Below are 72,089 nucleotides of genomic sequence, written 5' to 3' on the forward strand. Positions count from 1 at the left end.
TTTAATGACATCCGTTACTAGTTTATCCACCATATCAACACTAAAGCATGAATTCGACTCGGATGGAAACTTCATAGCTTCAAACACATTGAACGTTACTCTTTCATCTTGAACTCTTAACAGTAACTTTCCTTCTTGCACATCAATGAGTGATCTTCCCGTGGCCAAAAATGGTCAGCCCAAAATAAGAGGCATTTCCTTATCCTTCTCCATGTCCAATACAACAAAATCTGCCAGAAATATAATCTTGTCCACCTTCACCAACACATCTTCGACTATACCCCTTGGATGTTTGATGGATCTGTCTACGAGTTGCAACGACATGGTCGTTGGCTTAACTTCACCAATTCCCAATCTCTTGAAAACAGAAAAAGTCATTAAATTGATGCTGGCACCTAAATCACATAAAACTCGATCAAAGGTAATGTCTCCTATAATGCAAGGAATAGTAAAACTCCTTGGATCTTTGAGTTTCGGGGGTAGCTTCTTCTAGAGAATGGCGCTGCACTCCTCCGTGAGCATCACTGTTTCCTCATCCTCTAACTTCCTTTTGTTTGATAAAATCTCCTTGAGAAATTTCGCATAGCTCAGCATCTGTTGCAATGCATCTGCAAAAGGAATGTTAATATGCAATTTTCTAAATATTTCAATGAATTTGGAAAACTGCTTATCCTAATTCTTTTTCTTCAGTCTCTGAGGAAACGGCACAAGAGGAGTGTGATGTGCCAATTCTGGTGTATCTCGGGAAATGGCAATTTCTCTTTCCTTTGTCTTTACCTCACTTCCCATTTTTGTTCTTCTTCCCTAGAACTAGATGGTTTCTCTTCAACAACTATCTCTTCATCAACCTCCTCATTAGAGTCTTCCTTTTTCTCTCCCTTTGATGGACTTTCTTCTTCCTTTGATTTTTCCACCTCTTCCAACACTGTTCCACTTCTCAGAGTTATCGCATTTGCTTGCTCACGTGGGTTAGTCACTGTGTTGCTCGGTAATGAGCCTTGTGGTCTCTCATTTAACTTATCAGCCAATTGACCCACTTGTACCTCCAAGTTCTGAATAGACGCCCCTTGATTTTTGAAATTCGTTCTCGTCTCATTCATAAAACCTGTGGTCTCTTGCATAAACTTTCTAAACATGTCCCCCAATTTTGTCACTCTTTGCTCTCCTGATTGATTGTTCACCCCTGTTTGGTTGTTTGGCAATGCTCTTTGGTTCCATTGATTGTTTTGCTGATTCTATTGATTCTAATTGCCCGAAGACAGGTTCGGATGATTCCTTCAACCAGGATTATATGTGTTGGAGTACGGATTGTTTGGTTGCCTTTGAATTCCTGCCAACTAGTTAACCTGCTCTGATGATGATGCTAAAGCAAACGTGTTCCCCACTTGACATTCGCTGCTCACGTGATTACCTGCACAAAATTCACAAGTTAGTTAAGGTGCTTGAATGGAATTTACCTGCATACTTCCCAACTATTTCTGAAGTGCTGTTAGTTGGGCTGAAATGGCTGTATATGCATCAACTTCATGAAGACCCATAGATTTCTTCGGTTGCACCCTCTCATTAGGTCTTTGATCATTGTTGCTTGCCATAACTTCCAACAACTTGATGAGAATGCAAAATGTCATATTTACCCCCCTTAATGTCTAGTCTTTTATACTTATTTGTTGCCTAAATGTACTCATTATTATTCTATTTCGATTTGGGATGCAAATAGAGGCGTTAAATGCAAAATGGAACTAATTAGGTGAATTCAGACAGTTTCGACATTGCTTCGTAATATGGGCATAACTCTCTCATCCGAGCTCTGATTGAGACGATTACAAATTATGTGGAACTAGAAGAAACAGATCTACAACTTTCATGTTTCGAGTTTGGAGAGATACTCGTTGCATCAAGGTTATAATCGGGCTTGAAGTTGACGCACCTGCATTACTGACGTTCTGGAACATTCTGCCTTGTCATGCAATAAAGAGGTAGTTTATTATTGGAAGATTTGAAGACCTGTTGCATGCAAGTTACAGTTGGACACACCACTTTCCTATTTTATTTTATGACTTTATTTTATTTTCAATTAATTAGAATCAGATTAGGATAAATGTTATTTTAGGATATTATAATATTTTGAGGAGATTTAGTAGAATTCAAATACTTGAATGGGATATGTTTAAAAGGAGTGAGAGATCAGATTGAGATATCACACACGCCTCTCTTTCTTCTCTTCTGCAATTTTTCTTTTGAGTTTTTCATAGCCATGAGCGGCTAAACTTTTATAACTTGGTCGAAGGAAACGGAGGCCTCGGAATCAATAAACTGTGAGATCTAATCTGTTTTTCTTTATTGTTCAATATATGTTTTGAGTAGGGGTGTTCGGTTCCGGGTACCTTGCACTTTTTTAAGGAACCGGAACCGATGGTTCCTTGAAATTTGGAACTAGAACCGGAACTGACGGTTCCGGTTCCGGTTCCTAGGTACCCAGAACCAGAACCTATAACAATGGTTTCGGTTCTGATTCTGGGTACCCCATAAAATTACAATGACCCCCCAAAAGTTTTTAAAATGGCAAAAAAACCCTTAAAAACTTACAAATACCCCCCACCTGGCACTTGTTAACCAAAATAAAATTACAAATTATAAATTCAAAATTACAAACTCCATTACTTTGTAAAGGTAGATTCTCAAAAGTCAAACCAACTTACTTTAAATGTTATGAAATATAAATATAAATGTATTCACATTACTTGTTCTACAAAAGTTTTTATTAACCCCCCTAATCTTTAATTTTATTTTATATTAGTCTCGGTTCCTGGTTCCTAGTTCCGGTTTCGGCTCTTAACTATAGGAACCAGAACCGAAACCGCACAATAATGGTTCCAAAATTTTGGAACCGGAACCTACCCATTGACGATTGGTTCTGGGTAGGAACCGAAACCAAACCTAGGGTATCCGACAGTTCCGGTTCCAACTGGTTCTTTTGAACACTCCAAGTTTTGAGTATTAGATGTTTTTCTATGCATATTGTCATGATTATTGCGTTTAATTACTAGGAGGCCTACTAGTTTATTATTTGTTGCAATCTACTGCTAAGTTAGATATCAAATCCGTAATTGTTTGATCCTTTTAACTTGTGAAGTAATTAAGGTTTAAGAGTTTGCTGCGTCAGGAATTATTAAGTCTTAAGAAGAACATTTGACTGAATTAAATACAACCGCTTGTGTTTGTGTTGTTCAGCTTCATCGATCTCTCTAGGTCTTAAGGCTGCCACTAGATTAAATCTTTAGCGCTTGTCTAGGGTTGTTTAGTAGTAACATTAATTAGATTGCTTGTTTCCTAATTAATTACAGCTAAGGAGAGATAGGAAAATAGTTCCAACGGTGAATACTCAAAGTAAGAATTGATTTATTTTTGCATCAATGATCAATTGTAAGATTCCGATGGTGGATGTTGACTTAGACCAAGTTTTGTTATTTTGATTGATTTCGGTAATTTAGGTTGAATTTATTTTCCTGAAATTGTTTATGTTTTTACTCAAATGCCCCACATACTGGTTCATGTAACATAAAACTCAGCTAGACACTCTTCGTGGGAACTATCCCTACTCACACTGCTATGTGTATTTTTAGGGTTTTAATTATGGGTGCCTACGACAGCAGGCCACAACTCGTGAGCTTCTTCCGGAGTCTTATTTTGCAGTACTCCTCCCGATGCTGCATCCACCATAGTTTGCACATTCACCATCAATCCGTTATAAAATATTTGGACTTGCATCCAAACTGGGAACCCATGATATGGACACCTTCTCAGTAATTCTTTGTATCTCTCCCAAGCCTTATACAATGATTCCGACTCTTTCTATAGAAACGATATGATATCATTTCTCATCTTTGCCGACTTTGCTGGAGGAAAGAATTTGGTCAGGAACTTCTGTGCTAAATCGTTCCATGTTGTAATCGTTCTTATTGGTAATGCCATTTACCATCCCTTAGCTTTATCCTTCAATGAAAATGGGAATAATCTCAATCTGATGGCGTCATCTGACACTCCATTTGACTTAAAAGTATCACAAATCTCTAAAAAATTGGCAACGTGTAGATTTGGATCTTCCTTCAAATCTCCCTTGAACTGTACCAACTACGGGATCATTTGGATGATTGCTGGCTTTATCTCAAAGTTGTTGGCTTGTACTACTGGTCTAGTAATACTCGACTCACTGCCATCAACTAAGGGAACTGAAAACTCCTTTAGTGTTCTATTTTCTGCCATCTCAACAACTATAACCTCTGGTTCCACTGTAGCCTCTCTTTCTCTTCTTTCTCTGTTAAGTCTTCTAGTGGTTCTTTCAATCTCAGGATCAACAGGAACCACTGGCTGACGTCATGCTCTTCTCATAAACTACACAGAAAAATAGAAAGAGTGAGATCACAAACCAACCTAAAAGAATGAAAAAAATTAAACAAACAACAATTAAGCGAGAATAAAGCACCAATCTAGCTAACACAAGAAAAATTTAATGTTAACACAAAACTCAATCCCCAGCAATGGCGCCAAACCAAAAACTTGATGCATTGTTCCTACAACATGCAAAAATAGCAAGTGCACTAGTCGCACAAAGTAATAAAGAGATGAGTGAGTATCGTTCCCACGAGGATTGGTTGCTAAGCACTAAGTTTTCTATTGTTTTCAAGTTGGAGCAATCGAATTCATTTGGATTAATGGGAAAAAATTAAACTAGAACTAAAGCAAAATTTGCTAAGTATTCAAAACTAAATTGTGAAAGCAAGATTAAAAACAAGGGTAAAATCAATTCAAACAAACGGGTAGGGTTTTGACTTCATTTGGACTCTATGGATTAAACCTACGGATTTTGCTATTTCCATATTCGCATGCATTGATTATAAATCGAATTCTCTAAGTTGTGAAACATACCTTCTCGGGCTATGTTTTCCTACTTTTCCCTATTAAACTTCCGCACCCAACAATTTGAAGATTAATAGTTCTAAGCTCATTAAGCACATGGAATCCTAGATTGATTTCATTGATTCTCAAATCTATCTCTAGCATTCAATACTACAATGGTGATTACCCAAGAAGCTTAACATGACTCATTTCTCAATCTCATCATGTTCATCAAATAAAAGCAATAAAATCAGAATAACCACAAAATCCATGCAATAGCATACGAAAATAACAAAATCCAGTTACTCAATCCATGGAAATCCAAATTACATCAAAACCCTAACCCAAAATGGGTTAGTTCATAGCTAAATTGACACAACAAGCAAGAAAATCAAATAACCCATCAATCAACATGTTGAAATGAAAGAAAAGAGAGATCTCCCTTAGTTGAAGAATCCACAAGATTCAACCCCAAATCTTCTCACTTTTCAACCCAAAATTCGTCAAATCTAAACTAAGGAAAATGAAAATAAGCTGCTCTAGACAAAAATCGACCAACCCTTTCAAAATGGCAAAGTTTTGCTTTTATAGTTCGCCTAAAAACCTAAGACTTTACCTAAAATGAAACTATGCCTTTTAGAGAAAACTGGAATTCGCAGACTTCGCCGCAGCGAAGAAGGATTCTCGCCGCAACGACAAAGTAAAAATTGACTCTCGTATCTCGCCGTGGTGACAAAGTAAAAATTTGCTCTTGTACGTAACTCCTTTCGCCGCAGTGAAGAACAAACTTTGCCACGACGAATCTTCATGAAGAATTCTGAAATTACATATTGCCCTCCGCTTGCTTCTTTACTTGAATCTTCGATCTTCGATGCTCTCCCATGGGAACAAGCTTCATAGTGCTTCACTCTGCTTTAGAACTCTCCCAACTTCTGAGATCCGCTTACTTCTGAGTCCAGAAACTCCAATTCGCTCATTATTTGCTCAAAATGGCCATTTTTGCCTGAAACACAAAATGTATAGAATGAAGTAGCAATTTAGGTCAAAATGAACTAAGAAGTATCTAAAATCTGACTAAAAAGCCTAATAAAAACAATATAATCCTTGGATTATCAGGCTACGGATGTTTCTAGGATGGCCACCATACGTGCTCATAGGGTTCTCACTATAAAGATTTGAAACACTTGATACCCTCGTCATAGTTCTACCATTCTAAGGACATATATCAATACATACAATGATGATTTACGCGATATAGTATAAAATGCCTTTTATTGATCAATGAACATTATTACAAAGAGTCAATTCTACAATAATTGACTGGCTCTAGGGCATCTACTCTAACAGCTTCCAGGGGAGTCCGTAGTGATCCATGTTATTTTAGGCATGGATTTCCTAGGGAGGTATGGAGTAGAAATTGATTGTCAGAAGCTAAAAGCAAGATTTAATATTGATGATGGAGATAAGTTTAGTTTTGGAGAGGGCCATCAACTGAGTATATTAATCAGTAGTATAAAGGCTAGAAAGATGTTAAGAAAAGGGTGTTCTAGGTACATTGCCCATGTGGTGCAAAGTAGTGACGTCCCACAACCAAAGATTCGAATGTGCCAATAGTCCGGGAGTTTTTAGATGTATTTCCAGAAGAATTGCCAGGTTTACCTCTGGAAAGAGAAGTAGAATTTAGCATTGAACTGGCACCAGTGACCGCACCGATTTCCAAAGCCCTTTACCGGATGGCCCCAGACGAGCTTCAGGAATTGAAGAAGTAGCTCTAAGAACTCCTAGACAAGGGATTTATCCGACCCAGTCATTCTCCCTAGGGAGCTCCAATTTTATTTGTGAAGAAGAAAGACGGGTCGCTACAGATGTGTATAGAATATAAAGAATTGAATAAAGTGACAGTGAAGAATAAGTACTTATTTGATCAGCTGAAAGGAGCAGCAGTGTTTTCAAAGATTGATTTGAGGTTGGGTTATCATTAAGTAAGAGTGGCAGAACAAGATATTGCCAAGACTACTTTTCGAACTAGATATGGGCATTATGAGTTTGCGGTGATGCCTTTTGGGTTACCAATGCCTCAACAATCTTTATGGATTTAATGAATCGGGTGTTTCATGATTGCCTTGATCAATTTATAGTGGTGTTTATTAATGACATCCTGGTTTATTCCAAGTCAAAAGGGGAGCATGAGGAACACTTAAGATTTGTGCTACAGAGATTGAGAGATAAGAAGCTGTTTGCCAAATTTTTAAGTGTGAGTTTTGGCTAGATCAAGTTATTTTTCTAGGCCATACTGTTTCTAAAAAAGGTATATTAGTGGATCCCAATAAGGTGAAGGCAATTCTTGAATGGAAAAAGCAGAAGACAGTAAAGGAAGTTAGAAGTTTCTTGGGACTAGTAGGCTATTATTGGCGGTTTGTAGTAGGATTTGCCCAGTTAGCTAAGCCGCTGACAACTCTTACCAAATAGAGAACTCCTTTCCTATGGTCGGATGCTTATGAAGAAAGTTTTCGAGAGTCAAAGAAAAGATTAATCACTGCTCCCATTTTGGTGTTACCTCAAGAGGGTGTAGATTACAACATTTATACAGATGCCTCACTACAGGGACTTGGTGCTGTGTTGATGCAATTAGGTAGGGTAATAGCTTATGCTTCTCGACAGTTGAAAGAGTACGAGACGAGATACCCTACACATGATTTAGAGTTGGCAGTTGTAGTCTTTGCATTAAAGATATGGAGGCATTACCTATATGTTGCTAAAAGTAATATCTACATCGACCACAAGAGTTTAAAGTATTTTTTCACTCAAAGGGAGCTGAACATGAGACAGAGAACATGGTTAGAGCTGGTTAAAGATTATGATTGTGAGATTAAATATCAGCCCGAGAAAGCTAATGTAGTGGTTGATGCTTTGAGTAGAAAAGCCTATTTGTCCCGACTCACAAGGCAGAAAGAATTATTAGAAGAATTGTGCAGAGAACAGATTGAGGTGATACCGGGAAGGATTGCTAGATTAGAAATTTAGTCCACTTTACTGGAAGAGATTAAAGAAAAGCAAGTTGTTGATGAGTGGTGTCAGAAAATAAGTCAACAAGTGCTTAAAGGCAGGATATCAGAATTTCACCTGTTAAACGGTGTCCTCTGGTTTAGGAATCACTTATGCATTACCCAAGATGCTGAGTTAAATAAGAGAATTTTTATGGAGGCTCATGAAACGCCATACACTGCTTATCCTGGAGCAACCAAGATGTATCAAGACTTAAAGAAGAGTTATTGGTGGCCAAGTATGAAGAAAGATATTGGAGATTTTGTGGCTAAGTGTCTAGTTTATCAACAGGTGAAAGCTCAACACCAAAGGCTGCCAGGTTTGATTCAGCCACTTAGCATTCTTGAATGGAAATGGGAGAATATATCAATGGATTTTATCACAGGTCTCCCAAGAGTTCAGAAAGGGTTTAATGCCATATGGGTGATAGTAGATAGATTAACTAAATCAGCCCATTTTCTTCCAGTAAAGGAGAGTACTACCCCGAATCAATTGGCCCAAATTTATATTAAGGAGATAGTTAGACTTCATGGGGTGCCCAAGACAATAGTATTAGATAGAAATTCCAGATTTGTTTCAATTTTCTAGACTAGTTTATAGAGAAACTTGGGTACCAGGTTGGCAATTAGTACAACCTATCATCCTCAGATAGACGGCCAAACTAAGAGAACAAATAAGATAATTGAGGACATGTTAAGGGCATGTTGTATGGATTATAGAATGTCCTGGCATGAGATGTTACCTTTGGTGGAGTTTTCCTATAACAATAGTTACCAGTCTACAATTAAGATGGCTCCCTATGAAGCCTTGTATGGTAGACAGTGTAGATCTCCACTACATTAGGATGAGATAGGCGAGAAAGATGTTTTGCATACAGCTCTTGGGCCGGAAATAACGCAGAAAATGATAGAAGATGTCAAGTTGATCAGAAATAGAATGAAGCAAGCCCAAGATAAACAAAAAACTTATACAGATTTGAAGAGAAAAGATGTTGAGTTCGAAGTGGGTGATAAAGTATTTCTGAAAGCTCCCCCCTATAAGTGGGTAATGCATTTTGGTGGCAAGGGAAAGCTGGCACCGAGATACATTGGTCCATTTGAAGTGTTACAACGAGTAGGAAATGTAGCTTATAAGTTAGTGCTACCATCGAGTATGAACAGGGTTCATAATGTATTCCATGTCTCGATGCTTCGAAAGTATGTCAGTGATCCCTCCCATATATTGACAATAGAGGAAGTGGAATTAGAAGAAACTCTCACTTATAAGGAGTGTCCAGTACAGATATTGGACAAAAAGGTTAAAGAGCTCCGAAACAAGAGTATTGGTGTGCTGTCGTAGGCACCCAGAATTAAAACCTTCCAAACCTAACTACTGAACTGTAAATAGGGTAAGCAAGGGTCGATCCCACGAAGAGTGTTTAGCTGAATTTTCTTTGATGTGAAAAAGGTTGGGGGGTTTGTGTAAAAACAGAAAAAAAATCTCAGCAAAAACAAAAACAATTTAATTCGAATTCAATCAAAATGACGAACTTGGTCTCTGTCAACATCCACCATCGGAATCTTACAACTGATCATTGATGCAAAGATAATCAATTCACACATTGAATATTCACCGTTGGAACTAATTTCCTATCTCTCCTTAATTGTAATTAATTAGGAAACAAGCGATCCTAATTAATCTTACCCCTAAACAACCCTAGACAAGCGCTCAAGATTTAATCTAGTGGCAGCCTTAAGAATTAGAGAGATCGATGAAGCTAAACAACACAAACACAAGCGGTTGTATTTAATTTAGTTGAATGTTCTTCGTAAGGTTACTAATTCCTGACGCAGCAAATTACTAACCCTAATTGCTTCACAAGTTGGAGGGATCAAACAATTACGGATTTGATATCAAACTTAGCAGTAGATTTCAACAAATAATACACTAGTAGGCCTCCTAGTAATTAAATGCATCAATCATGAAAATATGCACAGAATAACATTCAATACTCAAACATGAAATTAACACTAAAAACAGAAAGATCTCACAGTTTATTTGATTCCGAGGTTTCCGTTTCCTTCGACCAAGTTACAAAAGTTCTAGCCGCTCATGGCCATCACAAAAACTCAAGTGAAAGAAAATTTCAGAGAAGAGAAGAGAGAGAGGCGTGGTCCCCCAAAACCTACTCTGATCTCCCTTTTAAAATCTAATTTAAGAATTCAAATCCCACTCAATCTCCTAAAAGAAATATTCTCCTATCCTAAAATAACATTAATCCTAATTTAATTCTAATTGGAAATAAAATAAAATAGAGTCCTAATAAAATAGGAAGGTGGTGTTTCCAGCTGTAATTTTCGTGCAGCATGTATGTCTTCAAAACGTGCAATAATAGACTGACTTGCATAACAAGTCAGAACGCTCCAGGACGTCGGCAATGCAGGTGCGTCAACTTCAAGCTCGATTACAACCTTTATTCAGCCAGTATCTCTAAAAACTCAAAACATGAAAGTTGTAGATCTCTTTCTTAGCGTTCCACAGCATTTTGAATCATCTCAATCGGAGCTCGGATGAGAGAATTATGCCCAGAATACGAAGCAGTGGCAAAACTGTCCGAATTCCCCTAATTAATTACGTTTTTCAATTAACACCTCCATTTGCTTCCTAAACCAAAATAAAGTAATAATGAGTACAATTAGGAAACAAATACGTAATAAAGACTAAACATTAAGGGGGTTAAATATGACATTTTGCATTCCCATCAAGTATCCCTTTAGTAAAAGTCCTATGGAGAAATCATAAAGTTGAAGAAGCTACATGGGAAGTAGAGCAAGATATGCGGAACCGTTACCCAGAGTTGTTCGTTTGAATTTCGGGGACGAAATTCTTTTAAAGGGGGAAGTATTGTAACACCCACATTAAGGTAAGTTATTTATGCTTTTATGCCTTTAATTCCTTGAGTTTTGCTTGTGTTAAGGTGAAAGATTGAAAATTGGGAAACTACAGACTTCGTCATGGCAAATCTTTGCCCAAATCGTGTTCTAGAATTTGCAGGCTTCGGCACGGCGCAGAATAAATTTCACCATGGTGACGTATGCTCGAGGCGAAGAAGAATTTTCGCCGGGGCAAAGAACTGGTTGGAAATCTAGAGAAGATTCTAGAGAAAATTTCCTTAAGGGAAAAATGACCATTCTACCCCTAATTAGTTGTAAATGTGGGAAGTGAAAAGTAAGGAAATTTCATGGAGAATGCAATAAAGGTGAGGGCATTCTTGTAATTGACTAAAGGACAAAGATGGAATTTCTAAGAAAGTGTAAGGGCAAAATGGGAAGGTATGCATATTAATATGAGATATTAAGAGTTAAAGAATTTAAACCCTATCACTCTTTACATCTCACATGCCACTCTCACCTTCAATTCTCTCAATTCTTTCATCAAATTTTCAAGGTATTTTAGAGAACTTTTGGTTGGATTTTTGGTAGAGATCCAATCCTAAGCATTCAAAGGTAAGAACTCTTGTAAAAGATGTGAGATTAATTTTTAAAGTGTTGAATTCTTATAGTTTGTATGCTTAGGGTTTTAGAAGAAGAGGAAGTCTACCAAAGAGAGAAGTTCTGGTGTGGAACTACCCAAGTTTAAGGTAAGTAAATCTAACCCTAGCCCTTGATTTAAGCAATCCTTGAGTAGAGAATTTCCTTATGTGTATTTTATATGCTTGAGTATTGGGAATTGATGATGAAATTGATGTTGAGTTATGGGTTGAACTCCACCATGAGAAGTAGTGTTTAGTATGAGATGAATTGGTGGAAGTTTGAAGAGATTATGAAGAAGCTGAAATAGAATTTTGAAGTGTGAATTTCCCGACCAGGTTTGAGGTTACTTGTAGAGAATTGTGTTCCAATTTTGGTAGCTAGGAAAAGAGATAGAAGAGTTGCTAATTTAGTGCTTGTTTGTGCATACCACTTGTTTGATGAAATTCCAAAGTGAAGTGCATGTATGGTTATGATAGTATAATAATTTGAAATGAGTTTGTAGATGGTAGAGAAAGTAGAGAATGACATACTTACATGCCATATTGCATCTTTGCATTTAACTAAGAATTGAGAAAGAATAATAAGAAGAATCCATCTACATGCATACAAGCACACTAAAGAACAAAGAGAAAGAAAGAAAAGTGCTAAAGAAAAGAAAAAGAAAGGTTGTTGCGATGGGGAACCCGTGGGTGACAAGAAGAAGAATATTCCCACATGCATGCCGCCTTCAGTGAGTGGCTTAAGAATAAGAAGAAGAATTTGTGCAGCCCGTAAGAGTGCATGTGGATGAGGGTTGTACCCAGAAGAATATACCTATATGCACGCCACCTTTAATGAGTGGCCTAAGAAGAAAAAGAATTCGTACAGTCTGTAAGAGTGCATGTAGATGAAGTGTACTCACTCACACGGCCAGGGTTCCGAATCCGTGCATCAACCGAGTCCGATCGGCAAAGAATAAGAAAGAAAAGAAAGAATAGAAATAAAAGAAAAGAAGAGAAAAAGAAAGAATAGAACAGAAAGAAAGAAGAGAAAAAGAAAGAAAGAAATATAGAAAAGAAACAAGAAAATAGAATAAGAAATAGAAAAGTAGAAGAAAATGCATCCTTATGCATTTGTGCATTTGCATCATACCTATGCATGACACCATAACTTCTATCATGGGTAGTGAGAAATTAGAATAAAGAAAGAACATAGAGAATTAGAAAGAAAGAACAGTGAGAATTAGAAATAGTGAAAGAACAAAGAAAGAACCGAGAAGAAGCAAAAGTGTGATGTAAGGAAAGAAATTCAGAATATGAGCAACGGAGATAGAAGAATAGTGTAGCAGATTTACTTACTGAGCAACTAGTGCTCACCCCGTTGTTTCTAAATGCTTTTGCGGGAAATAGGGGAGAAGCGGTCAAATGGATGTCGAGAAGCGGAGAGAAATGGCATTACTATCCACTGTTTTTTTTTAAAGCTAATGTATATAATACTTTTGTTATGTAAAGAATTTAATATATAAAGTAAAGAAAATTTCCGGGCCTATTATTTTTCACTTATATGCATATGTGTTTTTATCATATTATATTTCCCAAGTATACTGGTTAGAAAGAGTCATTACAAAGAATCTGGTGAACAGTGTCGATGAACAGTATTTGGTGAATAGTATCCCTGTGAACAGTGTTTGTGAGCGAAATCAGAGATATTCGAAGGAGCCTCCAAACGTGGGTATGAACTAAATCCTTGTATGTTTTGATTTATATAGATTTTTGTTTACACTGTTTTGTTTATAACAAATCAATGATGTTATAATCTTTGCCATGATTTTGGGTCTTTAATGTGATGATCAGAATCGTTTTGATTGTTTTATATTCTTGTTTTGCTTTTTCCACTACGCGAATCTAATCACTCACTTACATAACTAACCTTGCTTTGTTTCTTACCACTGTACAATGTTTGTCCATCTTGTTTTGGAATACCCATTTGGTGCCGATGATGGAATGATCCTTTGGTCTTGGCATAAGCTCCCAAACTTTGCTTCTCTCAAATTGATTTAGCTCCTCTTGCATGGCTAGATACCTAGTGCTTCATCCACTTTCTTGGGCTCCATTTGAGACAAGAATGCTATGAATTGGTATGTATTCCTCATTGAAACTCTAGTCTTTACTCAATGAGTGGGGTCACCAATGATTCCTTGCTGGTTCTTGAGATTCCATAAATGTGTCATTTTCATCATTGACCTTTTCTTGATGTTCTTCTTCTTTATTGATGGATGGTGGTGAAGCTTCATCATCCATTTTGAGTTCTTTCATCGACTCATCAATCTCTTTTTCATTATTTTTTCCTACATGCTTAGAAGGAGATTCATCAAATAACACTTGTATAGTTTTTTCAACTCAGAGAGTTCTTTTGTTGAAGATTCTACACGCTTTTGAATGTGAAGAATAAGCAAGAAAAATTGCTTCATCCAATTTGACATTGAATTTTCCAAGGTTGTCCTTGCTATTGTTAAGCACAAATAACTTACAACCAAAGGGATGAAAATATGCAGTGTTGGCTTTTTCCCTCTGAATAACTCATGCAGAGTTTTCTTGAGGATTGGTCTAATCATAGCCCTATTGATGATATGACATAAAGTGTTGATTGCTTCAGCCCAAAAATATCTAGGTAAGTCATGTTCACACAACACGGTCCTAGCCATTTCTACTAAAACTCTATTTCTCCTCTTAACAACTCCATATTATTAAGGAGTCATAAGTGCAAAAAAATTATGCTCAATGCCATGATCATTGCAGTATGATTCAAAATCAGTGTTTTCGAATTCTTTTCCATGATCACTCCTAATGCATGCAATTACACAACCTACTTGGTTTTGCAGTTTCCTAATCAAGTGCAAGAATGATTTGAAAGCATCATTTTTGTGTGTAAGAAATAACACCCATGTAAAATGTGAGAAATCATCAACAATCACAACAAAATAATGCTTATCTCCTAGACTAGTTGTCCTTGTGGGACCACATAAATCCATATGCAATAATTGTAAAGGTCTAAAGTTGAGACAATGTGTTTGGGTTTGCAAAGCACTCGAGTTTGTTTGCCTTTTGCACATGCATCACAAATATGATCTCTTTTGAAAACAAACTTAGGAAAATCATTCACTAAGTCCTTTTTAAAAAGCTTTGCAATGACATCCATGTAGCATGACCTAACCTTTTATGTCATAACCAACTATCTTCTTCTTTTGTAGACAAAAGACAAAGATCTTTGGATGCAATGTCACACAAATCAACAATATACACAGTTGAATGTCTATAACCTATAAATGCAATCGCTAGACTCAATAACTTCACAACACATGGATTGAAAAACAACTTTGAAACCTTTGTCACTCAATTGACTAATACTCAACAAATTATGCTTCAATCCATCAACAAGCAACACCTCATAGATGGTTAGAAACTTGTTACCAATAAAGCCAATTCCAATGACTCTTCTATTTGATCAGTTGTTACAAAAGCAAATGTTTCCTCCATTCTTTGGCTTCAACAAGATGAACAAGCTCTTGTCTCCTATCATATGTCTTGAGCATCCACTATCAAGATACCACTTGTTTGCTCCTTGCTTCTTTGCTCACTTTTCAACATGCATGCTTGTTTCTTTAAAACAAGATTTCTTAGAGAAGCCTTTTCAAATTATTCCATCAATGACTTATTGTAATTCATCAAAAGAGTAGTGTTCAGAGTCATTTACCTCAAATTCAAAGTCTTCTTCCAAATCACATTTATCGGCCATAAGACAAAGCTTTACTTGCTCTTCATTTGAATCGTTCTCATCGCTAGAGTCATCACTACCACTCCATATGCTGGCAAGAACCTTTTTCTTGTATTTTTTGTCCTTCTTCTTCCATTTCAATTGAGGACAATCAATTCAAATATGGCCCAATTTCTTGCATTCATAGAAAATTATATCCAATTTGCCTTTCTCATCTTCATTTCTTGGTTTAACATTTGAAAGTTTCCTCTTTTAAATCTTTTGTTCCTTCAAGAAATTTTGTGAATCTTTTAGCCAAGAAATTTGTCTCATCTTCTTCCATGGAGGAATCATCTTCCTCTTCTTCATTTAATGTCTTGAGGGCAATTTCTCTCCTTGGTTTGCTCTCTTCTTCTTTTGGTTTTCTCTTCATCTCAAATGTTAATAATCTAACAATTAGTTCATCCATTTTCATCTTGGTGAGATCCTTGGATTCTTCAATGGCCATTGTATGGGCAAAAAATCGTACGGGCCTTGTCAAGCCAAAAAATGACATGCATGCCTGCATGGTCCAGCGCCACATGGTCCAACCCCGGTTGGGCCATGCCAAGATCCACTCTGTGAGTCAACCCATTCCATGGATTGGATTATTCAACAACTAAAGCTGCTCCATGAGGTAGGCCTTGTTACGAGCCTACTTGGGCTTAGGCCCATTGGCCCATGGCCACTCCAATGAACTCAAAGTTCCATTCATATCCTAATTCATCTACAGATTCCATCTTTATCCCAATCAATCTAAGGTTTTCACCTACATCCTAATTCATCCAAGATCTTGAATCTTACATGAATTAGGACTATTACTCCTACTAAGGCAAGTAAATCGGGACTGCCATCTCATTATGGATTCAATCTAAATACCACTTACTTGCTTCTAAAGTTTTGACCTTCGCCATAGTTTTAGCATTCGAGGAGATTCCGGTAACCCTTCCTCCCTTAGCCCTCACTATATTTCCTTTCAAGCCTCACTGACTTAAGCATCAAAGTGCCTATGGTAGACACCACACCAATGTCCCCCGTGAGCTTCGCGCTTACTACTTTGTGTGTGCAAGTCTAGAAGATCATCAGCATCCTCAACCTCACAGGATTCGTCCCTTCTATAACCGTAGATTTTTACCATCTATAGACGTCACTTTCATTGTCCAACTCTCCGGTAAGGATCGTAGGATCTTCCTAACTAATTCAAGAGTCTTAAGCTTCTTTCCAAGGCCTTTGAGATCATTCACTAATTTGAGAATCTCTTGTACATGTCGGTGATGCTTTCTCCAACTTTCATTTCAAAAAATTCTTGCTCTCATAAAAGCATCTCTATTTTTTATTCTGTCAACTAACTTGTTCTCTCATAAGTTGTTTGGAGAATTTCCCATGCATCTTTTGTTGATTCATAAGTTGAAACTCTTCCAAATTCCGTAGCATCAAGAGAATAAAACAAAATATTAAGTGCTTTATCATTTAAGCTCAATTTCTTTTCATCATCAACTGTATACTCTTCTTCCTCTTTAGGAAGACTTGTATTAGGGTTCATGGGAACAGAGTTCCCTAGCTCTACTATTTTCCACAAATTGTAACCTGTGAACCTAATGTGTAGTCTCATCCTAATCTTTCATTGTGTGTAATTTACACCATAAAAAAATGGTTGTCTAGTAGTGCAATTACCCTCATTAAAGAGAGATGCTGATGTGTTTTTCCATATCTTGATTCCCTATACAAGAGTCCAAGCTCTGATACCAATTGTAAAACTCTAATATGGCAAATGCTCCTAAATGAAAGGTGAATAGGAGATTAAAAAATTAATTGGAATAATTAAATCTCCAACTACCCAAATGCTATGGACACTTAATCAACACAAGAGACTACAATATACAAGAAAAATTAAAAAAAAAAACCACTTAGCCAGCAAGAGGGATAATTTCGGCCATAGTACACGGAGAGTGAAAATAAGTTTTTTCACTCTTTCTTAGCTGAATACACATCCAAGAAGATTAGCAATCTGTTTGCTATTCTTCTTAGTGTTTACTCTCCATATTCTCTTCCATCACAAGCAAGAAATTATTCTTGATTCCATAGTACCGGGATAATCCTCATCAACTTGAGATCCTGCATGTATCAATCTAGAGGTACCACACTTGGTAGGGGTAGATCCAACCCCTCATATTTAAAAAAAAAAAAAAAAAATTATTATTATATATAGACCCATAAAAAATTGTTATTAATATATATACCAGGCTCACCCTCAAATTTTAAATGAGAACTATTATACGTATAATTAGGTCCACAAAAAAACTTGTTATTAATATATATATTCCAAGCCCATATCATATTAAAAGTTTAAAACTTTCTCCACGACTCCACCTGCTTTTTATAATTTTATCCCCAAAATTCTTTACTCTCTCATTCTCTTATTCATGCTATTTGCTTTTAAAACTTTTGAAGACTGAAATTGTTGAAGCTTTCACTACTCAAGGTGCCACAATTAACTTCGTTTTCTGTTTTATTAGTTTTAGGCATGTGTATTGCTTATTTCAATTTAGTTTATTTTAGGGTTGAATCAAGCTTATTTTTTTGGAGGTTTTTTATTCTAATTTGAGGGAAAAAGACAGATCTTGTGAATTTATTTTGTGTTTTGTGTCTAAGAATGAAACTGGTTTTCCAAATTAAAACATTAACTATATTTTAAAGGACATTATTCTTCACCCACCACTCTCCTACATTTCAAACGTCATTATTCAACTGCTCAAAATTGTTAAAGAAATTTAAGTTACTATCTATATTTATACCAAGAAAATTCCTCATTTTTTTATTAATTCATTAAAAGTCAATACAACATTAACTTGATTTAAGTTTTAGTTGACTTTAGCTTAAACTATGTCTAATCAAAGTTATGAAAATTTATATTATAATCTTTAGAAGCCAAAAAAAAAAATTACATCATAATTTGTATAAAAAAAAAAAAAAAAAAAAAAAAATTATAAAAAATTTTTTATAACCAGAAAAAAAAAAAAAAAAAAAAAAAAAAAAAAAGGGTTTTGTTTAAGGTTTATTCAACACATTTACTCAAAATTTTGCTTTTCATAGATCTATTAAAGTAGGAAGTTATTGTGTTATTGCATTCTTTTATCTCAAGTTATTGATAATGATTTTTTAAAGTTTTCACTAGTTGTTTGACAAACAATGGCAGAGCCGCGGAGGCCTCCCTTGACAAAAATTCTGGATCCGCCACTAACACTTGGAGTACGTGGAGAGCATTCGACAAGGAGAAAAATACAACAAAGGAGTCAATAACATTTCACTTACTCATTAATTCTGTATTTTATGTATTTTATATTGATATATTATATGCATAATTGTTTATGATACTTATACACATATACATGTGTTATTTGCATTAAAATGTCACTATCACGATCAAAATGACATTATGAGGAGGAAATTTTAAAATCCAGGTAATCGGGCGCTTCTGCTACGCATTCCTAACCCCAACATACCATAGCATAGCATCTTCGATCAACAAAAACTTTTTCGAACATATAATTTAAAGAAATCATGTAGTCATAGTTTGATTGGCTTCAAGGGTGGCAAAACAAGAATAATTTAGCATGAAATAATAAGAGTTCTTCTACCATATTCTACACAGAGAAATCTTGAAACGAACTAATCCAATTCTTGCTTCAATTATTAGTTATCTTTATTAGTTTAAGAGATCAACACAGGTTATATGACTTACCTCTGACTATTACGCCTTTCAATTACTAAGAAATCTTCAAAAAGTTTTTTTTTTAGAAAAAAAGAAGTTTAATACATATACTGATTTCTAACTAAATATTACATTACTAAAATCCACGATACTAAATGCACTAAAACATTTCATGATTTTATGTTAATCTAAATTACATTATTTTACAAAAGTTAGAAGTAAATACGTTAAAAAACCAAATTACTTGAGTGATCGATCAAGAACAATCTTCCAAGATCTTAGAAGCTTCATAACGTTGTTCTTCGGTCAAATCGACCGGAAATTCCACAAAAAATCTAATTCGTAAATCACCTCTCTTTCCTTTTTCTTTGGGATTCGGCATACCGTGGCCTGGAATAACCAATTCAAAGCCTGGACATATGATATCATCAAGTGTCAAATCGATTGACTTCCCTCCTAAAACAGGGACAGAAAGAGAGCATCCAGTGAGAGCCTGAACCAAAGGAATCTCCACTGCTATCTCTAAATCGTCTCCTTCCCTTCTGAACAATGGGTGTCTTTTTTCCTCGATTTGGAAAATTATATCAGCTGGATGATACCCTGGTTTCTGATCCCCCTTTCCTTCAAATGTAATCTTCGTTCCCTTTTTCCATCCTGGCTTAAGTTTTATCGTCAATGACTCTTCTTCTTGCATAACATTCCTGCCATAAGTACGTCAGATGTCAGAAAAACAAATCATATAACGTTTGTTCTGAAAACATATGTTCAAAAGACGGGTTAACATATTCTCTTATATGTTGTTTTCCCTTTATATAAAAGTAATCACTAATATAATGTTGAGTCATCATCTACTAGCTTAAGGTTGTAAACGGGATGACAAATTAATATAGTATCAAAACCAAAGATTTAAAGTTCGAATTCTCATATTCACCTGGATAAAAGGAAAATGAAAATAATCAAAGCTTCATGTGAGAAGGTCTATTGCACTAATGTTAAAGCAAAAAGGTTTAGACCTTTGCTTTAGCAAGAAGTTTACTAACACAGGTGTTAATTGCAAATCCCTTTATTCAACTGGATAAATGAAAGGTCTAAAGTTCAAATCCTCACATTCAGCTTGATGAAAGAAAATTCTTAAGCTTAGAGGTTCAACACTGAAGATCTAATGTTCGAATCCTTCCATTTAGCTGATAATAAAAGGTCTAAAGTTTGAATATTCACATTTAACTGGATAAAAAGAAATTTAAAAAATATTAAAATTTAATGTAAGGAGGTCTATTGAACTAATACAATATTGAGTCCATATCTATTAGTTTTAAGCAAAAAGGGAAATTGTTTAGTTCTGTCACCCTAAAATTTGGCAGTAAGGAGACAAAAAAACTAAGATGGTGAAATATAAATGGGAAATAAAGAATGATACAAACCCATTATCCAAGACGATTTCTCTTTTGATCATGATTTTCTTGGCACCTCCAAGACACAATTGTTCCAGAGTGCAAGAAAGTTTTCTCTCAATCGGTGGAGGTTTCCTCCTAGCAGCAGTGGTTTGAGAGAATATTATAGGGCTTCGCCGGCTTGCATTTCTTGACATACTCGGATTCTGACTGGCGTCTGATGTGCCGCTACTTCTAGTTTCAGATTCTGATGTGAACTTTCTAGTGTTAGATCTTGAAAGAGAACTTCTTTGAGGGGTTTCGCTCCCCCTACTCATATTGGCAGTCATGTTGGAGTAGGAGGATGATCTTGGTGAAGGCGTGTGGCTCCTTCTACTTGCGCATTTTCCAAGCGATGGTTGGCGTGAAAGTAAGCTATCGTCTATGCTTTTTGAATGAAAAACCCTATGCATTGTGTTGTCCTCTACTTGCGCCTGATTGAAAGAAAAACAATATATTTTGACATGTAAACAATTAAACTTCCACAAAGCCTCGGCGAAAATTGTTATAAACTTCTATAACACTGAATGACCAAAATTAATAGAGGACTTTCTAATGGTTATACCATTAGGGCCGGAGCTATGTGTTGACCTGGGTGGCAACCTCACAAAATTTTAAAATTTACATGGAAATTTGTCATTTTTATCCCTAAATATTCACTTTTTAACCTTATGGCCACCCAACCGTTGAACTTGACACTTTAACCTCCATTAGACATTAGTATAACCTTCTAAATTTGTTTTTTTATACTCTAAACCCTTTTATTCGATGATCATTATCTTTGCTCTCCCCCCCCCCCAAAAAAAAAAAAAATAAAAGATCGTTTTGATTTCTTGATGGAGGTGTAGTTATAAAAATTATAGTTTTGATTTCTTATTTTATAATTCATGTTTTAGTAGTACAATATTTGAATTTCAATTCATGTTTTAGTAATATTAGGATTAATTCAGCGTTTCGATTACCTACTTTTCAAACGGATAAAAGATCGTTTCTTAGAACCAGCAAAAATAAGTGTCATTGATGGAACTATAAATGCAGTTGATGCATGGTCAATTGATGTGAAGCCACAGACAATTGTCAATGGTTTTAAGCATTGCAAAATTAGGACCACTAATGTCAATGAATTGTAAGTTATAAATGAAGTGGATGAGGAGAATAAAAGAGTCACTATATAATTTAGTGATCAAATTCGATAACTTCACTATACTAATCGAATGAATATTAATGTCTTTTTCGATTATCCAAATGAGCAACAAATCGTGTATGCTTTAACTAAAGGAGAAATCATTGTTGCAATTAGACAAGAAGAGAAAGGAAATAGTCATAAAGACAATAGTACGGAAATACAAAAAGTCTTGTGCCATGAAGCTCTAAACATGCTTGAGAAACTAAAAATATTTTGGCTTCAACAAAAAGGTATTCATGCTAACGAGCTATTACGTACTCGTAAGGTAAAAGATGTGATAACAATTCTAAAACATAAATCATTGTCCCAAACAATTTTAAATAAATATTTAATTTCATTTTAAACCTTTAGTTTTACATAACATATTTTTTTTTTTGTAATATACAGATAATTATTACTATGTAGAGGCAACTTTTCTTAAGACGGGAATTAGAAAAATTATAATTTATTACAATATAGAGCTTATTCTTATTTATAACTATCCCAAATTGGAACTAGAATTTTTTATGACTATATGGAGTTTATTCCTATATAGAGTATCACTATAGAGAAGTTTTACTGTAATAATAACAATAATAATAAGTTATGTCTCTCCCTCTATTATCTTCAATTAATCAAAGCTTGGATTTAAAAAAAAAAAAGCCAGTCGTATGGTCATAAAGAATTAATTATTAAGGTATGTTTAATTTTGTTTTCATTTATTTAGTTAATCGTTGCCAGAACAATTTTGAGAATGATTTACAGTTTTCAGAACATTTTGTAAAACAAGCTTAAATAATTAATCAGCATTTTCCCTCAAAGAATGAGAAAAGTTACCACGTAACCAGTTATATTTTCAACTGTTTATTTAGAATAATTGAAGGCTTAAAAGTAAAAGAACAGTTGGATTATAATGTATATTTGGCTATGAATATTAGATGAATGATGCATGAAATGGGAAATAATTTGGGGAAACTATTTTACCTGCATGTAAGCAGAAAATTTTTCTTCAAACTTGTGTTCCTCAGCGGCGGATTTGTTTGGACTACTCTTGTTATCAGAATTCCATTTGGTGACAAATTTGTAAGTCTTGCACATGGCTTTTGGGATGCCAAAGATGCCGTGAGCATCTGTAGCGGGATTTCGTTGAGGATCTCCCATAAAAAATTGATAATGGGAGAGGGGAGAGGATTAAGGATCAAGGTAGATTGTATGAAAATAGAGAAATTAATTACGATGAATTAGTTGTCCTAGAAAATATGTGGTTGAGAAAAAAACTAGAAGCCTCAAGAAAAGGGATTAGAGGGCTTTTAATAGGATGAATAGTTTGTTTGGAGATAAGAATTGGTCGTGCCAGTTTGCTTCTAACACTTCTATATTTAGTTCAATTTGAATGAATCTCTCTTTAAAATCAAGCCTGTACCATCATATATCATCATCAAATTTCAATCTTTATCTCTTTAAAGGAGGCTTTGAAGTATAACTTCCGATTAATTTATGTTTATTCTTATGCACTGGATTAACTTTACAAATTTATTAATTGTATGGGAAATTAAAAAATCATAATCGTTGAAATCCAAAGATCATATGCTTTATTTATATAATGGATATTTTTATATTGCTGTATATAAAGCTGTACGCCATAGTAAAATGAAATTATTATGATTATGTAGTGAAACCTCTTGTAAAATAAATCATAGATTGTTGTGCAAGAAAAATCCCCAGCCCAGATTGAGCAAAGAAGCTCGGACTAAGTAGAGGAGCCTGGGTCCCCTGGGACACCTCCTAGTGTAGAGTGAGCATCAAGGCCAGAAAGGAGGACTGTTTGGTGAAGAAGCAGGAGCACTTAGCATAAAAGCGAGAACATAAGGTGTTATGAGATCAAAAAAGGGGGCCAAACCAAGAAAATATATATCCCCTTGGACAGATCAACTCAGCATGTATAAGCCGCATACTCTGATTGAGTGGCATGCGGCCATGCAAGCTCCAAGTTCTCTCCATGTAGCCCAACCAAGAGGATACCTATAAAGTCACCTATTGTTAGTGGGGACATCCATCATTAGCTACAACATAGGGGCATGTGAGCTCCTGGCCACTGTGCGACATCAGACAATGTGGCTTATGCATTCACCATCATGACCTCCTGAAACTCTCTTTCCATATAAAACAACAGTAGCCAAGAGGGAAAAAAAAAAAAAAAGGAAAAGGGAAGAAAAAAGAAGAGGAAGGACAGACACATACACGCGGATACACATTGATATACAGAGAAAAAGCAGCAAAACACCACTTTCTCTAATCTCAGGCCACAGGGCCAACTAGAAACATTTTTTCGATCACCGAAAAAATCCTTCCTTTGTATCCTAAAACCATACATGTAAATAACAAATCAGTGGACGTAGGCCTTATTTGCTTTCTCGGCTGAACCACTTTAAAGCATTTAATTTTCCCATCATTTATTGGGAGGCGCTTCAGCACCTTCACATACGATACGGGTCCCTTACGCTGATTCCCAGGAATCATGTGCCCATCTTACTCAGTTCTCCCAGGAGTCAACCAAGTACATCTAGTTAGCGCATGTTCACACAGCCATTAGAGCACTATTTGCGACGGTGTTGGCACGCGGCCACGAAGCTATTGCGTGTGCGGTAGCATGCAACATGATGCCGCTGCTGTGCATGCCAACACGTAACAGTGGGCTGCTGCTACTAGGCACGGCAATGCATAGTAGCCGTGCGCCACCACTCACGGTGGCACACATTTAGGGTTTCCACAAAATTTAAATTAATTACAATTAGAGGCAATCCAATCAAAACCCAATCACAAATCATCAACAAATTTCATTAATAAATTTTAATTCAATTCAATCAAATCAAAATCAAACAAAAACTTGTAACCAACAAATCACATACTTTTTAATAAAAAATTAAACGTAATTGTCAAATACCCAAGGCTCTGATATCACTGTTAGGAATTAATCGATAGATAACGCAGTAGAAAATAAAAGAATTTCGATTATACCTTTGAACCCAATGAATCCAGGCATAGATTATGACGCTTACATACATTAAAACTTAATCTATTCAAGAATTAGATTACGTACTAACGTTTGGAGGCTCCTTCGCATTTAATTTTTTGATATTGTTCATTGTTAGTTCACCATATTATTCATCAGCACTGTTCACTGACACTATTCACAAACATTGCTCACGGAAACTATTAACCAGAATATGATTTCTTCACAATGTGATTCAAGAGTAAAATTGCACTTCAGTATCCACACAAAGAGCCCTACAAATTAATCAAAGAAAATCTCAATTGCTAGAGAATGAGTGAATGGTGGCTAGAGAGGCAGTGAATGGCGGCTAGGGTTTTTCTCTCTAAAAAATTCTCTCGAATTTTTATTGAATGAAATATCCACTTAAACCTAATTTTAAGTTGTCTTATATAGGCAACTTAAAACCCTATTCCAATTTGGAATAGGATACAATTATTTTCCTTGTTTGGTTTTAATCCTAAACCAAATAAGAATAGTATCAATTAGGTTTCCTAATAGCATTAATATATTACATATATTACTCAGCTAATTAGAAATTTTATTTTTCAATTAATATTAAATATAAACATTTGATATTCTTTAGGGTAATTTAATTAATATAGTAAATACTAATATATTCAATAAATATATTAAATATTGATTAGGTAATTTATTTCTTACACAATAAATACACATAGGTGCCTACCCATGTAAAATTACCAAATTACCAATGTCTTTATGTAAAGACCAAAATACCCTTTAACCCTTCTTTGATTAAATATACATGCCACAATCAATTCTCCTCATGCGTGTGACCCGCAAGCTCCCTATCATGTTAGCAATAAGCAATATCGTGATTAACCACCAATTAATCATCTCATTATTCATAGACCAAGATTGGCCTCTAGCAAGGCGTCATGGTCACCTAACAAGTAGAGATCAGCGAAGAACTGATACCTGTCAATGGTATGGCTACCGTGTAATGCAAATCATTTCATCTACTGTTATCCCATCAGGCTGAAGCATAGAAATAGTGTCAACTTCAGATGTTATCCTAATGTGTTATTATCTGATTATCGGATCAATGACCAAATTAAAATTGGATTAAGTGATGACTCAATCCCACTATGGCCACAGATTATGTGTCGTGTCCACTTAACCAAACTGCACAGTGGGATAACTCTCTCCTGCACCCAGGAGTGATGAATTCTATATTGATCCACCATAGCCTCAATATCCTTCTCAATGCAACCAATCACTACTGTATTGATAGCCCTAAATAAGACCAAGTTAGGCTAGTGCCAAACTACACCAATAGGTATACAAGACGCTCTAGTGATGTCAAGTCTAAGGATCACATGCACCACCATCCGTTAAAGGATTTTTTCCATAGACACTAGGGTTACCATCCATATAGAATCTTCTGGTGGGCCCATCTAGTGAACTTGCAAGCAATAAGCACCAACACGTTGCACCAAGTTGTTACCAAACAACTTTGACATGTGAGATCTATCACTACCTTTTGGTAGGGTCGTTTAACGCTATGATAGCCTTACTGTATTATCTATGCCCTACATCAGAACAATATTGGGGCTACGAACATTTCTAGAATGGCCACTATATGTGATCATAGGGTCCTCACAATCATGATTTAAAACACTTGATTTCCTCGTCATGGTTCTACCACTCTTAGGACATATATCAAATCATGTAAGAATATGATTTACATAATATAGAAGAATGCCTTTATTTGATAACTATGATATCACGAACAATCAAATATGATTGGCTCTAAGACATCCACTCTAACACGTTTAACAACCCTATCAAAGATAGTAATAGATCTTGCATGTTAAAGTTGTTTGGTGACAACTTGGTGCAACACATAGGTGCTTGCGGTTGGAAAGTTCACTGGACCGACCCTCTAGAGGATTCCATATAAATGGTAATCTCAATGTCTATGGAATACATCCTCTAACGGATGGCGGTTGGGATGATCATAATACTTGAGATCACAAGAGCACCGTGTGTGATTATTGGTGTAGTTTGACGCTCACCTAACGTAGTCCTATTTAAGGCTATCAGAATGAAAGTTATTGGCTACATTGAGAAGTATATCATGGCTATGGTGGATCAACACATGATTCATTACTCTTGGGTACAGGAGAAATTATCTCACAAAGTAATTCAGTAAATGACAACAATTGTAAAAATGTGGCCACAGTGGAATTGAGTTGGTGCTCAATTTCTATTTTAGCAAGTCATTAGTTTGGATTACTGATTACAAACAGATCAAGGTAGTATATTTGAAGTTGAAATTTTTTATGTACTTCAAACCTTGATGAGATAGTAGTTGATGAAAGGACTCGATTGCATGGTAACCATACCATTGACTGGCAATTGATATGTTGAATCCGAGTCTATTAGGTAGCCATGATGTCTGGCTAGAGACCAGTCTTGATCTCTGTGTAATGAGAAAATTAATTTAGTGTCAATTGCGATATTGCCCACTGCCAATATGATAAGGAGCCCACAAGTCGCACACTTAAAAGGCAAATCAAAAGAGGATTTGGAATAAGGGTAATTTCAACATTTTGGGACAAAAGGTATTTTGGTAATTCTTACAGTGCAATTTTAATTTGCAGGAAGGTTGTCGCCAATGTCCAATTTAAATATTGGATTGAATTTGAAAGATTACATATTTATTCAAACATATATATTGGCATATATATTAAATGAATAAATAATGCTATTTGAATAAATATTGGTGTATATGCATTTAAATAGTGAAATTTTATTGTACAGTTATAGCAATAAAAATAAAATACCAAACCGATTTTTTCTTGGGCACTAAGTAAAGTCTAATTAAATTAGATATTAGTCGAGGGCACTCTTGTAATTATGCAAGGGTAATTTGGGTTAAGGCTTGCCTATAAAAAGGCATGTAACCCTATTCATTAGTTCATTCTTGCCACCCTTAGACTAAAAGTTGTAGAGAGAATTTTCTAAGGAAAATTTCTCTTCCCTATTTCTTCTTTGAACCTCCTCAACTAAACTAGCAAATTGATCATGTGGGGATTCTTGTCTTTGTGTGGATTTACGTTCGTGCACTTCTATTCTTGAAGTGGGAGCGTTTTGCTACAACGTCTGAGGGACCCTCTAATCGAAGGTTTGATTATAAATTTTGTTTAATCTTATGTAAATGTTTGTTTTAACAAGTAATTAACATTAATCTATGATCCAGAATTATGGGTTTCGAATAAAATTTTTGTTTACTATTCTGCCCTTTATTCGATTAAATCCCATCACAAAGTTAGTGTAGACTTTTCCTAAAGCATAATACTCATTAGACACATCAAAAATCCTACCATGAAAGCCAGTGATTGATTCATCTTCAAGCATAATCAGATTTTCATAGTCAGTAACCATTCTTCTAAGCCTAGTCCTTTTCACAATGTCTGTTCCTTCCATTTTTGAATTGGAGTTTATCCAAAGCATATTTTGCAATTTCACAATTAGCAATGATTTCATATGACGAACACTAACAGCATTAAAAATGGCATGAATGGCTTTTGAGTTAAAGTTAGCAAGATTTAACTCAGCCTTTGTCCACTCTTCTATAGGTTATGGTTTGGTCACCTCTTCTTCAACAACTTCGAGTGCTTTCCAACTAACCACACATGAGACCCATACTGTCTCATCAACGGATTTCAAGATGGCTCTCATCCTAGGTTTCCTTAAAAGGGTACTTGGGTCCCTCTAACAAGGGTGGTCTATTTGTAAACCCCCCTTCACTATAGAAGTTCATGGTAAAAACACAATAGATGTTGACACAACCAAAACGGATCACACATAAACACGCTAATCAAATGTCGAAACACACAACATAGATTTGATCACAACCGCTGTAGCGAGCAAAACTGCTCAAAATCACAAAAAAAAAAAAAAAATCACAAACATCAACTACCCTAAAAAAAAGGCTTAAGCACAAACAACAAGCAAGGATTTACTAAAATGACTCTTCAAAACGTGCTCTGGTATCGAATGAAAGTTTATGACTTTACCAAGTTGATTAAACTTATGCAGAATGGGTTAAACATGTTCATTTGTGCTTATGGGTTGGCTCATTAATCATCAACATAAACTAGACATCCATGACATAATGTAAAAAAGCACACAAATTGATTTTACATGGTTTAGAAAACTGCCTACATGCATGGGACCAAGTCCAAGGAAGCAAATCCACTATGATAAACATTTATAGTTTAATTAAAAAGCCAAAGTTAATCATCAGTTGTAAGAACACTCCCTGTTGTCACAACACTTCAAACTTCACCCTTTGGTTAAACTTTGAACTACCAGAGCAAGCTTCACACCAGGAAATCACCTGGACAACCTTGAGCTCCACTTAAGGTTCAATGACAAAGACACCTTTAAGCTCCGACAGCTCAAAATCTCATCAAGCATCATCAAAGGAAACACATTCTAGCAACACTCAAACAACAATGGTTAACAGGGTATTTTAAAGCTTACCAAAGTATAATAGAACCTGATAAAAAACGAAATAAACCTCAAGGATTTTATAGAGAACAGTCAAAGGTATAATCATGCTCAAAAGATAATGCAAAGTTGAAGACAAATATAAAGAAAACTTGATCAATAATGCACTAGACAACCAACCAACAAGCTCTTACATGTTTAGCTATTTGGGAAAGTTTTTGCCTTCTTTCTTGGGACCGCTTCTAAAAAGCTAAACGAATTTCCAGTACTCCATCTGAGATGTTGACATGTGTATATGGACCACTCACACATATCTCATGTCTAGAGAATATCCAAACATCTAATGAAGACATGCCATGTGTAATAAAAATCTACCTAGGCAATTGCCTTCACACTAACACTGGGTGTCATAACAACAGAAAACTACAAAAAAGATTGTGCATAAACAATATGATGTCCCAACATTAGAACTTAATGCACCCACACAGAATTCATAAGTTGATAAAAATACTTATAGTTTTGATACTTTTTCTTTTAGGTATAAAATAGTATCAAACAAGTGACAATGAAAAAGATGGGAACTTATAATTCTTGTTGTATGGGCCAAACATCATAACGGGCCTTCTAAGGCCCATATGAGACAAACCTAGCATGGCCCTATAGGTGATTTGGCAAAAAACACAGAGGAAAAAAATAAAACAAATTAAGCCCAATTCAAGTCTAATCCAAGACTGAGAGCAATGAATATGTGCATTTTAATACAAACCCATGCAAGGAAATAGATTATACCTCCATTGATGGCTCTTTCCTTTCAAAGAAACGATTTCTTCACAAGCCATATCAAGTATAGACAAGCACTTACATAGCCCATACGAAAGCAAACCTGAAAAGGCAAGAATTGATTGATTGCTAGATCAGCCTTTTACAATTTATGGTGATAGAGACTAAAAAGAGCAGCTAGGTTTTTGTGAATATAAAATTCTTATATCTAAATTTTACCTCAACATTTCTTTATATAGGCCTACAGTTTAGTGCCTTGTGTTTGGACACAAACACTAAACCCCGTTCCATTTAGGAGTGAGGCCCAACCCTATTCCAAGTAGGAATAGCCTATAAGTTATTCCATGGTGGAATAACTTTAATGGGTATTTTATTTAAAGGAAAAAGGTAATTTCGTTAATTCTATTTATGAAATAGCATGAGCAACAACCCTAGAATTAAGTAAATTTTCATTAAATTAATTACACAACAAAATTATCAAAATACCCTTAAGGTCAAAATACCTAAAATGCCCTTTTTCACTAAAACTCATAAAATGCCATTCTCAAGTTGGCTTAATAAACAGATCAAGATTGTCATTACCAAATCCCAAAATTATGCAATGACGTAATTCGGGAATCATGACAATCCACTTCATAAGCCCATAAAGCTCTAAAGCTTTATAATTCGGGATTTCAACTTTTTATGTGTGTGACCTGAGGCTTTCTATCGAACTAGCAATGAAATAATATCGTGATTGATTACCAATCAATCCTCTCACTATTCACATACTAAGATAGGCCTCTAGCAAGACATTATGGACACCCAACAGATAAAGACTCAGCAAAGAATGCTACCTATCAATGCTATGGTCACCATGCAATCAAATCCTTTCATCATATGTTATATTAACAAGGCTGAGGCATAGAAATAGTGTCAACCTCAAATATCCTTGATATCTTGGTATTTGGTTATTGGACCAATGACCAAACTAACATTGGATTGAGTGACAACTCATTCCCACTGTGTCCCCAGATTTAGTGTCATTGTCATTCAATTGAATCATGTGGTGAGATAACTTTCAAACTACACCAACTGGCATACAAGGCACTGTAGTGATCTCAAGTCTAAGGATCATATGCACCACCATCCATTAGAGAATTTGTTCCACAGACACTAGGTTTACAATCTATGTGGAATCCTCTTATGGCTTAGTCTAATGAACTTGCTCACAACAAGCACCCATGTGTTGCACCAAGTTGTCACCCAACAACATTGACAAGTGAGATCTGTCATTGTCTTTCGACGAGGTTGTTCATATGATGATAGCCTTACCATATTATATGTGCCCTTGGTCAAATAATACTGAGGCTATAGACGTTTCTAGAACAGCCACCTTGTGTGATCATAGTGTCCTCACTATCGAGATTTAAAACACTCGATACCCTCGTCACAATTCTACCATCCTAAGGACTTATACCAAGACATATATAATATGAATTACATGATATAAAGAAAATGCCTTTTATTGATATAAACATGATTCACAAAGAGTCAATATTTCAATAATTTGATTGGCTCTAGGGCACCTACTCTAACAATCTCCCACTTGCACTACAGCCAATCACTCATGTATTTGATATCGAATGGCGCTAAGTGCCTATCATACTTCTACTATGACAGAGCCTTTGACAATGGGTCTACTATGTTGTTATTAGTAGGTACTCTGCAAATCTGCACATCCCTTCTTTTATCCATTTCTCATATCAGATTGAATCAACTAAGTATTTATTTGGATCACTGGTGAGATTGTGGTTCCTTAGCCTTAGAAATGGCTCCATTGTTGTCGCAGTAGATCTCTACTGGATTAGCAATGCTAGGAACAACATCAAGTTTAGAAATGAACTTCTTGTTCCAAACCGCCTCTATGATTGCATTAGAAAATACAATATACTTAATATCAATTGCAACATCTGCAACAATATTTTGTTGTCAGCTTTTCTAGCTAACTATAGCTCCATTGAGGGTCGATCCCACAGAGAGTAGAGCTATCAATTAATCTGATACTGTGCAAAAACAACTAAAATAATAAATCAAATAAGATAATAAAAATACCCAACAATCTAATTAAACCCAAATTAACTACAAATCAAATCAAATAAAAGTAATAAAAATACTAAAAATAACAACTAAGGTAAAAAACGAGATCTAAACAAATGCTCAAACAATGAGAAATGGTCTAGTGTATCCAATTTCACCATAATTATCCTACTTTATGTTATTAATCTAATCGATGTTTTCTCAATCCAAATCTTAGGGTCATACATACTAAGGTAAAGTCGTGTTAGTGTATATTAGTGTATGCCCTAGAAACCATTCGTGTTGTTGGTTTCAGAGCATTTTGTCTTGTATCTATATATATCATAAATAATGGAAGAAAGAGTTCTTCAATTCATATATATAAATTGCTTCCTTTATTCAGTCATGCATTTAAAATAAAGTATGTATATGAATTGTCCAGATGATTCATTTAATCGGTAAATGAATTATCGAAAAGGGTTCCCTACAGAAGCAATATAATTTGGGCAACTATATTGCACAGTATGCATATCATATGCTGTGCCCGAAAGATATCATGATTTGATATAGACGAGAACGATGATGTCATGTCATGGGGCATTGGTATGGATTAACGGTTGGGTGAACTGTTTTTTCAAACATGCCCGCAAAATACAATCACTTTGAAAAGCGCATGCTAGTCAATGATTTATCGTTTGGTTTATCATTGCAACGATGTAAGTCCTTTGACCTGAGACATTGTAGTTCGGATCCGATAGGATGCGTATGGCTCATACGGTGTATAGTACGAGACTATCATGTTTCGTATAATAAGCCTATTGGTCATGCGTTGTTCATATGGCGGAAACCGAATGAGTGGTCAAGATGGATCCATTGACTTGAATATAGATCAGAAGTACCGCTGACTCCATCCGGATTTCGAGTTCCTAGCTGACATCGATAAATGTCAGAAATAGAATCTCTGGCTAGAGTGTAATACTTCGTATTTTTCTTTGTGGGTTTTACTTAATGTTTATTTACGTGAATCTAGGGGGTAATTGTAAGAATTGAAACTTTCTAGAGATGTTTTAGTAAGAATAACGCTGGTGGGTTTATTAAGTAGTTTGGCAAAAGCACTTGTATGAATTGAGTTTGAAATCTTTAACCACTTTATGAAATTGATTAAAGATGAGGGTCTTTTTAACATTGTTCATGCAGGGTACATGCATAATTCCCAGGGTGAGATCATGATAAAACTTAACTTTATTTAAGGATTTTGGGGTGCAAGATGTAAGAATCAAAGACTAAGGATGCATGCTAATTGGCCATTGCGAGGACTTAAAGGCAATTTCTTTTGGAGAATTAGCCCACGTTTTGGCACATTGTTTTGCCTTCATGGTTTGAAATTTTATTAAAATAATATGAGGAATGGTGAGTGGGAGAAGAGATAGCCGAGAGAACAAAAAGAAATAATGTGAGGAGAAGCTTGTTTTATTCTTTGTCCTTTCTCATTCACATGCGTTCTGCTACACACATTGACAAAAGAGAAAAAATAACATTGAGTTAAAATAGAGGAGAGCCGAGTGGTGCTTGTGGAGAAGAATTTTTCAGAGAAATTTTTGGGGTAAAAGAATAAGATTACGCATGCATTTTCAATCCTTTATCGTTTTTAGTCGAACTTTTCATCTTCCTTTTGTTTAGATCTTAATTCCTATATAATTTGGATCAAATAGGTGTAAGAGGTAGGAGGACTGAGCCTTGGTTAAAAGCAAAGGAGAAGAGTTGAGTGGAATTTTATTAAACTTGCATTAAAAATCATGTGTTGGTTGGAATGATCATAGCGTGTGCATACCCAATTGATTGAGGTTTTATTTTATTCTTTAGTTCTGAATTCTAAATAAATTGAAAGATCTCTGTGACATGCATGTGCTTGGAATTGAGAGTATAAATTTATGTTTATGAAAATGTTGGGCAATTGCTATTAAAAAAGGGTACTTACCGCTTGCTTTTACTTATCTACATTAGGTATGGCTTTTTGAATTGAATGGTATATTGCTGTGCATTTCGTTTGCTGGAAAGGTGTATTAATGATAAATTGTTGTTTAATTGCATTGTAGATGTAATGCATGTGTGAAGTCAGCTAATTAAATTGTGTGGAATGAATTGGAAGGTTGTTGGGTTAGTTATAAAATTGACTTGATTTGAAACATGAAGATGGGTGATACTAAATGAATTTTTAAATTTTATATTTGAATGTTTGTTAAGCTTTGTGATGAGTGGACGGCTGGAAATTTGGAATAATGGCCATAGACTGCTCCCTATATTGTATAGAATGTGAATGTTTTTACTTTGCCTAAAAGGTTAAGGATTGGCTGGATTTTTTTTGTGGTAATGGGTATGAAACTCATGACCTGGAGTTTACTTAAAGTATATATATATATATATATATATATATATTATATTTTGCTGTATTGTTGTTCCATTGTTGGCTCAGGTATTTTTTGGAGTCACTCAGTGTAGTAATTGCTGCATTTCATAAATTGCGGACTTGATTAAACTGATTGTTGGTGGGATGAGTGTTGGAAGTTGGTAAAAGGTATAATTGATATTAAGGTAGAATGGATATGAAGTTAATGAGATATTTAATACTATAATGGTCCATTTTATTTTTCGAAATTGCAGAAAGAGTGTTGAATAAAAATGTTATAATTTTTTCTTATGGGCATAGGCTCTTGGGTTACAGGGGGTTAATTGTCATGTTTAGAAGTTTTGGTGACCTTAAAAATTATGATAAATATAGGGTGTAAATAGAATTTTACATACTTTTGTATTTTGACATGGTGATCATTGCATTGATGATTACATGCCTTTTATTTTGAATTTTATATCATATTATACTTTATATATGCTAAGGCATTGCATGTGCATATTTGGAATGAAATTGTGATGCATGATTATTATTATTTGACTCCCGGATTGGAAACCGAAACCGTCCCCCTCCAGACACAGCTAGTATTTGATATTTATCCTCATGCGCGCATTGAGATGGTCCTTCTACCAAAACCATTGGGATATCCTACTAGACCAGAACGGACGCCTGCGAGCTCCGAGCAGGAATACACTAGGCGTTACTGGCTGGTGTGGGATTTTGACGCCCCGAGGTAGACTGTGGGGCAAGATTATATTATACCATGTCATGACGCCCCGAGGGTAACTGTGGTCGAGCATAGTTATCCAATGATGTTTCATACCATCCCGAGGGTAGACTGCGAATGGGGCCACCCTGTAGGGTAGACTGCGGTGGTGTAGCTTCATGTCCTGAGTTAGGGACTGGTTCAGATAGTTATGATCTCTGGCCCCTAAGTGCTAGTAGGGTGGTGATAATGGATTTATTTTATATGATATGTGGTGTGTGTTTCATGGCATCCGACTATATATATATTTATATATTATATATAATATATATTATATATAATATATATATATATATATATATATATATATATATATCTGTTGTTCCTTATCACGTAAGTGCATTAGTGTTGTGTGGCATACAATTATCCATGCATGTTTTCAAAGTTAAAGTTATTTTCGTATAAAATATGTTTCCGCTCACTAGGCTTCCCAGCTCACTGTTTTATGTTTCCTCCCCTAGACCGTAGATCGGATTCGTGTGGGCATACTCTACGCTCTAGGTTGGCCTTGACGCATGATGATTTGGAATCTTTTACAAACTTTAGTGGACTCTGATACTATGTTTCTTTGTAACTGGATTTCATTTCCTATTTTTTTAGAATAATTATTTGTGTATTTCCACCTCTAAACCTCAAACATGCAAATGCACTACTTTTCATTTTCGTTTTGTAGATGGAATTGTTTTTTATGATTTTTTTTTTTTTTAAGAGTATTCAACCTTCATTTCGGGATCTTGAGTCTCATGGAGCGCTCGATCCGGTTGGATAGGGATACTCGGAGGGGGCTGTAACGCCTCGCTCGAGGTACGTTTTATTGTTTCCTCTTTCTTTCCGCCCTTATAACGAGTTGGTTTTTGTTATATTTGTTTGTTTGAGTGTTATTTGAATGCTCTGCCCTGAAATTGGTTGAAATAGAAGAATTTTGCGCGTACCAAGCTTCGCCGGGGCGAAGAAGATCTTCGCCGCGGCGAAGAATGGGTTGAACCAAGGGTGAAACTCTCTGGACAGTTTCGCCGCGGCGACAAAGGTTTCTTTCGCCCGGCGACAGCCCGAATAAATGTTGATTGAGTTTTAGTATTTTCTTCCCCAAGGGCTATTTGACCATTCTACCCCTAATTAGCAGGAAAAGTGGGGAGTGAATTGTAAGGATTTTTCATGAGAAGTGTTGAAATGGGGTGAGATTGTAATGAATCAAGGAGGATGGATGGAATTCCCAAAATAGAACAGGGCAAAATGGGAATGAGTGTGTTAATATTTCTTAAAAGGAATTAGAATCAAAGACCCCTCCATTTCTTCTTTCTCAAACGTGACCCTTCATCTTCTCCTCTCAACTTCTCTTTTCTTTTGATCAAGGATTTCAAGGGATTTTTGAAGTAATTTGGGGTATAAAAGCAACCTAAGGCTTCCTAAGGTAGGATTTCTCCTTAAGTTGTGTGATTTGTAGATTTTAGCTCATTTTGATTTTGAGGGTTTTCATTCTTTTTGGTTAAAGAGAGAAATAGTCAAGAAAACCAGTGGAAAGAAGATTTGGTGAAGTCTCTCCATAGCAAGTAAGTAAACCCCAACCCAGTTGAGATTTATGAAATTTCTTGATTAGGGTTTTGGTAGACTTGATGTATGTATGGATATACATGTTAATATGGCATGTATGAAGGATTAATAGAAATTTCTATGCTTTGTGAATGTTATTACTTTGCAAATGAGAAATGGTTGTTGGTTTGGCAAGGTAGTTGAGATGGATTTGAAGGGGTGTTATGGAACCCTTTTTGGAAGTGTTTTATTTGACAGGTTATTATGACTTTGTGAAGGGTTTTTCCCCATTTTGGATGGTTAGGAAAAGTTTTAGATTCATGGCTATGCTAGAGTTTTTATAGTGCACATGAGTTGTTTGATGAAATGCCTAATAGAGGTTTGATTGTAAGTATGAACCTTAATTCTTGCAACATTGCATGTTGGCATTTCACAAGTCATTAGTAAGATGAATCATCATGTGCATTGTTATATGCATTGACAAGTGACCTAAGAAAGTAGAAACTTTGTGTTTTAGAAATACCCTATGAGTAGAGAGCTTAGTGGTAAAATTACTCTAAGGTTAGAGAGCATTGAAAAATGCTACAATAGAATGATTTTAAAGATAAATAGTTGGATGTGCTTTGTGATCATCACCCGACCGTTATGGAATCGGATTGATGCTTGTGTGAACATCATCCGAATAGCCCTTAGAGATGGGTCGATGCTTAGTGATCGTCACCCATGAGTAATAGGAATTGGTAGACTTTGTGCCACTACCCGATTAGTTAAGAGATATGTAGGTTGATGCTGTGTGATCTCATCCAACGGCTATAAGGCGGGTTGATGCTTTGTGATCATCCCCCTATGTGACTAGAGACGGGTAAATGCTTGGTGACATTACCCCAATTCATAGGACGGGTAGGTGCTAGTGTGATCTCTACCCGCATAGTTAGGAGAAACCGAGTTGGTGCTTTGTGATCCTCACTCGGTAGTCACTAAGAAAGGTGGGTACTGTGTGAATTCCGCCCGATAGCCATAGAAAGTGAGATGGTGCTGTGTGAACGCCATTCGGGCGCCTACCTCCGTAAGATGAGGCCAATGTTATTAGAAACAAAAAATAGAAACAGATTAGAAGAAGAAAGAATTAAGAGTCACACACGGGGCAGACAGTTAGAGAGTTTTACTTACTGAGCATTATTTGTGCTCACCCCTTTATTTTTCCTTTGTGGATGCAGGTTCTAGGTGATGATGCCGGTTGGAGGGCGTCGCGCGCGAGGAGCAATAGCTACACTGTCCCCTATTTTGTCTTAAAAATGCACTTTTGTAACAGTAACCTTCGTGTATAAAGACATGTGAATTGTAATGAAAAGAAACTTTTTGGGCCCAATTTTCCATTGTTAATTGCATGCATTGTACTAGTTTTCAGTAGGTGTTACTTTTTTGGTATCAGAGCAAAGATTTTGGGATTGAACAGTGTACTATTCTCATCGCCACGACGTCCTCTAACCGACTGTGGTGTGTAATTCTTTCCTTACAGTAAGTGTTTCTTGAGTTCATTAGTGTGTGATCATTTTTGATGAGGCGTAGTTATCGAAACCGCGGTAAGGTGTGTGAACGAAGGAGAACCTTCTAACCCACCAGAGTCTACGCCCCTCCCCTTGGATGAAGCTAGAATCCGGGGAATTGTACAGCAAGTTATGGCTGAAACTCAGGGGAGAGTTGTACCCCTGTTCAGGTACCGCCAGTTACGCCTGTCGAAGAGGGCAACCGGTACCTCCCCCAGTACCGAGACAGAGTGGAACCGATTTACGGTCTTTCCAGTCACATCAGCCCTCAGAGTTTAAGGGTACTACAGATCCAGTGATAGCAGAAGAGTGGCTTGGGTCAGTAGAGCGAGCCACGGTTTATTTCCCATGTCAGACCGGAGAAGATCTGGTAGCTGCGTTTCCTGTTCGGGGTGATGCCCGAATTGGTGGGAATTAATGAAGAAACTCATGACGCGACAGTGAGACGTGGGGAAGTTTAGGCAAGAGTTTGAGGCTGAGTATAGATCAGAGGACCAAGTTCATGAGAAGGTCCAAGAATTTATCAGTCTTCAGCAAGGGACTATCGCTGTGAAAGAATACTCATTGAAGTTCAACGCTCTTGCAGGTTGCACCGGAATAGTGGCACCTCCGGCCTTGAGAAGGATAAGTTTGTGCATGATTGAAGCCGGAGATAGCCCAGGATATTAGACAAGCTCAACCCTCCTCGCAATTACAGTGAGGCCTTGAGCGGGCAATGAAGGCGGAGATTTTTGAGAATAAAATCTTCCCCGTAGATCCTCGACTGAGGATCGAGAGCTACCCTCCGCTCCTCAGAGAGAGAACCATGAGGGTGATAAAGGTAAAGACATGAAGAATCAGAAGAAGAAGTTTCAGTATAGACAGAATAGAAGGAGTGGAGGAATAAGCGACTCGAACGGAAGGGTTTCCCTCCTTGCCCTAATGTGTGGAAGAACCACCCGGAGAGTGTCTGAAGATCAGAGAGTGTGCTATAGGTCCGGCAGCCAGGGCACAGATGAGGATTGCAAAGCTCTCTTCCACCAACTGCTCAGAGTTTCAGGAGTACTGCGAGTGCCAGGTTTTTACTGTGCACAAGGGGAGCATGGAGCCAGTCCATCAGCCGTTACTGGTCAGTTATTATTTCATGCAGTCCCTTTATATGCTTAATTGATTCGGGTGCTACCCATAATCGTTTATATCTTATGGGATGCTTGAGAGATTAGGCTTGAACCTACTAGAGCGACTCAGCCCATTAAGATAGAACTACCCGATGGGTTAGTGTTGTGACTCAAGAGATTTTGTTAGAGAGTCCTTAGTGATTCCAGGGTAGAGAGTTGACAGTTGACTTAATAGTCTTTGATATGCCCGATTTTGATGTGATTCTGGTATGGACTTCCTAGGAGTATGGAGTAGAGATTGACTGTCGGAAAAAGAAGGCGAGGTTTAACCTCGATTGTGGAGATAAGTTTAGTTTTGGAGAAGCCATCATTGAGCATGCTGATTATAATGTAAGGCCAGGAAGATGTTGAGAAAGGGGTGTTTCGGGTATAATTGCCCATGTGTGCAAAGTGGTGATGTTCCACAGTTAGAGATTCAGAGGGTGCCAGTAGTTCGAGACTTTCTAGATTTGTTTCCGGAAGAGTTACCGGTTTGCCTCCAGAGAGATAGGTAAATTTAGTATCACTAGCACCAGGGACAGCACCAATATCCAAAGCCCCTTATCGATGGCCCTAGCTGAGCTCCAAGAATTAAAGAAGCAACCTCCAAGAACTTTTAGATAAAGGCTCATCCGACCAAGTCATTCCCTTTTGGTGAGCTCCATCCTGTTTGTGAAAAAGAAGGATGGTCACTAAGAATGTGTATCGATTATAGGAGTTGAATAAGTTCAGTGAAGAATAAGTACCCACTACCCCGGATAGATGACTCTTTGATCAATGTGAAAGGTGCAGCATGTTCTCCAAAATTGATTTGAGTCCGGGTACCACCAGGTAAGAGTGGCTGAGCAAGATGTGTAAAACTGCCTTTCGTACCAGGTACGGGCATATTATTTGTAGTAATGCCTTTTGGCTTGACTAATGCCCCATCAATTTTTATGGACTTGATAACAGGGTATTTCATGAGACTTGGATCAGTTTATTGTTGTCTTCATCGATGACATCTGATTTACTCAAAGTCAGAGAAGAACATGAGAAACACTTGGGATTAGTATTGCAACGGCTGAGAGAAAAGAAGTTGTGTGCGAAGTTTTCAAGTGTGAGTTTTGGCTGAACCAAGTGATATTCCTGGGTCATACCGTGTCGAAGAGGGGATTTCGGTAGATCCGTAGTAAAGTGCAGGCATTCTGAATGGCAGAAGCCGAGAACAGTGAAAGAAATCAGGAGTTTCTTAGGCTTAGCAGGCTACTACCGGCGATTCGTAGCGGGATTCGCCCAGTTGTACTAACCGTTGACAGCTCTTACCAAGCAGAAACCCCTTTTGTCTGGTCAGCAGCTTGTGAAGAAGCTTCCAAGAGTTGAAGAAAGGGTTAACATCAGCTCCTGTGCTAGTGTTATACCGAAGGAGGGTGTAGATTTGACATTTATACAGACGCCTCTTTGCCAGGACTCGGAGCTGTGTTGATGCAGTTAGGTAGGTTATAGCTTATGCTTCTCGGTCAATTGAAGAGTCAGACCAGATACCCTACGCATTACCTAGAGTTAGCAGCCTGGTCTTTGCTTTAAGATAGTGGAGGCATTACCTTTATGTGTGAAGAGTAATATCTACACCGCGTCATAAGAGTTTGAAGTACTTCTTCACTCAAAAGGAGTTTGAATATGAGGCAGAAAGGGTGGTTAGAGCTGGTCAAGGATTATGATTGTGAGATCATACCACCCGGGAAAGCCAATGTATTAGCAGATGCCTTGAGTAGAAAAGCTCATGTTTTCCTGGCTTACCAGACAGAAAGAGTTAAGAGAAGAGTTGTCTAAGGAACAGATTGAGGTGGTTCCGGAAGAATTGCCAGCCTATGGTACAGTCCTCTTTACTAAGAGAAATTAGGAAAGAGCAAATGGCTGATGAGTGGTGTCAGAAAATAGTTCAGCAAGTGCATGAGGGCAGACATCAGAGTTCTTTGTGAGAGATGGTGCCCTCTATTTCAAAATCGGTGTGCATTCCTCCATATGAGGATTGAAACGAAATCCTCTTAGAGGCTCATAACACACCCGTACCGCTCATCCGGGAGCAACCAGATGTATCAGGATATCAGAAAGGCTATTGGTGGTCAGTTATGAAGAAAACATCGCCGTTTGTGGCTAAATGTCTAACTTGTCAGCAGTTGAAAGCAGAACATCAACGCCGTCAGGTTGCTTCAGCCATTTGAGTGTTCCGAGTGGAAATGGGAGAGCATTTCAATGGAGTTTATCACGGGTCTTCCCAGAGTGCAGAAAGGTAAATGCTATATGGTGATGTGGTGATAGGTTAACCAAGTCAAGCCCATTTCCTCCCATAAAGAGAGCACCACTACATCAGTTGGCTCAGATTTACCTCAAGGAGATAGTCAATTGCATGGTGTGCCCAAGGCTATAGTATCAGATAGAGATTCCAGATTTGTTTCAACCTTCTGGACAAGTTGACAGAGGGTTTGGGTACCCGTTATAGCATTCAGTACTGCCTATCACCCTCGACAGATGGCCAAACCGAGAGACGCAATCAGGTGCTCGAGGATATGTTTAGAGCCTGTTGCATGGATTACAAGTATTCCGGCATGAGATGTTACATTAGTAGAATTTGCCTACAACAACATTTCAGTCTACATTTAGAATGGCGCCTTACGGCTTTGTATGGTAGACGATGTAGGTCTCCGCTTCATTGGGATGAAGTAGGAGAGAGAGATGAGTTGACTACCGCTCTTGGCCAGAGATGACTCAGAAACTAGTAGAAATGTGAAGGTGATCAAAATAGAATGAACACCCAAGATCGACAGAAGAGTTATGCTGGCTTGAAGAGGAAAGAGTGGAATTCAAAGGGTGACAAAGTGTTTCTGAAAGTTTCCCCTTACAAGCGAGTCATGCGCTTTGGAACCAAGGGAAGTTAGCACCGGGTATGTAGGTCCTTTTGAGATCTTCGCACGAGTAGGAAAGTGACCTACAGATTGGCATTACCACCTAGCATGGATAGGTGCACGATGTCTTTCATGTCTCGATGCTACGGAAATATGTAAGCGATCCCCTCCACTCCTGAGCGTGAAAGCGTTTGAAGTCAGAAATCTAGTTATATGAAGAACGTCCAGTTCAAATTTTAGATCGAAGGGTTAAAGAGCTTCGAAACAAGAGTGTTCCGCTAGTGAAAGTCCTTTGGAGGAATCATAAAGTGGAAGAAGCCACTGGGAAGTGGAACGAGACATGCAGAATCGTTTCCCAGAGCTATTTGTTGAATTTCGGGACGAAATTCTTTTAAGGGGGAAGAATTTAACGCCTCGCTCGAGGTACGTTGTTATTGTTTCCTCTTTCGCCCTTAATCGAGTTGGTTTTTGTTATATTTGTTTGTTTGGTTGTTATGTTGATGCTGCCCTGAAATTGGTTGAAAATAGAAGATTTTGAGCGTACCAAGCTTCGCCGGGGCGAAGAAGAGTCTTCGCCGCGGCGAAGATGGTTTGAACCAAGGGTGAAACTCTCTGGCCAGTTTCGCCTCGGCGACAAAGTTTCTTCGCCGCGGCGACAGCCCGATAAAATGTTGATTGATTTTTAGTATTTTCTTCCCCAAGGTCTATTTGACCATTCTACCCCTAATTGCAGAAAAGTGGGGAGTGAATTGTAAGGATTTTTCATGGAGAATGTGTTGAAATGGGGGTGAGATTGTAATGAATCAAAGGATATGGATGGAATTCCCAAATAGAACAAGGGCAAAATGGGAATGAGTGTGTTAATATTTCATTAAAAGGAATTGAATCAAAGAACCCCTCATTTCTTCTTCTCAAATGTGACCCTTCATTCTTCTCCCTCTCACTTCTCTTTTTTCTTTGATCAAGGATTTCCAAGGGATTTTTTGAAGTAATTTGGGGTATAGAAAGCACCTAAGGCTTCCTAAGGTAAGGATTTCTCCTTAAGTTGTTGAGTGTAGATTTTAGCTCATTTTGATTTTGAGGGTTTTCATTCTTTGGTTAAGAGTAGAGAGAATAGTCAAGAAAACCAAGTGGAAGAAGATTTGGTGAAGTCTCTCCATAGCAAGTAGTAAAACCCACCACCCAAGTTGAGATTTATAATTTCTTGATTAGGGTTTTGGTAGACTTGATGTATGTATGTGATATACATGTAATATGGCATGTATGAAGGATTAAATAGAAATTTCTATGCTTGTGAATGTTATTACTTTGCAAATATGAGAAATGGGTTGTTGGTTTGGCAAGGTAGTTGAGATGGATTTGAAGGGGTGTGTTGGAACCCTTTTTTGGAAGTGTTTATTTGACAGGTTATTATGACGTTTGTGAAGGTTTTTCCCCATGTTTGGATGGTTAGGAAAAGTTTTAGATTCATGGCTATGCTAAGAGTTTTATAGTGCACATGAGTTTTTTGATGAAATGCCTAATAGAGGTTTGAGTGTAATTAATGACCTTATACTTGCAACATTGCATGTTGGCATTTCACAAGTGCATTAGTAGAGAGAATCACCATGTCATTGTTATATGCATTGACAAGTGACCTAAGAAAGAGTAGAAACTTTGTGTTTAGAAATACCCATGAGTATAGAGCTTAGTGGGTAAAATTACTCTAAGGGTAGAGAGCATTGAAAAATGCTACAATAGAAGGAGTTAGAAGAGTAATATAGTTGGGATGATGCTTTGTGATCATCACCCGACGTTATGGGAATCGGATGATGCTTTGTGAACATCATCCGAATAGCCCTTAGAGATGGGTCGATGCTTAGTGATCGTCACCCAATGAGTAATAGGAATGGGTAGATGCTTTTTGACCACTACCCGATTAGTTAAGAGATATGTGTTGATGCTATTGATGCTATTCTCAACGCTAGTAAGGCGTGTTGATGCTTTGTGATCATCCCCCGATAGTGACTAGAGACGGGTAAATGCTTGGTGATCATTACCCAAAATTCTGAGGAACGGTAGGTGCTAGGTGATCTCTACCCGATAGTTAGGAGAACACCGAGTTGGTGCTTGTGATCCTCACTCGGTAGTCCTAATAAAGGGTGGTTACTGTGTGAATTCCGCCCGATAGCCATAGAAAGTGAGATGGTGCTGTGAACGCCATCCGGCCGTACCTCCGGTAAGATGAGCCATGATTTTATTAGAAACAAAAAATAGAAACAGATTAGAAAAAAATTAGAGTCACACGGGGACAGACAGTTAGAGAGTTTTACTTACTGAGCATTATTTGTGCTCACCACCCCTTATTTTTTCCTTTGTGAATGCAGTCTAGGTATGAGTGCGGTTGAGGGCGGTCGGCGCGCGAGGAGCATAGCTACACTGTTCCCCTATTTTGTCTTTTAAAATGCACTTTTGTAAACAGTAACCTTCGTGTATAAAGACATGTGATTGTAATGAAAAAACTTTTTGGCCCAATTTTCCATTGTTAATTCATGCCTTGTACTATTTTTCAGTATGTTTACAGGGCGTGACAGATTGGTATCAGAGCCTATGGTTTAGATTTTGATGCATTTGCCACAAGTATCATACATGTTTGTATTCTAACAAGTGAAATTGATTTTATAGATACATCATTCGTAAACAAGGCCGATTGCGCACACGATCTATGAGAGCATAAGTGATCCTCAAGGGCAAGGAGAGGATCAAAATGCGGGTTAGAGGGGAGGCTTCTGCAGCCCACAAACAAGGACCCCTATAGCAGCACCCGAAGGGGTCGGGGATGGAACAGGAGATGGAGCAAGAGATCCATTCTTCTAGTATTTAGTCTGAATAGAGAGAGCCATTGTGCTGGCCCGGTTATTTATTCGTGCCACTGGTGGTCGGGCACAAGAGAATCTGAGGAATAGATACCATAGGAGGGCTGAAGTTAGGGCAGAGAAATTTAATGGAGATTGTGATGCCTAAGGTAGCGATGAGATGGTTAGAGGTACTGAGAAAGTATTCAGGGTTCGTGCGTGTACTGATGAGAAAGAGTGGATTTGTTGAATTTCTTGTTAATAAGGGAGCTGATTGCTGGTGGCAGTCTGCTCGAAAAGTACCACAACCCCACCTGGACTGATTTTAGACAGATTCTTAGATCGTTACTAACCTAGGGTTTTATCGGGAAAACAAAAGAGAGAGTTCTTGATGTGACTCAGGGGAATATGACCATCAGGACTATAGAACAGATTTATAGAACTTGCTAGGTTCGCTCCGGGTATTGTAGATAGTGAGGGATAATGTATAAGAAATTTGACCATGGCCTTAGAGAGAGGATCAGAACAGCGGTGGTTTGATATGCTCATTCAGATTTTGTTAGATTGGTGGAATCCGCTATGAGGATAAGTAAAGTCTAGCAGTGAGAGAAGAGAGAGAGAGAGGACCACGTAGACAGAAACGTGGTAATCGCGATTAGGATTGGCGGTTCTAGAACTGTATGCGAGAGACGAGAGGGTATTTCTCTAGTACTTCTAGTAGCCAGGGTTCCGGGAGCAACAGGAGGCATGACAATTTGGTGGCAAACAATTAGTCAACGAAAATTCTGGTGGAAACCAGTGACAGTTGTCTAATCAGTGGGTCGTTTTCATACAGGAATGTTGGGGAGTGACCCCAGTTTGTTTCATTGCGGACAGCCTGGGCATTTTAAAAGGGAGTGCCCTAGTTTTTTCTCAGAGTGGGAGTGTATCGCAGAGGACCATCCAACAGCACTTTCAGGGAGGGGTGGTCGTGTTCAGGGACAGCAGAGGTCCCAACTAATAGGAAGGTCCAATACAGCAACAAGGCGAGTCTAGTACGATCATGGTAGCAGAGTGACGAGAGGATCTACGAACCTTATACTCAAGCTCGAGTTTTTGCCATGACCCGCAAAGGCCCAGGCTACCCCCGAGGTGTTACTGGTATGTTATTTATCTTTAGCCATGAAGCCCCGTGTTTTGATTGACCCTGGTTCCACTCATTTTTTCATATCATATGCATTTAGAATATTCAATCTTTTAGAACCCTTGGAGTATAAATTAGTTTGTGGCTACCCCCATTGTGAGACCTTATTAGCAAGTATGGGTTTAATGGTTGTGGAGTAATGGTTGATAGGTATGTATTGGAGGCAGACTTGATTCGTTGAACATACATGATTTTTGATGTAATTTTATAGGCATGGACTGGTTAGCCATCCATAGGGCTACAGTGGATTGTTTTTCGAAAGAGATCACTTTTAGGAAGCCGATATACTAGAGTTAGTGTTTTGCGGAGAACGCAGTACTTCCCTCTTGTTTGATTTCAGTCCATGACTGCTAGAATATCCTGGAAGGGATGTCAGGCGTACTTGGCACTGTATGGATACGTACGCAGATGGATGTAGATTGCAAGATATTCCGGTGGTTAATGACTTCCCAGATGTATTTCCTGAGATCTTCCAGACTACCTCCGAAAGGGAGATCAATTTTACTATTGAGCTGTGCCTGGTGCATTCCATTTCTAAGGCCCCATATAGATGGCACCCGTAGAGTTGAAAGGATTGAAGATTCAACGTGCAAGAACTGGTGGACAAGGGGTTTATCCGACTAATGTGTGTCTCCGTGGGGAGCGCCGGTATTTGTTTGTGAAAAAGAAGGATGGGAATTTGAGATTATGTATTGACTATAGGCATTTGAATAAGATGACAGTGCGCAACAATACCACTGCCACCTATTGATGATTTATTTGACCAATTACAGGTTCCAAGGTTTTTCTCTAAGATGATTTAAGGTCAGGGTATCATCAACTAAGGATCATGGAGTCTGATATCCCTAGGACAGCTTTTCGAACCCGTTATGGGCATTATGATTTTTTGGTGATGCCGTTCGTTTTGACAAATGCCTCAGTAGTTTTCATGGATCTGAGAAAGGGTGTTTCGTCCTTTTCTGGACTATTTTGTTGTAGTGTTTGTTGATGATATATTGGTTTATTCACGGAGTAAGAGCGAGCTGCAGAACACCTCAGGATGTTTTTACAGATGCTCCGTGATCAACGATTATGCCAAGTTTAGTAAGTGTCAATTCTGGCTACGAGAGGTCACATTTCTGGGCATGTTATTTTCAGCTGAGGGTGTTTATGTAGACCCACAGAAAGTGAAGCATTTTTGAATTGGGAGAGACCTACCAGTGTTACCAGAGATCAGAGATTTTCTCATATTGGCAGGGTACTTAGGAGGTTTGTGGAAGGGTTTTCCAAGATTGCCACCCCCGCTGACCAGGTTACTCGAAAGGTGGGTTTAATTGTGTCCCATGAATGTGAGCAGAATTACCCAGTTCACGATTTATAGTTGCAGCAGTGGTTTTTGCCTTAAAGATTTTGATGCATTATTTGTATGGAGTAACCTGCCGGATCTATACTGATCACAAGAGTTTGAAGTACTTGTTCACTCAGAGGGAGTTAAATATGCGACAATGCCAATGGATTGAGTTGATTAAGGATTATGATGTGTAATAAACTCCACCCCCCGGAAAGCTAATGTGGTAGCTGAGCCCCTCAGTAGGAAGTCCCAAGGTATGATCTCACCTAGAGTGAACCGTTATGATTACTACAAGATTTGAGGACTTTGGGAGTTGATCTGTTTCTAGGTGAATCTGATAGGTTTTGGCCAATTTTCAAGTGAGGCCGATATAGTCGTAAGCTACTAGGGATGCAAAATCATACCCTCAATTGGAAAAGTTAAAATCTGAAGTTAGTAAGGGTCACGACGGACTTTGGATAGGAAGCGATGGGACCTTGATATTGGGGAAATAGGATGTGTGTACCAAATCAAAGGAGTTAAAACGAGAATATTAGAGGAAGCTCATTCCTCAGCATAGCTTTGCACCCAGGAGTACCACAGATGTAAGCGGACTCTCCGAGAGCATTATTGTGGTCTGGTATGAAGAGAAGAAATAGCAAGTTGTTTCCAGATGTTTGATATGTCAACAAGTTAAGGTCGAACATCAAAGACCAGCAAGACCCTTGCAACCCCTTTCTATTCCTGAGTGAATGGGAACATATTACTGTGGATTTTGTGATAGGCCTCCCCGCACCAGAATGGCCATCACAGCATTTGCGTAATAGTGGATCGATTGACGAAGTCCGCTCATTTCTTGCCAATAAAAACGACGTATTCTCTGGACAGATTAGCAAGTCTTTAATATGTCTGAAATAATTGACTTCATGGTGCCCCATATCTATAGTATCAACGAGATCCAAGTTTACATCCCATTTGGCCTAGCTTACAGAAGCTTTAGCACACGATTAAGTTTTAGTATGGCCTTCCATCCTCCAACTGATGGACAATCTGAGAACTATTCAGGCCTTGAAGATATGTTAGGGTCATAGTGATGCAGTTTAAAAAGAGTTGGGATTCGTTTTATACCCTTAGCAGAGTTTGCTTATAATAATAGTTACCACCAGGATTGGAATGCCCCATACGAGGCTCTATATGACAGGAAGGCAGAACTCTGGTATGCTGGAGCGAGGCAGGTGAAGGGAATAGTAGGCCCAGAAATGTCCAAACCACTAACAATTCAATCAAATTTATCAAGGAAAGTTAAGGTAGCCCAGGATCGGCATAAAAGCTATGTTGATAAGCGTAGGAGAATTGTGGAATTTCAAGTTGGGGACATGGTATTTTTACGAGTTTCACCATGGAAGGGTTCCTTAAGATTCGGGAACGGGCAAGTTAAGTCCGAGTACATTGGTCCATATTAGATTATGGAGAGGATGGGAGCTGTAGCGTATCAGTTGGCGTTGCCACTGGAGTTATCCAGGATCCATGATGTATCCATGTCTCCATGCTTCGCAAATATATATCTGACCCATCCCATGTGTCAGCAACAACCGATCCAAGTTAGGGGTGACTTGACTTATGAGAGCGTCCAGAGGGGATTATAGATCGGAAGCGGCAAGAGTTGCCACCAGGACCATCCCTTGGGTAAGGTTAAATGGAGTGATCATTCAGAAGAAGAAGCAACTTGGGAGCGCGAAGAAGATATGCGATCACAATATCCCGAGTTTTTTAACCGAGTGCGTAAAAAAAAAACAAATTTCGAGGACGAAATTTCCTTAAGGGGGGAAGATTGTAATACTCCGTATTTTCTTTTTGTGGGTTCTACTTAATTTTATTTATGTGAATCTAGGGGAATATTTAAGAATTGAAACTTTCTAGAGATGTTTTAGTAGGAATAAGCCATGGGGTTTGTTAGTATTTTTGGCAAGAGCACTTGTATGAAATTGGAATGTGAAAATCTTTTAACACTTATGAAATTGATTAAAAGATGAGGGTCTTTTTTAACATTGTGTCTGCAAGGGTACATGCATACATTCTCCAGGGGTGAGATCATGATAAAACTTAACTTTATTTAAGGATTTGGGGTGCAAGATGTAGAATCAAAGACTAAGGGATGCATGCATATGTTGGCCATGGCAAGTGGATTAAAGGCATTTCTTTTTGGAGAATTAGCCCACGGTTTTGGCACATTGTTTTGCCATTCATGTTTGTGAAATTTTTATAAATGAGATGAGAATGGTGGAGTGGAGAAGAGATAGCCGAGAGAAACAAAAAAGAATAAAGTGTGAGGAGAAGCTTGTTTTATTCTTTGGTCTTTCTCATTCACATTCGTTTCTCTACACCACTTGAAAAAGAGAAAAATAACATTTGAGTTAAATGAGGAGAGCCGAGTGGTGCTTTAGGAGAAGAATTTTTAGAGAAATTTTGGGGTAAAAGAATAGATTACGCATGCATTTCAATCCTTTATCGTTTTTTAGTCGAACTTTCATCTTCTCTTTGTTTAGATCTTAATTCCTATAATATTTTGGATCAAATGGTAAGAAGATAGGAGGACGGACACCTGAGTTAAAGCAAAGGAGAAAGAGTGAGTGGAATTATTAAACTTGCATTTAAAATCATGTGTTGGTTGAATGATCATATGCGTGTGCATACCCAATTGATTTGAGGTTTTATTTTAGTTCGTATTCTGAATTTCTAATAATTGAAGATCTCCGTGACATGCAGTGTTTGGAATTGAGAGTATGAATTGTTTATGAAAATGTTGGGCAAATTGCTATAAAAAGAGGTACTTACGCGTTGCTGTTACTTATAATTAGGTATGGCTTTTACATGAATTGAATGGTTAATTGCATGTGCATTTCGGTTGCTGGAAAGGTGTATTAATGATATAATTTTGTTTAATTGCATTGTAAGATGTAATTGCATGTGGGGAAGTCAGCTAATTAAATTGTGTGGAATATTTGGAGGCCTGTGGGTTGTTTATAAAATTGACTTGATTGGAAACATGAAGATGGGTGGATACTAAATGAATTTTTAAATTTTATATTTGAATGTTTGTTAAGCTTTGTGTGATTGGACGGCTGGAAAATTGGAAATACTTGGGCATGAGAACTGCTGGCCTATTTGTATAGATGTGAAGGTTTACTTTGCCTATATTGTGGCTAGGTATTTTGGAGTCATCAGTGTAAGTAATTGCTGCATTTTCATAAATTGCGGACTTGATTAAACGGGATTGTTGTGGGAATGAGTGTTGGAAGTTGGTAAAAAGGTATAATTGATATTAAGGTAGAATGGATATTAAGTTAATGAGATATTTAATACTATAATGGTCCATTTTATTTTCGAAATGGCAGAAAGAGTGTTAATAAAAAGTTAGATTTTTTCTTATGGGCAGTAGGCTCTTGGTAGCAGGGGGTTAATTGTCATGTTTAGAAGTTTTGGGACCTTAAAATGATGATAACTTATAGGTGTATAGAATTTACATACTTTTGTATTTTGACGTGGTGAGCATTGCGTTGATGATTACATGCCTTTTATTGGAATTTTATATCATATTTATACTTTATATATGCATAAGCATGCATGATGGCATATTTGGAATGAAATTGTGGATGCATGATTATTATTATGTTTGACTCCCCGATTGGAAACCTGTAACCGCCCCCCCTCCACAGCTAGTATTTTGATATTATCCTCATGCGCGCATTGAGATGGTCCGTCCTACCAAACCATTGGGATTCCTACTAGAACAAGACGAGAGCCTAACGAGCTCCAGGCGGAATACCTAGCGGTTATTTGGCCGTGTGGGATTTTGGACGCCCCGAGGGTAGACTGTGGGCGAGATTATATTTGATACTATGTCATGACACCCCGAGGGTAGACTGTGGTCGAGCATAGTTATCCGATGATGTTCGTACCATCTCGAGGTAGACCTGCGGGTGGTGCACCCCGAGGGTAGACTACGGGTGGTGCCACCCCGAGGTAACTACGGGTGTGTAGCTTCATGTCTAATTAGGGATTGGTTCAGATAGTTTATGATCCTGGCCCCTAAGTGCTAGTAGGTGGTGATAATTGATTTATTTTATATGATAGTGGTGTGTGATTTCATGGCATCCGAGAATATATATATATATATATATATTATAATATATATTATATATTATATATATTAGATATATATATATATATATAATTTGTTGTTTCCTTATCACGTAAGCTTATGTTGTGTGGCATACATTATTCATGCATTTTTCAAAGTTAAAGTTATTTTCGTATAAAATATGTTATCCGCTCACTGGGCTTCCCAGCTCGGTTAGTAAACAGTCCGTATACGCAGCGGAACACAAATTATAATATAACAGGATCGTTTTACGTGAGCCAGATCAAGGATATAATTTTACAATTTTATCAAAGCAAGAATCTGTATAAATTAATAATTTGTGTTTAGAAACCATACGCCACTTTTGGAGGCTCCACCACGATTGTCTTTGAACGTTTTGCTACCGATCCAGTGTAGGATCAAACCCACGTAGTCCATACGAAGACAATCTCAAAAGAACCAAAGATGGTTTGCTAGATCCTCTTTGGCTTCAAGATTAAGAAAAAACAAATCAATTGAAATTGATTTAGGCTAGAGTGTTTCTGCCGTGGGAGTGAAAAAGAGGCTGCTGTGTTGTGTTATTTTTCAAAGAAAAATCAATTCATAATTCATTTTTTTTAATTAAAACACACTTTTTCTTTTTATAGTAAAATAATCAAGTTTGCCCTAATCCCATACTAATGGCTTGGGCTCCAACCCAAACGCCCCATGTTGCCAACCACCCCAATTTGATTTATTTTATTTTCCATCATTATCTCCAATTAAATCATTATATATATTTAATATATAATTACATTTAAACAATAATGAAATATTTTAAATTGTCAACACATTTAAACGTATTTTCACTTATTTAATTTTCTAACAAATAAATAAAGGCTACGACCTCAGCAAATTTAATTGCACTGTGAAATTACCAAAATACCCTTTCGCCTTAAAAGACAAAACCCCTTCTTTCTTCTTGGATCTTAAATTATCTCTATGTGTGTGACCCATAGGCTCCCTATCATATCGGCATGTATAGTATCGCGATTAACACCAATTAATCGTCTCACTAATACACATCCAAGATTGGCCCTAGCAAGGCATCATGGCCACCCGTAGATCGATTCAGCAGAGTACTACCTGTCAACGATTTGTTACCGTGATTCGATCCTTTCATCGCACGTTATCTCGACAACGAAGGCATAGAAATAGTTCAACCTTCGGTTACTCTCGATATTATTGTATTCAGTTTGTTTGGACCAATGACCTATTAAACTGGATGAGAACAACTCATCCACTGTGGCCACAGTTTTATGTCCATTGCCATATACGAATGCGTCGTAGATAACTTTCCTCCCAAGCCGAAGTGATGAATCCTTTGTCATCCACCATAGCTCGATACCTCCTTGATGCACCAATACCACCGTATTGAGCTTGAAAAGAACTGCGTTAGGCTAGTGTCAAACTACACCAATCGTTGCACAAGGCCCTCCGGTGATCTCAAGTCTAAGGATCACATGCACCACCATTCTTAGAGGATTGTTCCATAGCACTGGGGTTACCATCCATATGGAATCCTCTGGTGGGTCGTCCAGTGAACTTGCTCGTGAATCCCTAACAACAAGCACCCCGTTGTACACAAGTTGTCATCAACAACCTTGACAGTGAGATTGTCACTACTGCCTTTGTAGGTCGTTCAACACTATGATAGCCTTACCGTATTATCTGGCCCTACTATCAGAATAATACTGGGCTACGGACATTTTCTGAATGGCCACCATATGTGCTCATAGGGTTCCACTATCAAGATTTGAAACACTTGATACCCTCGTCACGGTTCTACCATTCTAAGGACTATATCAATACATATTGCATAATATGATTTACGCGATATAGAATAAAATGTCTTTTATTGATAATTAACATTATTACAAGAGTCATTCTACAATAATGATTGGCTCTAGGCAGCACCTACTCCAACAAGCTCACTGTTTTATGTTTCCTCCCACAGGACCGTAGATCGGATTCGTGTGGACATACTCTTACGCTCTAGGTTGGCCTTGACACGATGATTTGTATCTTTTACAACTTTAGTGGACTCTGATACTGCGTTTCTTTGTAACTGGATTTCAGTTCCTGTTTTTTTATGAATAATTATTTTGTGTATTTCCACCTTCTAACCTCCAACATGGAATTGTTTTTATGAAATTTTTTTTTTTATAAAGAGTATTCCACCTTCCTTTCCGGGATCTTGGCTCCCAGAGCGCCCGGATCCATGGGATAGGGATACTCGGGAGGGGGCGTGACACAGAGTCTATATTAGTCATACAAAGCAGTTTGTGATGACGAGTTTCGGACATTATGATCGACGATTGGTAGAAGATCGAGTTTAGGATTTTGACGTTCCATGAATCCGTGCTCGATCAGGATATCTCAATGGAGGGACTTTCCTCATGGTACGTATGATCTGAAATGGGTTCGATGAAGTATTTCTTCATGTGGTTTAGGGACTATGGCACATTGCTAGATGTTTTACCATAGTCTTGGGCCTCCGGAGGTTTTCGGATTCATCCAGAACCGCTCACAGCATCCAGGTGGACCTACATGGTCACACCAATGCCTTGAGAAGTTAGAGAAGGATAGAGAGAAATGATTATCAAAGAGGGCTGGCACCTTCCGGTAATAGCGGATTTCTATGGTAATAGTTACATAGAAAATTGTTTGTGACATTTTAAGGGTAAAATGGTCAGCAATAATTAATTATATTTAATTATTATATCTTAAAGCTTAAGATTAATGAGATGAACAAAAATAACCTTTTATAGTTAAAGGGTAAAAGGTAAATTTATGGTTTGTTAATGTAACTAGTTTAGTTTACATGGGCCCTTGAATAAATTGATTATTCAAAGGGTAGCATAATAAATTCGTGGGTCCCTTTATAAATAAGATTTTATTGGCTTGGAAGTGAAAATAAATAATTGCAAAATTGCCCAAGTATATATAAATGCAAAGGTTGCATTTTTGTTTCAAACACCTTGTTCACTCAAAGCAAAACTAGAACTCTCTCTAAAAGCCAGACCACTCTCTAACCTCTCAAGGTGTGTTAAAGTGTGGAGTCTCATCTTTTTGGGGCTATATTTCATCAATCCAAAGCAAAGGAGAAGGTATAATCTCATTTCCATGCTTTGTTTAAAAACCGTTTTTTGAATCCATGCTTTCATTCTCCATCTCCACCCACTGTTCATGCATGCTGATTCTTACAAGTCGTGCAATGGCCAACCAAATCAGCCTAGTGTTTTCATCATCCAAACTAGCTATGGCCTATAGCCTAGTCTAATAACAAAAACCAATTTTGCGCACCCGACAAAAAACGAACGCAAACCAACTTACACCTGTCGAGGGCGTCACACAGACATAAATCAATCATTCACAAGAGAAATTTGATATTAGCTAGTGGCATATAGCCTAATCCCAACTCATGTAGTCAATCAATCAACTATTAAACACGATCAAACATCAACAACAATCAAAGATCAAGAGATATTCAAAGTTAGCTAGTGGCATATAGCCTAACCTTGACTCATACAACCATTCAACCATAAATCAAAGGCAATCATGCAATAATAATGATTAATCAACTCAATAAACATAAATGAATGAAACTAAGATATCATTGGATCAATAAAACATTCGATTAAACAATAAACATAAAGGAGTCTAATTAGATTACATTGGATACACTAGGAAAAAGTCTAGCTACTCATAATAACAAGGAAACAAACCTTGATCCCACCCATAAACATTTGGATGTGAAATCCACTCAAGATGATCAAGATTTATCCTCAAACAATCAATCACTCCTCCCCAAGCTTCCCAATGTTACAAAATGTGTTTAGAAAACCTAAAAACTGTAAAAAATTGGACTAAAGTTGCCTCTATATAGGTTTTAGGCATAATGGAAAACTTGTAAATATTGGTCTCCAAAAATAGGGTTGGAAATGCGAAGTTTTTCTAAATATCACAATTTGCATTGTGACTCAGTTTAATTGTACTGCGGCGCGGTTCCAAGCGATACTTGCTTCGACAAAACCCTTGCCACACCATAACGTACTTTAATTGCACTGTGACGTGGTTGGGATCGATGTTCTGTTAAAAAAAAACTAAAAAACACTCAAGTAAAACACGTCGAAAGAAAATTGGTCATAATTCAACGACCAAAACGCGAGACAGGCGAGCAGCCCTAACTCAGCGTAGTCGCAAGAAAGTTTTTTTGTTTGTTCAAAAAGTTCCTAAAGAAGCGAGCCATACGTAATTTTGAACAAATTTGAATTATTATACTAAGTTCAGTTAGAACAATTAAAATCACTCCGCAAAAATAAAACTATTGCTGGACAAGAATGGGAAAAATTCAATCTCATTAATTGATCGATGTTCTGTTAGAAAACAAAAAAAAGCAAGTAAATATATGTTGTAGGAGCGGGAGTGTCTTTGGGAGCGAGAGCTTGAGGAGCGTCATTTGATGGCTCGCCCGGGGGAAGGTCGCAGGCATCAATCGAAGGCGGTGTTGGTAAGGTTTGGTCCTCGACCTCTTGTTTGACCTTGGCCTCCTCTTCTTCGCTACCTCCTTCCTCGCCCTTGCTCTCATCAGACTCGGAACTATCTGAGTTAACAAACTTCAAGCCCTCTACTTTAACCTTCATCCTCTCTATCTCTTTCTCATAGATGGTGGGAAGAAAGGAGAAGTCTAGTAAGGGATGGGCCTCCCATATGCATTGGACCAGGTAGATCGATGTCTCCCAAGCGTGGTCCCTAACTTCCACCTTTAGCTCCTTAACTTCTCTTTTGAGGTTAATAGTTTCTGCCTCGACCTCTTTGTGGTTCTCCATTTCAAAGAAAAGCTGAGCTGACACGTCCGAGAATTTGGCCTCCAAGTCTACCTTAGCCTTCTGAGCCACGTCAAGTTAGGAAGTTAACTTATTATTGGCACCTCACTATTATGCCAAGTCCTTCTCAACTTGTTGTCGGGCAACCTCGATTTCAAAGAGTTTGTTGAGAAACTCTCTCTCTCTTTGACCTCGAGGACCTCGGTCTGCCCTTTCTGCAATTGCTCAAGCTTGGCTCGCAATGACCTATTCTTTTGCTCCGCCACCTTGGCCCTCACCAAGGCCTCTTCCTTAGCCTTCTCTGCTTCTGGCCAACCCACGTGCGTGCCCTTCTAGGGTTGGATAGCTCCTATCAAAAGGAGTTTGGTCGTCGTGCTAGCCTAAAAAGGAGAAAGCAATTAGTAAAAAAGAGGAGGGGGGGGGGGGGGGTGAAGACCTCATAGAAAAGCAGAAAGAGTGAGCTACCAACTACTAATACCTTGGTGACAAACCCGCATATGCAAGCAAGCAACTAGTGAGGAGGGGTAGCCTTGAGCATCTCATACTACCACTATATGCTTAGGGAGCTTGTTGTCTGCTTGTCAAGATCGACCTCAACTACCATAACCCACTTCTCCTCGCCACGTTGTTGAGGTGAGCTTTCTCCACTCCCAATTTGAATGACGGTCCCAAACCCCAGAAAGAATTTATTCTTGGCTACACTCTTGACCAAGATCTTCTTTGAGCAACCAGTAGGCTCCACGGTTTTCTTTACCGAGCCTTCCAACCACTCGGTCAACTTTTTCTTCCCCAAGCCTCCTAGTGGCTCAATCAATTTCTTTTTTCTCAAGCCCTCTAGATACTTGGCCTCCTTCTTTCTCCCCAAGCCTTCCACTATCTTGACGTTGTATCGAGCCCTTGTGGAGCTCGAGAGTATCTTTTTTGGGCAACTGCTGTAGAAGTAGTTGTAGGTTTCTTAGCACTTATGCCCTCTCCCAAGCTCTCTACCAGTACGCTTGAAGGACGGTTGTGAGGAACCTACCCTAGTCGCCCCAAAAAAACTTGTGGGTTGTTACTTCGTCAAGATTATCGGTTATTTCGTGGCAGTCTTGTGAGCTGCTATCTTCTTCTTCAAGTTCTTTGGCTTGTCAGCCTACATGTCTGCAAAAGGAAAAGAATTGTTAGCGACCTACTAAAGGAAAGACGTAAAAAGTGAGCTTTTGAACACTTACCTTTCTCAATTGCAAAAACCGCACACTATCAGGTGAGCGAGCGTGTGATTAGGTGGCGATACATTCACTACCAAGAAGCTCGTCTCTACTCTCGATGCAAGGCAATGACAAAGTTCTGTGTGACGTTTACTGCAAAACAAAATAAATGTAAGTTAGCTCGGCTGTCCAACTAAAAAACCTTTAGTTTTGTGTGAGACCAAATACCTATTAGTATCCGAGGCAAAAGTGATGGTCTCCCTAGCCTCATAAAAGAAATATTGGGAGTCCCAATTTCCCAACTTTTTTTAGACTCCGATCAAACCATTCAACGTGTTTTCCTCATTTTAGAGAGATAATACATCTGATCTTGGTTCTTCTTAACCTACATAGGTGGACAAGCTCATCCACTGATAGCTGCCTAACTCAGAAATTTGTAAGCTGTGTACATTCCTACAATTATTATATATGAGTTCCTCCGAGCTGGAGGGGGCAATGCTGAACCTTCTAGTACATCGACAATAAGAAATGAGGTGGGACGGACATTCCACACCTCATAAAGACGTCAGAGATCACCACCAACCCTTGGGGGATCTTTTCAGGAATATTTCCAGGAGCCCTCAACGGAGTTGATTCGCATAAATATCCTTATGCGCTCAAGATCCTCAACTCTAATCGAGGAACTCAGCTCTTGGCAGGGAGTCTTGAAGAAGCTACATCCAAAGAGCTCACACATCACTGTCCAGCTTCTTACGATAATATCCTCAAAAACCTCTTTTGGATTCCTTCCTACGAACAACTGAGGTCGCCAGGGAATGAAATGGAGATCAATGCTGTGACTATTGAATGAAGACATTGTGTAGACACGCCTCTAGATACCTGAATAGAAGTGACCAAGCGTCAGAGGTCAAACTATCGGTGACCTGTCCATACTTGCTTTCAGTTCAACATCCAGGATAGCTCCACACGATCGAGAGATGCGAGCGAGCTATCAAGATTCGGCGGCCACCTCCCTAAAAACTCCTAAAACCCAAACCAGTGGTCTACTTAAAAACCTTAAAAAAGCTAAAGTGGCCATGGGAATGGCCACCCTAACAAACCACTAAAACTTAAAAGAAAAAAGAATGAGGACAGAGTCTTGCTAGAGTATGAAACGCAGTGAGAACTCTTGAAAATTTTTCCATAAGTCTGAAGAAGCACTACAGAAAGAGAAACAACTAACTTTGCGTGAAAATGATTTCTTGCAATTGTACAATTCTCCAAAATGCCCGTTTATATAGTAGTGAGCATGGGAGACAAAAGGATGGGATTCGACCTAAACCGTTGATTTGCGACGAATCTTAGCCCTCCATTTGTCGAGCAATCTTGAACACTTGATGTGTTCACATAATCGACTAGAAAGGGCAATCACATAATTGAATTCTACAATCATAACTGTCATCGCACATCCCTCAACTTCGCACATGGACACTATAGTCACCCACGCGAAGACGAAAAGTAATGTAAAAGCTGGCTGCATTTCATGCAACACGACCTTGTGGAAATTACATGCATGGCCTTCATTTCAAATTCCAAGTTTATCAAGAATGCTGCAGCAAAAACTAAGTCCTGTTCACGTTGACTAAAGCTAGGCGACTCACGAAACAACCCAAATCTATAGTCAACTTGCAACTTCAGAGTTTGAGCTAAATGTCAAAGCGAGCAATTAGTCTTCGAAGCTCAAAACAAGCATTGAACACTAGTGGGCAGACATTGTGTAAGATTTTTCCATTAAGATCAAGAAGTTAGAAGCCCGCGAGTCTAGTTCGACCTAGCATCAGTTAACTCGCACTTGTCCAACCTAGCATAAACTCGTCGAGGTATAGCTCGACCCAGCACAAGCTAGTCATGACCAACTCTAGCAATTGTTTGACAATCACAGATAAGCTCAAATCTCTGGATATTTCAGAAGAGATCAAATTAATAGCAATGATAGCGTGATCTTAGCGCACAATCACGAGAATATCGAAATTGCAATTTGAATCTGATTGCATCCCAATAATTTCTCTCTTTCCTTTTTACAAACTTGTATATAACCCCCTCCAGAGATGAGAGGGTTAGCAAATTATTCTGACAGAACTTATTGTTATTCATGTAATCCATCAAAAGCAATAAGATAACAGTGGATGTAGGCTCAAGTTCTAACTTGTCGAACCACTTTAAAATAGTTTCTGTTCTTTACTTTAAACTATTTTACATTACTTTGCGGTTTTCATTAAATCACACACACATCGATTCCGATTCCACTAAGGTCAATCGGATCACTGGGTTGGTACAATTTTTGTATCAACATATATATAGTGGTACTAGTCATAAAAATTGTATGGCCTAATTGTTTGAGACAACAAAAGGGCAGGTGGATCAAATGCAACTTTTGAGAGAATCAATTAGATATTGGAGATCATTAAAATGGATTATTTATTTATAAATAAATTATTCTTTGCTCTTCAAGTGATAATTTAAGGTCATCAATTAACTTTCCTTAAATGCACCCAAAGAAGTTTTGCACATTGACTTGTAGAATTTGTTTCGGGTATTTTGTCAAATATCAAAAACAAATTTCGTTACTGAAATCTTGAGATTAAACATTACAGAAAGTATTGGTCGTATCTAAATGGGTTAATTACTCATTTTTCACATAAGTTAGTTTAGATAATTCTGGTTTAGGTGATTGATTATATTATATATTTGGAATGAGTAATAAGAACGTTACTACTTTATGTACAATTACTTTTTTTATCTATCAAAGTTTATTAATTTATTTCTATTTACTTAATAGGTGGATAAAGTCACCTGATTGTAAAGATTTTTTTTCTTTCTTATATATATTTTTTAATATATTTTAAAGCAAACAACATTACAAAACTGAACATGCTTTTTGTCAAAGATAGAATGCATCCAAATAATAATCACAGTGTTGCTGTGAGTGCCTAAATTTTATGATTAAATTTTTTCAAAGATAACTTTAAAAGAAAAAAAAAAAAAAAAAAGAATGAGTGTTTGAGAGAAATTGTTATAACATTGCATTTGTTATATATATATATATGTGTGTGTGTGTATACGATAATTATATTTTTAATTAAATATTGTTATCCATTTAATGCATTTAAAAAAAATTGCATATGTATATCATAGTATTAATCAACTCAGGTTTATTTTTAAAATTAATCTCTCACATAAATTTTTTTTTTTTTTATCATTGAATCTTTCATTCAAAACATAAATTTCTATTTACCTATGTTGTGATGCTCGTTTTCGGCACCAACCAATTGTCACGTGGGTTTTTCTCTTTGAGAATTAATGCACGTGTAATGGATATATGAAATGAAATAAATGCAGGGAAAACTTTTAAAGTGGTTCGGATGCTAGGTAGCAAGTCCTACGTCCACTGAGTTGTATTGATTTTAGTGTGGGTCAGGTCGCGAAGCGGACTGACGTACAAAAAGTTATGAAAAGTAAGTGTTTTCTTTTACAAGAGAGAGAGTTATTTTTTGTAAAGAATGGCCGATCCCCTTAATGGAGGGGTCTTCTTCATTTTATAACAAATTGAGGCGTGTAATCATCATTAAATCCATGGGTTGGTGTTGTTGTCAGGATGTAATCCAGCTTTACGTCCCATTTTCCTTTTCCAAGCTGATTTCGCACGACTTGCTGCAGAGGAATGGACGCGTGTGAGCTCCACATTACTTTGCAGGTCTGACATGTGCATGTTCCTGACGGAGAAGGCACCGTAACGTGACTCTTCCCACGTCAGCCCTTTGTTTTCCCGGGTATAACAGAAGCCCCCTAGTTTTTAAGGTTCGAGGAACGAGCCTGGAAACTAAGTCACACTGGAGACTTTGGTCGCTCTGACCTGGATGGGGTGAGCTGCCTCAAGACTCGCAGCGAACACGATCTCGCGCGCATCCTTTGCCTAAGCGACCTGACAATCTTTATCTCAGTGACCTGGACTTGACGAACGCTCCTTTCTGCACCTTAGTGGTTCAATGAATCTGTCCCTGCGGTTGTCAGGCGCTCTGCAGCGTTACAGCCGCTTGTCAGACACATTAAATGCGCGGTATGATGACCCGACGCCGTTTTGACAGTATTGACCGTTTAACGCTGTTTGAAACCGACAGCCTTTATTACTGCATTTAATGCGAGGTGGGTTTGAAATGCGCCCTTTTCACGGCATTTAACGCGACGTGGGGGCGCATTTAATGCGGAGGGAGAGGGAACTGCCGTTTCGACTCCGAGGGTGGTAACCGTCGTTTCGCTATCCATATAAAACTTTGTATTTTTCAGATGAGGTCACCGAAATTTCTTTCGCTTCGAGTGACAAACTTTGGCAAACCAGAGATTTTTCTCCCGATCGACGCTTTTAGGCAACCGGAACGAGTCTCGGCCCTAGCTCCACATACCACAGAGTAAGGTTATCTCTCTTCTTTTCTCTCTCTTTTTTTTTGGATTGGTTTGGTTGAACCACGGCGTTGGTCTTCCGGTGTTTCACCGAGTCGCGACGCCATTATGGATTCGAGCTGTGGATGGCGGCTTGAATCACCACTAAGTTTTAAGTATTTGTCCCTTGCTGCCGTACGGACAAACACGAGGCCCAATGACCGTGTCTGTCGATGTTGCAGACAGAATGAACCGTCAACATCCAGGACCGAGGGAGGAGCCAGCCGTCCTCACGGGGAGCCCCGAGGACGCAGCTCTCGACGTCTATTCGGTCCTTACCTCCGGAATATGCTAGAATAAAGCGGCAGTTTGATATCCGTAAGGAGGTGTTCCTCGACCACACTAGGCCGTCACGGCGCCCCCGACCGGCCTTGCCGCGATCTCTGAGGAGATCTTCAAGGGTGGAGGAGGATTCCCTTCCATCCTTCATCAGGTCGGTCCTGGATCATTTCGAGATCGCACCAATGCAGCTGACGCCAAACACATATGTCTCGCCGTCGCGATGTACATTGCGTGCTGCGAGAGAACGGCTTGGGGGAGCCGTCGGCGGTGGAGCTCGGTGTCGCCTACTACCTGAAGAAGAGTAAGGACAAGGATTCTTACTATTTGTCTCGGCGACCTACCATTGCTGCGGGATACAGCTATCCCAGCAATGCGGGGGCCTACGAGACAAAGTTTTTCTTTTTCGTTTATAACGGTCCCGCCACTTCCAGGATCCAAGTAGTTTTCTTTTGTTGGATTTGTTATCTGCTCGCACGATCGTTAGCTAATGACCTGTTTTCTTATGCATTATAGAACGACCAGCCAAGAATACTCGCCGACCCGAACAGGCTGTATCTTTGGGGTACTAGACGAGGAACAGCGGGAGCGAGGAGCTTGTGACGACCGCGAACCTGCGGAAGTACGGTTTTTTTCACCGACAGGCATCGTTAGAACCCTTGGACGGTAAGTTATGCTGGTAGCTTTCTGGTCGTGATATAAATTCCCTTACTGACAAGTTTAAATGCAAAGACCATGCCCCCAAAGGAGTCGGGCAGTCCCGCCGAGCGCCATATGTTTTCCCTCGATCAAGGAGGGAGAGGGAGGCCGAAGCTGCTCGTGCCATTCCCGCCACAACCGCTGTGAACTTTGCGCCTTCGTCCGCTCATCTGCTCACAGAAAGCGACCGAACAGAACAGGTCACTCCGCACCTCCTGTCGCCCCAGGCGGAAGGCTCGGCCCAAAGGTCCAAGAAGAGGAAAAGGTCCAGGTCGAGAATCTGAGACCGAATCCGAGGAGGAGCCCCTAGGACGCGCCAAGCCAGGAGGTCGGGAAAGGAACCCGGAGCGGGGCGTGACTGGCGACAAGGCGAAGGACGCGCCTGTTCTGGACTCGTTTGGGGAGTCTGCCCGAGTACCTGTAGCAATTGTATATGGCTTGCTCGAGAGCGAGCTATCGGAGTCGTACAGCGAATTTGCAGACACGGGCGACGACCTGATGGCCACCTCGTTTCAGCATCTGAGCAAGGTAAACCAGCTGTACCTTGATTCCCATTTTGATTTTATTTCTAACTCGTATACTGCTCGCAGGGGTTGCTTGCGATGAGGATGTCCATGGAGAAGACGGGCTGGGGGCCGCAAAGGGAACGAGCGACCTGGAGGCGGAGGTCACGAAACTGAAGCAGAACTTGGAGTCCGTTGAGGCGGAAAGAACCAAGCGTTCGAAGCAGCGAATAGGTATCTGAACCAAAGGACGCTGCTCAGCGAATAGTGGACTTCCAGAGGGCAGAGCTAGATCGAGTGCTAAGAAGTCAGAGAACTTCAAAGGACGACCGCCAGGCTCTCTAGAGAAGTCGAAGAAAAGGACCAGGAGCTTCAGCGACCTTTGCACGGGCTAGCGAGCTGAAGAGGATAGGCAGGTCTCCGAGCAGGAAAGGCTAGCTCTTGAGGCCGAGCTCCAGGAGAGTCGAGCGAGGGTCGCTTCTCTAACTGATGAAATGCAGAATCAGTCGGAGGAGCTGGAGGAAAAGGCGCAGACTGGGCGATGGGTGTATCTACACCTTGCGAGCAAGGAACCCGGATTTGGACATGTCCGCCCTCCCGAGGTGGCAGGCGACCTTGCGGATTATGGCCGAAGAGGACGACCAGGCTGCCGCGGCGCCCAGGGACCTGATCAGGCGGGTGGCTCTGGCTCGAGGATCTCCCCGACCAACCTTAGGCGTAATGAACTACTGTGTAATCGAGTTTTGGAATTTTGCTTGTAAATGAAATTATCTTTTCAATTCGCAGTTCGCTCTTTTCATATATTGTGTGTACAATTACAATTTGCGATTTACATAATGTCTACAAATGCGAACAGAACACATACGAACTTTTTAAGCGAACAGGTAATACTTAAAAGGGAAATTTACAAAAATAGTGAGAGTTGAGTTCAGGATTACTGATAGTACGGCCGGAGGTGCTCGGCATTCCAAGCTCGGGTACTTTGGAACCGTTCAACCTTTTGAGATGGTAGGTCCCCGGTCTGATTACTTTGTCGACCCGGTATGGACCTTCCCGTTAGGTCCTAGACCCCCGCACTCGGTTCTCTGGTCCCGAGGAGAACTTCCTTTAGCACAAGGTCTCCGACCTGGAAGTCTCTCGTTGACCTTTGAGTCGAAGAATCTTTTTGCTCGCTGTTGTAGGCCGCTATCCTTAGTTAGGGCTTTTTGTGGTGCTTTTCGACCAGATCCAAACTTGCTCTCATTAGTGCTTCGTTTTCGTTCTCTTGTACAAGTCCCTCCGAAGAGACCCGGTTCCGACCTCTACAGGGATCATTGCTTCACGCCATAAGCTAGCGAAATGGAGTTTCCGAGGTGGAGGTCCTTGAGTTGTCCGTACGCCCACAAGACTTCTGGGAGGTCGTCAGCCCAATTTCCTTTGGCTGCCCCGAGCTTGGCTTTCAGAGGTGCTTGATGGTCTTGTTGACTGCTTCGACTTGGCCATTCGCCTGGGGTCTAGTGATTGAGGCAAATTTTTATGATGCCCAGCTCGTCGCAGAACTGCCTGAACTCCTCATTGTCGAACTGCTTTCCATTATCTGAGATGAGGTGTGAGGAATTCCTAGCGGACACTATATTCTTGAAAACGAAGTCCTTCAGCTTTCTGGTCGTGATCGCGGCTAGCGGCTCGGCTTCGACCCATTTCGTGAAGTAGTCTACCGCGACCACGGCATACTTGACCCCTCCCTTTCAACCGGCATGGGCCGATGAGGTCGATTCCCACATGGAAAACGGCCAGGGGCTAGACATTGATCAGCTCGTGAGAGGGGCTCGTGGAATGTTCGCGAACCGTTGGCATTGTCGCATTTCTTGACAAAGTTGTTCGCATCTTCTTGGATTCGGGGCCAGTAGATCCCTGGCGAACAATCTTGTTCGCCAGAGACCGAGCTGCTGTGTGGTTACCGCAGATCCCCTCATGAATTTCTCATGATGTAGTCTGCTTCTTTCGCTGGTCACATCGGAGGAGTGGGGCACTGAATCCTCTCCTGTACAGCTGATCCCCGATGAGTGTGAACGAGCAGACTTACTCGTAGGACCCTTGCTCGACCATTATCGCTGGGCAAGGTCCCATCCTTGAGGTACTGGACAATGGGAGTCATCCAGGAATCTGGCTGAACCTCGTTCACGGCCTGTTCGGTCGAGCTGATAGTTGGAGCGTTGACCAGCGAACAGGAATGCTATCAGGAGCTCTGAATCTAATGACGAGGCTATCTTTGCCAAGGCGTCTGCTATTGAGTTGTTTCCCTGGGGATCTGAGCGATCTCAAAGTGCTTAAACGACCCCAGAGAGACCTAGCTTCTTTAGGTAGCGGACCATGTTCTCTTCTTGGCTTGGTATTCCCCTAGGATCTGGTTGACGATCAGCATAGAGTCGCTATAAATGCTGATCGCGGTTGCACCCATTTCTTTGGCGAGTCGCAACCGCGCGAGAGAGCTTCGTATTCGGACTCATTGTTGGTCGTTTAAACCCGAACCGGAGAATACCATGAATTCGGATCCCCTCGGGGCTTACCGGAGGTAGACCCGCACCGGCTTTTTCCTGTTCGAGACCCGTCGACGTAGGGTTCCATGTCAACAGGTTCTGGTAGTTTCTTGCCCGACTTCGCTAGACTGTTGCTCGCTTGGGAGATAGGAAAATTCCCGAATGAGTCTGCAACAGCCTGCCCTTTGATAGTCGACCTGGGCGTGACCTAAATCGAACTGGCTTAGCTCCATGGCCATTTGAGCAATTTACCCGAGGCCTCCGGTTTGGAGGACCTGCCTAAGAGGGTAACTCGTCATTACTTGATTGTAGGGCGTGGAAGTAAGGTCGCAGCTTTCTGGACGCGACCAGCAGGGCAAAAGCTAGTCGCTCCATTTTCGGGTACGTATCTCGGCATCCGATAGACGCTTACTGCATAATATACCGGCCATGAACTTTTTCCTCTTCTCGATTAAAGCCGCACTGACCGCGAACTGAGACACGGACAGGTAGATAAGCAGGATTTCTCGTGGAAGAGGCTTAGAGAGGAGTGGTGGCTCCCAAGATGCTTTTTATACTTTGGAATGCCTGCTCGCATTCGGAAGTCCACTCGAATTTCTATTTGCTTTCAGAACTTGAAGAACGGTAACAGGGTCGTTAGCCTCGATATGAAGCAACTAAGTGCGCTATTCGCCCGTTCAGACTCATGACCTGCTTCTTGCTGGTCGGACTTTCCATATCGAGCAGAGGCTTGAATCTTTTCGGGGTTACCTCTATGCCCCGCTGATTGACCACATATCCCAGGAACTTTCCTGATACTCCGAACGAACATTGAGAGGGTTCAGCTTCATTCTGTAGAGTCGGAGTATGTCAAACATCTCAGCGGATGCGAAATATGATCTGTGGCGACTGGGATTTGACCAGCATGTCGTCTACATAGACCTCCATTGTCCTCCCAATCGGTCGAAGACATTCGGTTGACCAACCTTGGTAGGTCGCACCTGCTTCTTGAGGCCGAAGGGCATGACTTTGTAGCAGTATAGCCCGGTCCTAATGAAGGTCGTATGCTCCTCTCTGGCTTATACATCGGGATTTGGTTGTATCGAGTATGCATCCATGAAGCTTACAGCTCGTGCCCGAGGGTGGCGTCAACGAGCTGGTCGATCTTGGGAGGGGGAAGCTGTTTTCGGGCAAGCTTTATCTCAGTCGCTGAAGTCTCGCAGGTCCGCCACTTGCCATTTGGCTTCTTGACCAAGACGGGTTAGCAACCCAGGTCGGGTAGAGAGCCTCGCGAATAGATCCATTGCGGAGAAGGCTCTCCACTTCTGATTTAATGCGACGTACCGCTCCGGATCCATTGCCCTTCTCTGTTTGGCGAACTGGTTAGCTTCACTGTTGACGTTATGAATGGCATATAACGTCGGGCTGATCCCGACCAATCCGCATGCGACCAGGCGAACACATCAATGTTCTCCTTCAAGAAGCTCACCAGTCGAGGCGAGCTGAGGTTAAGACAGCTTCGATCTTTAGCATTCGGCCGGCTCTTTTGGATCAACCGAACTTCGGACAGATCCTCAACCGGGCCGCTGGGGGGATTTTTGAACTCGCGGATCTATGTTATCTCTGCCGGACCAGTGTGGCTCGATCGGCTGATCGCCATAGCATGCGGGGTGCACAACGCGAAATGCCCTTTCTTGTCGGCCATTGGACTGATTTACATAGCATTCGCGAGATGCGCTTTGCGACCCGCTTACCTCCCCTATCCCGATGGAGTGGGGAACTTCATATTGAGATGATAAATGGAAGTGAATGCCTGAAGGTTCTCAGTAGAGGTCGCCCCAGGATGCCGTTGAAGGCGCCGACGGACAGTTCACGACCAAAAATTCGGTAACTAGTCACTTCGTCTTGAGTCGCCGAGCGTGACTGGGAGTGGATTATCCCATGGGGATCGGGGATCCCCCGTAAACACATACAGAGGCATCGAGGCCGGTTTCAGGTCGGCCTCGACCAGGTTCATTCTGTCGAAAGCGGATTTGAAAAGGAGTTCACGGCGCTTCCGTTGTCTACAAGCATTCTGAGACATTATGACACCCTATCAGGGGCGTGATCACCAGAGCATCCTCGTGAGGTGGTGCAAGCGAGCTGCCTCTTTCTCTCAAGGTGATCGTTCCTTTTTCGGGCTTTTGGAGGTCGCTGCGATGTATTCATTACCTATCGGGTCTGGCGAGCTTCGCGAGCATATCTTTCCTGCGCTCCTCGCGTGTTTCCCGCGAGGTGCGGACCTCCGAAGATATATTAACACTGTTGTACCCGCTGCGATCACGACGCTTTTTCTTTCGCTCCCTTGGTTTCTTTTGGGGAGTCATCAATGTACTCTTTGAGTGCCCATTCTTGAGAGTTCTTCGATAGCCTGCTTTAGAGTCGGCACTCATCGGTTGAGATGCCCATTTTCCCGATGGTAACGGCAGTACTTCTGTTGTTTCTGGGGGTTTTCATTGGTTCAGGCTCACCGAGCAGGCTAGCTTCCTCGATTTGTCGAGGATCGCAGATATGGACGCATCAACGGAGTGTATGGGTCTCGTCGCGGTCGCGACGGGGGAGGAGCATAGGACTTTTTCTCGTCGTCGGGGTTTCTTCCCTTTTCGCTGACTGTCAATATCTCCTTTGCGATCGGCTCGCTTGTCGTCTCCCCGACCTGACATACTACTGGAAGTGCGTGATCGCGACGGCGGAGCGCCGCCAGCGAGTTCTCTATTCGAAGGTACTTTTCTGCCAGGTTATAGAATCTGGTGAGGGAGATATCACTCTCAGCCTGCAGTTCTTTCCACAGTTCGGTTTGCGGGCGAACTCCAGCTATTATAAGAGTTCGGATGGACTCCTCTGGTGCGTGAGCCCCTTTGTTGAGCTCCCGTGGAAGCGATCAATGTAGGACTGCAAGGATTCGTCTCTCTCTTGCCTTATATGCTGAGGTAGCTCAAAGGCATTGAAAATTTCCGGTTGGCTGGAAATGCCGCAGGAACGCCGTGCTCATCTGAGGCCACGAACTGATGGATCCCGCTGGGAGCGACCTGAACCATCGTTTGGCGGAGAGGTCGCGTCAGGCCAAACAGCGGCACTTCGCAGGTCCGAAACCTGGTGGAGCTCCATCAGGTCGTTGAACTCATATAAATGACCTGCGGATCATAGTTTCCATCAAACGGCCGCATATCTGGCATCTGAACCCTGGTGGAAGCGGAGCAGCTAGCACTTCAAGAGAAAATGGGGATGTAGAGGCGGCACTGCTGCTCGTTTTGCTACTCCTTAGCCTATCTAGAGCTCGCTGGAGCTCCTCAATTTGGTAAAGGGCCACCTGGGTTGTTTTCACCCATGCGGGCTCGGCTTCCCTGTTGCGGTTCAGGAGAGTTCAGAGGTCGGATGCCTCCTCGCCTCGACCGGTATTTCCAGCCACGCTCGACACACGCTGACTAGAGGCATGTGAAGGCGATGTATTGGCGAGGCATTTTCACGACCCTCGCGGTGGTACGAACCGCCCCGCGAGGTGTGGGGGGCACCCGCTGGGAACGATCGGGGTCGTTCTGCTAGTGGTGATAGGAATCATCGCGTCCAGCATTTACGCTTGGGTTGCCTGCGAGTGGCATGGGACAGCTCGGGATTATTTTTCACCGAGTCTCAGCTTTGCTGACACCCTGCTCGGGGCGCCCTTTGTATTCGCTGGCCCTTGGGAGCCCGTAGGCTTATTTTTGCCACTTGCTTACCCTTGCGTTACGCGCTGCAGTGCGCGGCACGGGATCGCCCTTTGCCGCGCTTTCGCATGACCGCGGCCGTTTTGGCGGTTGTACCGCTCGCGCTGTCGCGGATGACATGCCTTGGTCGACGGTCCACCTCTGGTTGACCGTCTGGAGAGTATGTCGAACCTCTCCAGGTAGCTTCGGATGGCAGGGTCCAGTTGCGGAGCTGCCGGGGTATTCCCAACAGCATTTTGCGATACTGGAGTATGCTGGAAGGGTGTCCCTCTGGGTCGCTGGGACTCCTTCAACATGTTGGTTCCCCTGCTCAGGTTCAGATTGGCGGGCCATTGTAGCTGAAGACCAGTAGGTCAAAGATCTCTGATGAAGGGTAGAGCTAAATACCCCTCCTTCTAGCGCCAAACTGTTGATGCTCGTTTTCGGCACCAACCAATTGTCACGGGGTTTTGCTCTTTGATGAATTAATGCACGTGATAATGGATATATGAAATGAAATAAAAGCAGGGAAACTTTTAAGGGTTCGGATGCTAAGTAGCAAGTCCTACGTCCACTGAGTTGTATGATTTAGTGTGGGTCAGGTCGCGAAGCGGACTGACGTACAAAAAGTATGAAAAGTAAGTGTTTTCTTTTACAAGAGAGAGTTATTTTTTGTAAAGAATGGCCGAATCCCCTTAATGGAGGGGTTTCTTCATTTTATAAAAATTGAGGCGTGTAATCATCATTAAATCCATGGTTGGTGTGATTGTCAGGATGTAATCCGGCTTTACGTCCCATTTTCCTTTTTCCAAGCTGATTTCGACGACTTGCTGCAGAGGAATGGACGCGTGTGAGCTCACATAATTTGCAGGTCTGACGTGTGCATGTTGCCTGACGGGAGCAGGTCCCCCGTAACGTGGACTCTTCACCGTCAGCCCTTTGTTCTGGGTATAACAACCTATAATCTAAATGTAAGTTTTTATTTACCTAAAAACCAACGTCTATTAATGAACCGCACAATGTTTCGATCTTACAAACTAATTAAGCAATAATAATAAAGGCAAAAGCAAACAAGAAAAAGAGTCCGAAAACAAAACAAAACAAATTGGTGGCCGTGACAAAGGTGAGAATAAGCATGTCTCAGAAAACCAATTCAAACTATTGACCCCCCACACCAACCCCTCCTTCCGCTGCCACCATGACCAACAAAGAGTACATAAACCAGAGATGGAAAGCTGCAAGAAAAAAAAAAATTGTAATTGTGGCTTCCTCAATAGGACTTATACATCTCGCTTTGATTCTTATCTATTTTTAAATTTTTATGCGGGGAAGATTTCATCCTCCAACGTTTAAACTTGATTCACTTAGCGTCAATCCCTTAAATACCTCTTCTTCTCTAATCACAGCTGATTGGGACATTACTTTCTCTATCACAAACCCTAATCATGGATCACTCCTGCTATATTACAGAGGTGTCAAAGTTTCTGTTTTTTATAAGGAGAAAAACATCTCCTCCGTTGTAGTGGAAGCCTTATTAAATCTTAATGGGATGGAAGCCAATAGCCGGCACTGGCATAGGGAGAAAAAATATCAGGCCGGTCTTTTGGACTCTCCTTTAGACTTGAGTTCTAACAAATTATGGATAAGTTGTCAATTACTAGTTAATTTTGATGTTCTTTGTAGTTATGTACTAATGTGTGCGTGGACTTACAAGATGAAAAAATAATAATTAATTAAAAATACCAACCAAACACGCATGGAGTTGGAGTATTGTTAGGGCCAAAAATCGTCTTGGGCTTGACAAGGCCCAATAACAAAATAAACATGTCACGGCCCAAGGCCTCAACCCAATCTCGATCGGGCTTACGCTTAAAATCACCTTGTGAACTACCCACTCTACTAGTTGGGCTATCCTATAAGTTAAGCTAAACTGGGTTTCAACCCGATAGCCTGTAGCAATCCATAAATAGGAAATCGGAATCCCATTCTATTTCTTCTTCTATTAAGATTCCAAATCTTATTTAAACTATTAAACTTAATCTGATAAGATCAAGAAACCATGTCTCTTTCATGATAGAGATTATCTCTCAAAATAAGACTTAGTGTCCTATTAAGATTCCAAATCTTATTTAAACTATTAAACTTAATCTGATAAGGGGAAGAAATCATATTTCTTTCTTGATAGGGATTATCTCCCAAAAAAGAGGACATAATGTCCT

The 72,089-nt window shown here is 39.5% G+C and overlaps 1 protein-coding gene across 1 annotated transcript; it reads right to left on the reverse strand.

Moving 5' to 3' along the window:
- Positions 1-19,154: 19,154 nt before the first annotated feature.
- LOC116105520 (dnaJ homolog subfamily B member 13-like) lies at positions 19,155-22,692 on the reverse strand. Its single transcript, XM_031391930.1, has 3 exons — positions 22,516-22,692; positions 20,358-20,800; positions 19,155-19,637 (listed from the first exon to the last, which is right to left on the reverse strand). Exons 1-3 carry the CDS (start codon positions 22,690-22,692, stop codon positions 19,193-19,195), a joined length of 1,065 nt encoding a protein of 354 aa, XP_031247790.1. The 3' UTR covers positions 19,155-19,192.
- Positions 22,693-72,089: the final 49,397 nt, after the last annotated feature.

This window comes from Pistacia vera, unplaced genomic scaffold, assembly GCF_008641045.1.
Source record: "Pistacia vera cultivar Batoury unplaced genomic scaffold, PisVer_v2 Contig1165, whole genome shotgun sequence".
In the NCBI taxonomy this organism is placed as follows: domain Eukaryota; kingdom Viridiplantae; phylum Streptophyta; class Magnoliopsida; order Sapindales; family Anacardiaceae; genus Pistacia; species Pistacia vera.

What these genes read in the sequence shown, in the direction of transcription:
- LOC116105520 (XM_031391930.1), bottom strand. Translation starts at nt 22,692, where the DNA reads ATGGGAGATCCTCAACGAAATCCCGCTACAGATGCTCACGGCATCTTT. An exon ending in AATTTTCTGCTTACATGCAG is followed by an intron (nt 20,801 to 22,515) that starts GTAAAATAGTTT and finishes TCTTTCAATCAG; the next exon opens with GCGCAAGTAGAGGACAACAC. An exon ending in GAAATCGTCTTGGATAATGG is followed by an intron (nt 19,638 to 20,357) that starts GTTTGTATCATT and finishes TACTTATGGCAG; the next exon opens with GAATGTTATGCAAGAAGAAG.